We start from the raw sequence: 60,948 nt of genomic DNA on the forward strand, positions 1-60,948 counted from the left end.
GTATTTCTCTTGTCTTTGTCTGTTGTTAATCAGTCCCTGTTTGTTGTTTGACACTTTCGGCTCCAACAGTGTCTCTTTAGTAGGAAGAAGGGTCCGGGTCCTCCTGCTGAGAAGTCTCTGTGCTGGACTGGTGGTGAGACCTTGGCTCGGTGTGTTGCAATGGTCCAGTAGGGCTAAGTATGGATCCTGTCCAGCAGCTGCAGCTTTCTGCATAAGACGTTTTGCTGTTTTGACAGCTAACTTAGCCTTTCCATTGCTTTGTGGGTACCCGGGTGACGATGTTCTGTGCACAAATTCCCACTTTTGGCTGAATATTTTGAAGTCGTGTGATGAGTACTGCGGCCCGTTATCAGAGATGAGCACATCTGGAATCCCCTGACGAGCAAAGTGTGCTTTCAGTTTGTGTATCACTGTGGTACTTTTGGTGTCCGGCAAATAATCAACCTCCCAGAAATTTTAATAATAGTTCACAGTTACTAGGTAGTCTTTATTGTGCCAAGAAAACAAATCAGTTCCTACCTTAGCCCAAGGTCTGTAGGCAATGTCATGGGGATGTAGTGTCTCTTTTTGTTGCTTGGGGTCAACTGACCTGCAGATGGCACATTTGGAGATGAACGTCTTTATTTGCTCATTCATCCCCTGCCAGTACACACACTCGCGTGCTCGTCTGAGGCAACCTTCCATTCCCAGATGTGTTGAGTGTATGCGGCTGGTCAGGTCAGCTCTTAGTGTGTCAGGAATAACTGCTCTTTCTCCCCTGAACACTATGCCATTCTGAAAGCTCAGCTCATCCTGAAAAGCAAAATAGTGTTGAATGTTTTGCTCAATGTCTTTCTTGTTCTGAGGCCATCCTGCAAGTATCAACTTAATCACCTCCTGCAACTTTGTGTCCTCCTTTGTTGCATCGCGAATGGCTGATAGTCTTTCTGCAGAGATAGGTAAGTAGTTAATCATGTTAACAGTCTCTAGATCTGCCTCTGTGTCTCCCTGACTGCTGTCAGGTAAATAAGCTCTGCTTAGTGTGTCAGCTAGTAGCATGTCTCGCCCAGGCACATAGATCACATTAATGTCGTATTTCTGCAGTCTGAGTAGCATTCTCTGCAACCTCTTTGGTGCACTAGTAGAGGTTTTCTTACAATATTCTCCAGTGGCTTATGGTCACTTTGAACAGTCACTTTTCTACCATAAGTATATTGATGGAACTTTTCCATTCCAAACACTATGGCCAAACATTCTTTTTCTATCTGCGCATAACCCCGTTCTGTGGGTGTCAGCGCTCTGCTCGCAAATGCCACAGGTTTACCTTTCTGTGTCAGGGCTGCTCCTAGCCCCGTCTCTGAGGCATCACATTGTAGGGTTAACTCCTCATTTTGGTCATAGTACTTGAGCAGTGGTGCGTTTGTTATTTTGTCTTTCAATCTTTTAAAAACTGTCTCGTGCACCTCAGTCCATTCCCACATGTTGTCCTTGTGTGTAAGTTGTCTCAAAACTTCACAGTCATCAGATAGATGATCACAAAACTTTGAAAGGTAGTTCAACATACCAACAAGTCTCTGTACCCCCTTAACATCAGTAGGCCTCGGCAACTCCCGCACCGCCCGCACTTTCTCCGGGTCAATGCGGAGGCCTTCAGCTGTCAGCAAGTGTCCAATGTAGGGTACAGACTCTCTCCTCAGTTTAAACTTGTCTGCATTGAGTTTAATGTCTCTTTGTCTGCACCTCATTAGAAAACATCTCAAGTTTTGCTCATGATCCTTGTCTGCTTCCTCTTGTGTGTCACCCTCCCCCGTGATCAGTATATCATCCGCAATGATATACAAACCCGGTAAGCCCTCTAGTGCTTGCATGAGTTTCCTTTGGAAGACCTCCGGAGCTGGGCGTATACCCATTGGCATCCTGAGCCAACGATACCGTCCGAATGGGGTTGCAAACGTGGTGAGGTAGCTGGACTCTTCGTCCAGCTTGACGTGCCAAAATCCATGCTTCACATCACAAACAGTGAATACCTTGGATTTTGAGAGTCCTGGCAGGACATCATCAATGGTCGGAAGAGGAAAATGGCTCCTTTTCAGTGCTCTATTCAGTGGTTTGGGGTCTATACAGATCCTTGGCTTTCCATTTGGTTTTGTCACTGACACCATACTGCTTATCCAGTCAGTGCTGCGCTCCACAGGTGCTATGATTTCTTGGCTTTCAAGATTCTTTAGTTCTTCTTTAAGTGGGGTCATCATTGCAACAGGCACTCTGCGTTTAGGCAGTTTTACTGGTGGTACACTTTTGTCTATTTCAATGTTGTACTCGCCTTCTAGGCAGCCAACGCCTGTGAAAACATCTCCGAACTCTGTCTTTATTATCTCCATATTTGTCAGCTGCACACTGTTGTCAGTCGTTTTGTCTGTACATTGTGTTTTCACTATACTGTCAATCGCCAGTATGTTCTCATACTGCACTTTGATCAACTTCATGGCTTCACTAGCCTTTCTTCCCAGTAGCGGGATCCTGTCCTCCTGGTCCACCACTTGAAAGTCTGTATAATTTATCATTTCTCGGATTTCGGAGTTTGACTTTACATTTTCCAAGTGGGCGTAATCTGCTTTTGTTGTACATGACAAGTACTTTCTCTGTGTGATCCAATTGTATACTTGGGTTCAACAGTTGCATTGGGATAACATTACAAGTAGCACCACAGTCTATCTGAAAGTTAACTAGCTTTTTGTCCAACAACATACCTGCAAAGAGATGTTGACTTTTGCTGTGTGCTTCTTTCACTTGATTTATTGTCTCTTGGTTTTCTCTGATGTCTGTTATTGTCATGATGTCCTCACACGATTCACTTGACTCTGAAATTGTGTGTACCGGTCTGCCTTTCTTGTTTTTCTCAAACTTGGACTTGCATTTTGCAGCAAAGTGGTTCTCTTTTCCACACTTCTTACACTTCTTTCCATAGGCTGGACATTTGTGTTTATTTTTCTCATGTGTGTTGCCACAAAAGTTACAGTTAATCTCCTCTTTTTTGTCTCTTCTTGGATACTTCTTCATTGCATGTATTTCTTCCACCGTTTTACCTTGTATGGTTTTGCTGTTCTCTTTTGACAGTTCAGTAGCTCTGCATATTTGCATGCACTTATCCAGCGTTAAGTTTTCTTCCCTTAACAGTCTTTCCCTCATCGCAGGGCTCTGTGTACCACACACAATGCGATCTCTTATTAGTGAGTCCTTAATGTCACCAAAATTGCACGTGCTGGCCAATACTCTCAAATCTGTGACATATCTGTCAATACTTTCGTCTTGTCCTTGGTCTCTAACAAAAAACTTATATCGCTCAACAGTCTCATTCAGTTGCGGATTGCAATGTTTATCAAACTGCGTCATCATTGTACTCACTGTCCTCCTTGCAGATGTATCACCGCTTGTCAGCGTTTCTAAAAGTTCCCTCCCTCTCTCTCCGAGGAGGTAATTAAACAACTTAACTTTAGTTGTCTCCTCTGCATCGGGCATAGTGAGGTCCGTATACAGCGTAAACTCCTCCTTCCAACTTTTCCAAGTTTTCGCTAAGTTGGCTGAATCCAAACAAAGTATTGGAGGCGGCTTGAGACCATCCATCGCGACGTCTGACGCTCTTTTCTGCTCCGGCTTCGGCTTCGTAAACACTGGGTAGTCCCTTGCTCGAGCTCGCGGGCTAGGCTAACTACAACAAGCTAGCGGCACTTTTCACTCTTCACGGCTCGGTACTAACTTCGGCTGAATTCACGACCGCTGCCACCATGTTTCATACTGTTCTGTTTTATCAAACTATACAGAATGGACGATTAAAGCAGTATCATTGCTTACTTTATTTATCACATGTGCATAACAGCATTACAAGTGTCATAGCCTAGCTCTCTGTCTGTACGTCACTCAAATCTGTCCCCTTGGGAACATGACAGGAAAACTAACAATCCACTTGTTACATTTGTCAGTTATTATTCTGGCCTGCTTATGTCTCTTGCTCACACATAACAGCTCTATATAATGATATTTGTGTTTTCAGCTGTTGTTGTTGGAGCTCCACAGACAATTACTGGATACAGAGGAGAGAGAGTTGAGATCAGATGCTCATATGAATCTGGATATGAATCATTTTCAAAGTATTTTTGTAAAGGGGAGTGTCCAGTCATTGGATATAGAAACATCATGGTTAAATCAGGATCTCCAGCTAAAGACGAGAGATTCTCTCTGACTGACGACACGACGGCCAGAGTTTTCACCGTCACCATCACTGATCTGAGAACAGAGGATGAAGGCCAATACTGGTGTGTTGTGAGCAGGACTTTTACTGATGTTTATTCAGAGATTGTGTTGCTGGTTAAAGAAGGTAAGTGATTGATTTGTTAATAGCAGAAATTAACTGCATGGAAACAAGCTGAGAGTGAGAGATCAAGTCATTAATCTTGTACAACCCCAGATCCAGAAAAGTTGGATAATTTTGTAAAATGCAATACAAATGAAGAATCTGTGATTTGTTAATTCTGATTCAACTTTATTTTACTGACAAAAGTACAAAGAAAAGATTTCCCATGTTTTGGTCACACTTTATATCAGGGTCAATTGTCACTATAACTATGACTTGGTAGTGCGTTAAAGTGACTTTACTGGATTTCTTTGGCACAACAAGAAACAGAGTGATTAAAACAGAGATTGAATGAAAGATTGTATGTATTTTAAATGAACTTCAGTGTCAGTGTTTTAAGTTGATCTTTCCTGTGACCCTTCAGATAAAAAGACCACTGAAGTTTCAACCATCAGCCCTTCTTCAGAAACACCGTCATCTTTCAGTACAACAGAACTGAGTCCACAATCAGGTCAGTTCCTCTGTCTGTTGCTCTTTATGACTCTTATTTCTGGAATATTGTGCTTCTAAATGTACTTGAAGTCATTTATATATATTAGATGATTCCTTTGAGATTAAATGTGTTAAAGTTGTTGAAGACTGAAGGTTCAGTCCTCAGATGTTTGTTCTCGGTTATTAAAATGTACAAATTGCACACTGACATCTGCACTCTCTCTCACACACACATACACACACACACATACACACACACACTGACATCTGGACTCTCACACACACACACACACACACACACACACACACACACTGACATCTGCACCAGAGCTGCCAAATCTCATGCATTCACTGTGAGACTCAAGTGACACTTTTGACACACTTTTTTTCCATTTTCTCACGCACAGTAAAGTCTCGAAGCAGAGAGGACACATCCAGCAGCGTCACAGATCATCAGATCTCCTCAACAGGTACTTCATCTCTTTCTTCTCAACATCTCTTCAGCCTTTAATATGCTTTATCTCTGGTTATCTCCTCACCGGACACAGGTACACATCTCTCCACATCTCACCGTCCGTCTCTCTTCCCATGGCAACAGGAGGTCAAAGGTCTGACAGACGGTTGTCATGGCAACATGACTTTCAATAAGCCTCATATACGTCTCCTTTCATGCATTAGTTATTCCATAAACCAATTTTTATTTAGATTTTCTGATATTCTGATTCTGATTGATATTCGCACTAGAGTTCGTTTTCCCCATTGGTGCGGTTCGTTTGGGCAGGTGTGAATGCGGCAATCGCACTCGGGGCACCAAAAGTGAAGAGGTGGTCTCGGTACGCTTTGAAACGAACTCTGGAGCGGTTCGTTTGTGGTGAGAACGTGATCCGACCTCGAACAGAACCAACTGCCAAAGAACTGCGCATTTTTGGACTAAGCCAGTTGCCGTAGTCGCTGTGCTGTGCATTATGGGATGAGGAGAAATGTTTGTTGACAGTTTGCAGCTCGCGGACAAACTTGGAGTTGTGAGGAGGTGCGGAGCCTGATAGAAATGATTAACATTATTTTCGAGCCGCATCCTCGCTTCATTCTCAAATATTATTGTTTGTCTAAAGTGATGTAGACAAACTATAGGATAAAATATGACCAAGGATACAATCAGCCCACGCAGTTGTCTCTCCATAGTAAACAGCGGCGTGTTGTCTGCCGGATTTTCCACCTCTTCGTTTACTTCCGGGAGAACTGTTGGAATTTTCCCGCAACATAATTCTGACCAATCAAAGTGCAGTTATGGAAATGCGTTCAAGACACATCTGGCCAACGAGTGATGTGGATGTTGTCACGTGACTGCATTTTGGTTCATTTCATCAACTCATAAACTGATTCGGACCAGAGCGATCAGTGTGGTGTGAAAAGGAACCAAAACGCCTGAAAAATGCTACAAAGACCAAATGAACCGAACTACAGATGTGAAAGCACCCTAAGATAACTTTAGGAATATAGAAATAAAACCCTCGGACACGGACGAGTTCTTCTTTAGCTTCTTTCTCTTTTATTAACTTTTCTCTTCACCCTTTCCTTTCGCTCTTCTCTCTATACCTTCGTCATAATAAAAGTCCTCACAACAACATCCACTTTAAAGGTCCCATATTGTCAAAACTGAAATTTCCTGGCTTTTTTCATGATAACAGAGGTCTAGAAGCTGTGTAATACCACATAAGTTTCACAACAGTCGATCCACAGACACATGCACACAGCCTGCATAAAGTAGCTGTGCCTTTTCACGAGCCGTTGTGACTTCTGTATAAATGTGACGTCAGATCTACTCAGTCACCGCCTTCAGTCTCACCCCGAACACTGCCCACCGTCACTGCACAGGCTTCCGGACAACATTAATACAAGAGACCAGTGGCTAATGTTTATTTATTAGGAAATACCACAGCAATGTTCGACATAAACCGTCTGTTCTGCTCATTTCACGAATGACTGCTTCATCAATCAGGCACAGTTAATGCCGGTTTCTCAAAGAAGATACTCATCAAAGATGATGCAGTCCTTACATTGTTCGGTCCGGCAGCCCGTAAATAAACGTCTAACACATTTTATGTTACATTATGGAGCCAGCATAACCTGATATAGTTTGTAAACGGATATGCAACACTAACATGTTGCTAAATTGATGCTGATGTTGTCTTGTACAGTTTCTATGGATGCCACAAGCTTTGATAGAATATCTGTTGGAAACAAGACAAAATACGTTGTGTGTTTTCCTAAGTTACAGACTCCGGCCCTGTTGAGTTAAAGACGGTGAGATTGAGTTCACTCAGTGTCTGTGTCTTTTGTTTTTGCTAGAAACTAATGTTTAGTGTACTTGCATGGGTAACGTTATTTCAGGCGCTGTAACTGTCACAGGTGAAGCTTTTATTAACACACTCCTGTATCTTCACATCATTCATCAGTTTGGAGAGTTAATCATGATGATCTTCCTCTTTCAGTTCATCATGTGATTGTGAGCACAGCGGCATCTGGAGGATTATTCATCATCATCATCATCATCATCATCGTCGTCATCATCATCGTCATATTATTAATATTATTTTTAATGTAAATACAAATCTATCAATAAGGAGTACATAAATATATATATATGTTGAACTAATTCATAAATATATTTGATTATTCAATGTATATGGAACATTTTAATTACTTGTTTGTGTTTTTGACAGTCAGAAGAAAAGAATAAACAGAAGATCTGCTATAAATGAGGTGAGATGATCAAAAATAAAAATGTATATTTTTGTATATTTAGAGATGGTTTTTATGGCTGGTCCAACTTGTGATCAAGTCAGTTTACATCATATGTTGTGAAATTATCAGACTGCTCAAACATCTCATGACAAACTGACAAACTCTGATTGAGACATGAACTCACAATGTTTAAAATCTCTTCTTTTTTTTGTGCTGTAAATTCCTTCTCTCTGTTTCCCTGTAGAGCGATGATCCCAGTGCAGGCACATATGCAGCTCTTGAGCTCAAGACCAGATCATCTGACCTCTACGACACACTCACAGTAAGAGAAATATCAAAAACTACATGTGCAAGAGTTTGTGCATTCAAAAGCCAGATAATAATCAATGAGTCTTTCACACAGTCTGTCCATCCCAGACCTGCTGTTCACCAGTCCGGTTCTTCTGGATATGAGAATCTGTCTCTTCAGTAGCTCTTCAAGTCTTCTCAAGAAGAAACTCTCATCACTCTTACTCAATAGATACTAAACAGTCCTTACATTCATTCTTTTCAATCTATACTATATGAGCAATCTCACCAACAGTAATACAATTTTTTTAAATGTCGTGTCAATTGACCCAGAAAGGTGTACTTCCATGATAAACTCCCTAGACAAAGAAAAAAAATTACCAAGTAAACTTAAGAATTTTATGGATGATTTGATTGTAGAAAATCTGCAAAGGAAACAAGACAAAAATATAAAGAAGGAGGCCAAGAAGGAATGAAGACGGAGGAAGGGAAAATCCTCATAAGAAGAAAATCATCCCCAAAGAAAGAGAGATGAAGCAAATAATTAGGCAGCATTAGAGATGAAATAAAACAGTTAATTGGAGGAAAGCATCGTGAAGAAATTTGTTTCAAATATGAAATGGAGAAACGAACAGAGAGAGTTGATCTTCTTTTTACTGAAAAAAGAGAAACATCAACGCTGTCTGTTAGAGACGCAGCCCTGTCATTGTCTAAAGTGATGATACATACATTTGCTGTAAAGAAACGGAGCTTGAAACTGCAAACGTCCGTTATAGCTTTTAGTGCATATAGGTCAGAGTAAAGAGCGAAACAGCTCGCATCTACAAGAGACCAGAAAAAGAGGAGCTTGTACACACAGTTATAGGAACTCGGGGCAGCCTAAACTGGGGTGTGTTTCCTGAACAACGACATAACTCTCTGCTTAACTACCATAGTACGATGCATCGCTGAAGACATCAACTGGTCACGACTCTGTCCCGAAACCATATTGTTGCAAATTGGTCGTTCAACCGCAGCCAAAAAATATTTCAAAAAATATATTAAAGTGCAAGTCAGTGATTGTGGTAGTGTTTAGGCCAGCAGAGAAGGCCTTGCTGGCTCTGACGGCCCACCACTGTTGAAATCCTTGAAAGTTTGTGAATCTGAGAAAAAATAAGTCAAGGCCCTGGAAAGTTTTTGAAAATAAACACACAGATACAGGTCCTTGAAAGTGCTTGAATTTATTTTGTGCATATTATTCCCTCCGGTCCGCTAATGTGTTATTTCGCCAACACTTTGTGGCATATGCACAGTAGCTTGCTTGATTTACCTTAGTTACACGCATTTACGCGTTACGTTAAGTGTTTCCCGCGTGAGGTAGGCTACTTTGTGTTGTTCGTTGCCGTGACGTTCACCCGCGCACGAAACTACTACAATGGTACCTCAACGTTTCACAGACATTGCTAAAATAGGCTGAAACGTGATGCCTGGAAAATGCAAGTTTCAAGATATTTTACTCACCAAATGATGTTTTATAAACAAAGTTCGGGAGGAGCACGTTCAAATAATCAATCCAATCTACTCGTCATCAAACAATTATGTCTACCCTAATCAGCATGACAAGAAGTATATATATATCCACTCTGTCAACTCACCTAGTATTCCTTGACAGTTTTCCAGCATCCCTCCACCACCCCGACTCCTCACTCTTGGCTCAATCTTTACAGCCAGGAATACGGGGGGAGTACTCTGGGTTCGGGCCGAATACCGAGCCCGGAGCCCTCTCCTCGGACAGCACGCCAAATACGCATTTATTCTATCTGACTTATTTGTAAGTGTGAACTAGTGAAAGAAGATTACAAAGAATGACTCGCCGCAGGGTTGTCACCCGTCCCGTGAAATACAGAATCGTCCCGTAGGCCTATTTGAAGGAAAAGTTATGTGTGCCGTATCAAATCAATGCGGGACGCGATTTGTCCCGTATTTTACATAGACCCACACATTCATTTGTGGGTGATTGCTTGTTAGCGTCTTTGTTTCCATAGCGACGGAGTCTAGACAACATGCGCTGTAAACGGGCGTAATGGCCGTTTTTTTAAACCATGTCGAGCTCACGTCCTCTTCAGATCTGAAAATAGGCGTCAATGTCTGTCCAGTAACTAATGATGAATGTAAGGCGAACTGCACAGTTTCATTTGCTCACGCAGACTTCGGTGGACTTCTGTCTTAAAGCAAAATTTTTACCTTAAAATAAAGTTTCCAAAATCGTATCAGTGGTTCATCAAGTCGTAACAGGGTGAAAGGCACTTCTGCATTCAATGCATAATCAGCCAAAGTCTGCACATTTATGCGGGGGCCGCATTTTTTCAAATACGCCGCACTTTCGCCACATAAATTGCAGATTTCCGCGCGCAAAATATGCGGGGCTTGCATGATTTCATAATACCCGCATTTTAGTTGCAAAAAAGTCACATATATCTCAGCAGAAAGTTGAAAAATGTTGCGTTTACTTCACACGAGAGCAGCCATTTTCCCCTGTTGCCATGGGAACGTTATGAAGTGACGTAATTACGCGACGTGAACATCATCGAAAAGCTGCAAACCCCGCGATGAAGCCATGATGAAGCAAATCAGTCTCATCTGCCAACAAAAATAAGTGCAAAAGACCGTGCAAAGCAGTTTCCCGGTGTGTGACATGACGCTGCAGGAAGAGGGGATGGAGGATGAGGATGGCGAATGATTGGCCAGTGTTAGAGGCTACACAGTTATAGTTTTCATTTTCACAGTGGACTGTTGTAGTTTCATTCAGGAGTTGATGCAACTTTACAATTGTAAGATTGCACTTTATTGTTATCAGTGGGTTAAATCATACAAGTGTCAAAAACCTTACAGTTGTAAGTATATTAGTAGTATGTAAATGTACGTTACAGTAAGAGATTGCACTTATTTTAACAGAAGATGTCTGTTTTGTAAAGCTACCTCTGTAAAACAGGAAGCACACATTTTATTTTTTTATATTTTATTTATTCATTATTACAGAAGTTGTAGCATATTCCTTTTGTAAAGCTACAGAACTTGTTTGACTCATCAATGTTTTGTAAGTTTGAGTCATGTGTTTATTAAGGTCTGAAATAAAACAAGATGAGAACTTAAATATTCCAGCACTTTCTGTGATGTATATGCTTGCTTATCATAGGAAGGAATAAGAAATGACTCTTTACATTAAGGTAGTAGCCAAGTGAGAACAGGGTGTTGGGGAATCACTTTTTTTACTCTTTTTCATCAAACCGCAGTTTTTGCAAGTTTTGCAATCACAAAAAAACGCATTTTCCTGGAAGGACTGTACATCATACTTTAATGAAATCATGCATCATACTCTACCTTGTCTGTGGACATCATTCATTCCAAAGCCGCTGCTGGATGAACAGTGAGTGTGTGTGTGACAGTAGGCTGCGGTAGGCTAAATTATTTACCACAGCGGTAATGGACAATTCCACTTCCAACCTGTAGGGGGACCGAAGAGGAAAAGTTCCTTAGTGTTGCTTTAAAGCAGTGTACCAGAGCCCGTCTACGGAGAGCCTGCCCACTCCCTATTAAGCTCTATTGTACCGAATTTTGGTTGTAGTACCACCAGAGTTCCACTGGGGGCGATCGCCATGAGTGCAAAATGAATGGGAGTCAATGGGGCTAGACAGCTAAATTTGTCTCTTTCATCCGATTGCCGTTGAGAAATCTCAGATCTGATTGTAGATTTTGCAAGTTCAACATGGGTTTTAGGTCGAAACTTGAATGAACGAGTACTTATGTCCTTTTGATTTCTTACAGGTTGAGTTGTTGTTGCCCATAACATGCTAGCATTCTGCTAATGAATGCTGATTGGTCAGTAAAGGACTGATTACGACCAGAGATACCGCTTGATGGCATCGTGGCATCCGCAGCGGGACCAGAAACAAACAAAACAAAAACTCTTCTAGCGCGTGTGTTTACCTGTGTCAGCTGTGTTGTCGATGCCTCGAGTGAAAAGAAAGTGCAGAGCGCGAACGCACCAGAGTGAGTGAAGGATTGCCGTTAGGCAGTATCTCTGGTCGTACATGTGTATGACGTCATTGACACTTTAAAACACTTTTTAAAGCAAATAAGTGACTCAAAAAAATCTAACACCCAGCAATGTGTAATTTATTTGCATCTCCTTTCGAATACAACATTCAAATTACTAGACAAAAAATTATATCCTGAGAAAAGTGGATTTTTATTGGTATACTGCCATAGACCTCCATTCATTCTGCACTCGTCCTGTGAGCGCCCTCATATGGAATCAGAGAGGAACTGCAACCAGTTCAGAAGCCGGAAGTGTACTGAGAGTGAAACTTCTCGCCATATTAGACATTCTCTGAGTGTACCGTGACAGACAAATCCCTGCTTTTAAAGGTATAGGCCTATTGTTTTTTTTGTTTTGTTTTTAAATTTGGATAATCTCCATACATTGTCAGAGCTTGGTAGACAGATAACTTTTATATTTGTAGACGTTATTAGACAGATTAATTCATAGATTATAATTAATGTTATTTATTAATTTATCGTTTATAAATATTAATAACATGCATAATAAATGATGATCATATCTGTCATACACAATTTATGGCATTTTTTTTTAAAGTTTTAAAAAGTGCTAAATTATTATTTTTTTTTTAAATGGGTCAAATAATTACATAATAATGAAGTCATAATTTAAGTAGTAAATAAATTAAATATGGAAAAAATGATCCCATCCCTGCAGAATTGTCAAAAACATGATTACTGGTTCAGAATGACCGCTTAAGGCACACCAACATATACTGAAGAGTTAAAATAATAAAATAATCATAAAATAATCAAATGTAAAATAATAATATGTGTATTTTGCAAGTTCACACACTTGATCTCATGTTTTCTCGTGGTTTATTGTTCAGCTGTCAAGTTGTCATGTTGAAATAATCAGTTCCAAGACCTTGACACATTTTTATTTGATTATTCTTATTTTTAATAGGATGTACCGAATATTCTTCAGTTTTATGCAAAACATAAATATGACAAATATAATATCAGATCTCTGTCATGTGGCGAAAAATAAATGCAAAAAATATTTATTCATTAGATACTTTAATGGACACATTAAACCATGTTATTCTTGATTGTAAGTGAAGCATGTTTTATTTCATTATTATTATATTGTGTGTCTGTAGTTATTAATGTGAATATCGTTTCCTTGTTGGATGTTCAGTTCAAGGTTTGCCTGTTTTCATCGGTTCACTCCTGCTGGCTGATGTTGTAACTGCACCATTCAAAAGTAGATGAATATCCGTATAAATCACTGCAAGCAACATATAAATGGCACAGATTAGTTTGGTGCGATTGAGATGCTTAAGAAAAGCTTCATCATTATAATATTAGGAGGCCTTTAGCTTCAGTTAAACATGTGATGTCTTCGGCTCACACTCGCCAAACAGGAAGTGAAACTACAGCCACAGGAAGAGCTTTGAGGCTTCAGCTAAACACACTACGTTTCCCACAATGCAACTCTTCTCCCAGAGCTCATATGATGGAGAGAGAGATTTTAATGTTCAAGAAATATTCTGTATTATTTATAGTTTCTGTAAACAACAGAGTTTCTCCATGCTGTCGATTACCACAGAAAATACCCCTAACACACATTTCTTCTTCATCTCATGTCTTTCTCATTCAGAGTTTGGCAAGGATTGTTTCCTTAAAATGTTTGACATTTTTTCCTATGAGTGGATGATGCTTAACATGTAATTAACATGTCTTGAAAATATATTAAAACATTCAGAAGTAGAAAAAGGACAACAGAAAACACTAAACATGTTAAAGACAGACAGAAACAGGTTGTGGTTGATGAATTCACAGTTCATTTCCTGGTCAAAACTGAGAGGCGTTTTCACACCTAACGCCACATTAAAAAAACACAGTCAGTGAACAGTATGAGTTTGACTCTCAACACGTGAAGGAAATGTTAATATTAGTTGCTGACGCACATTGTTCTCTCAGTACGGAAGAGAACGACAGTAACGTTTGTCACACAGAATTTGGTCTTTTATTTAAGCGAAACGCTTGTCAAATTTCATCATGTTGGACGTCCTGCTGCTCTTTTCCAGCATCTGTACAGGTGAGTTTGAGACTCTCAGCTCTTTTACACAGAGTTTGACATCTTCTCTTGTTTTTCCTCTGTTATCACATGATCATCAGACTCATATGGATGATATTTGTCAGTTATTATTCTGGCCTGCTTATGTCTCTTGCTCACACATAACAGCTCTATATAATGATATTTGTGTTTTCAGCTGTTGTTGTTGGAGCTCCACAGACAATTACTGGATACAGAGGAGAGAGAGTTGAGATCAGATGCTCATATAAATCTGGATATGAATCAAAATCAAAGTATTTTTGTAAAGGGGAGTGTTTATTGTTAAATAAAAACATCATGGTTGAATCAGGATCTCCAGCTAAAGACGAGAGATTCTCTCTGACTGACGACACGACGGCCAGAGTTTTCACCGTCACCATCACTGATCTGAGAACAGAGGATGAAGGCCAATACTGGTGTGGTGAGGAGGGGAGGGTTTATGATGACTATTCAGAGATTTTTTTGCTGGTTAAAGAAGGTAAGTGATTCATTTGTTAATAGCAGAAATGAACTGCATGGAAACAAGCTGAGAGTGAGAGATCAAGTCATTAATCTTGTACAACCCCAGATCCAGAAAAGTTGGATAATTTTGTAAAATGCAATACAAATGAAGAATCTGTGATTTGTTAATTCTGTTTCAACTTTATTTTGCCAAAAGTACAAAGAAAAGATTTCCCATGTTTTGGTCACACTTTATATTAGGGTCCAATTGTCACTATAACTATGACTTGGTAGTGCGTTAAAGTGACTTTACTGGATTTCTTTGGCACAACAAGAAACAGAGTGATTAAAACAGAGATTGAATGAAAGATTGTATGTATTTTAAATGAACTTCAGTGTCAGTGTTTTAAGTTGATCTTTCCTGTGACCCTTCAGATAAAAAGACCACTGAAGTTTCAACCATCAGCCCTTCTTCAGAAACACCGTCATCTTTCAGTACAACAGAACTGAGTCCACAATCAGGTCAGTTCCTCCGTCTGTCGCTCTTTATGACTCTTATTTCTTGAATATTGTGCTTCTAAATGTACTTGAAGTCATTTATATATATTAGATGGTTCCTTTGAGATTAAATGTGTTAAAGTTGTTGAAGACTGAAGGTTCAGTCCTCAGATGTTTGCTCCCGGTTATTAAAAAAGCACAAATTTCTTTGGATAAGAGTGTCTTTATAATGAACATTAACATATTTTCAATTGAAAGTAATCAGTGTAAATCAATAAACGATTGTTCATATTCACATGATGTGAATGGTTTGTGTGTGAATGTAGAGCTTTAGAGTTTATATGTGTTCATGTTCTCACTGCATGATTCACAGTCACTGGTGTTTCTCTCTGTCAGCGACTCATCAAACAGAAACTGAAACAACAAGAACAACAACAGGAAATACTACAGTTCAACTCTATCAGACAAACACTAGTAAGCGTTTTAACTAGTAAAAGTGTGTTTTCCTAAGTTACAGACTCCGGCCCTGTTGAGTTAAAGACGGTGAGATTGAGTTCACTCAGTCTCTGTGTCTTTTGTTTTTGCTAGAAACTAACGTTTAGTGTACTTGCATGGGTAACGTTATTTCAGACGCTGTAACTGTCACAGGTGAAGCTTTTATTAACACACTCCTGTATCTTCACATCATTCATCAGTTATGAGTTAATCATGATGATCTTCCTCTTTCAGTTCAACATGTGATTGTGATCACAGCGGCATCTGGAGGATTATTCTTCATCATCATCATAATATTATCATTTATTATGTAAATAAAAATCTATCAATAATTAGTACATAAATATATATTTTGAACTAATTCATAAATATATTTGATTATTCATTGTATATTAATTTTAATTAATTGTGTTTTTGACAGTCAGAAGAAAAGAAAAAACAGAAGATATGCTATAAATGAGGTGAGATGATCAACAATATATATTTTTGTATATTTAGAGATGTTGTTTATGGCTGGTCCAACTTGTGATCAAGTCAGTTTACATCATATGTTGTGAAATTATCAGACTGCTCAAACATCTCATGACAAACTGACAAACTCTGATTGAGACATGAACTCACAATGTTTAAAATCTCTTCTTCTTTTTTGTGCTGTAAATTCCTTCTCTCTGTTTCCCTGTAGAGCGATGATCCCAGTGCAGGCACATATGCAGCTCTTGAGCTCAAGTCCAGATCACCTGACCTCTACGACACACTCACAGTAAGAGAAATATCAAAAACTACATGTGCAAAAGCATTTGTGCATTAAAAAGTCAGATAATAATCAATGAGTCTTTCACACAGTCTGTCCATCCCAGACCTGCTGTTCACCAGTCCGGCTCTTCTGGATATGAGAATCTGTCTCTTCAGTAGCTCTTCAAGTCTTCTCAAGAAGAAACTCTCATCACTCTTACTCAATAGATACTAAACAGTCCTTACATTCATTCTTTTCATAATATTTTATATGAGCAATCTCACCAACAGTAATCACATTTTTTTAATTGTCGTGTCACTTGACCCAGAAAGGTGTACTTACATGATAAACTCCCTAGACAAAGAAAAAAATGTACCAAGTAAACTTGAATTGTTTTATGGATGATTTTATTGTAGAAAATCTGCAAAGGAAACAAGACAAAAAAAGTAAATAATTTGGCTTGATTTCAGATTTGGTTGCAAAGTGAGTAAACATAATAAGTAACATGCCAAATTGGCTCGTGATTTGACAGCGTTACCCGCCACAGTTGATTTTTACCCACATTTAGCGGGTGTTAATTTCAAACCCTGTATACATGAGATAAACAAAGGATCTTAACAAGATAATTAACGACACGCAGCTGAACCAAATGAACTAATGAAGAAGGTGACCATGGAAACAAAGGAGTGGCGGTACACTGCACAAATGCACACAGCAAGTCCAAACACAAACTGACATGTAACAATAATATAATATTATATATATACATTAATAATTAAGAACCAAGAGAAATCATCTTCATCCTTCTCATAATTTTCATTTTTCTGAACATGAGTCATAATTGAGCTTGTTTTGTCTCCATAAAGAGTACAGAAAAGATCAGATTCATTAATGACTTGATTATTTGGTATTTTGTGTTTTTATTGTAATTATCATTAATGTGGCAATTTTACATTTGATTATGTTATGTTTACAGCTGATGTACTCAAATATGGATCATAGAAATATAATAAATGCATTAATTTCTAAAGCTGAATATGTTTAATGAGATTCTTTCATTCTGCAGTTTAATAGACTAATTAAACCATGTTACTCTGGGTTCAAGTGGGGCATATACTGTATATTGTTTCATTATTACTATTTTGTATGTCTGTAGTTATTGATGTGTAGTTAGTTTCATCTGTTCGCTCCTGCTGGCTGATGTTGTAACTACAATAATCTGCTGCCAAAAATAATCTTTCTCCATTCATGACCATCAAAAGTAGCTGCATATTCTGATAAAACATTGCAATATAAATGGCACATCTTTTTTTTTGAGGCTCCTAAAAGCAACTGCTATTGAGATTATGTTGCACACATGCATGTTTTAGTTGTATTGTACAAGCTTTCCATAACAATAAAAAAGTTAAAATTTGAATGACAATATCTTAGCGACTACAATAATAGACCATGTAGTAATTTGCACATTTACTGTAAAATAAAACAAAGATAAAAGTAAATCATGAGAGCATTTCATTTTGAATAAAAAAGCAACTGATTCAGTTTAAGTTTTATTCCCACACAAGGAAAAGCCATATCTGACATAATTAGCAAAAACACTTTTATTTAAACACACACATTAACCACACTTTACACAGGGTCTTAAGATCCCAGACAAATTAAAGTTTGGTCTGCTCACGCAATCCCAGTGATACCAACTGACACCAACTGCAACTGACACATTCAGTATAAAAAAAAAATAATAACACACAACAAACCTGCATTATTAAAATTTTGAATCGAATGTCATGTTCAAAAAAAGAAATCAATGAGATCAGCGGGACTTTTGCCTTCAAAATCAGTCATGGCATACATTACAGTCAGTCAGTTCTGTTTTCACCCGGACAGATCGAATAGTGTGCCGTGACTCTGCGTTAAGCTGGATAAGGCTGAATAAGGGATGTTTTTCCAGTAGGTTTGAACTGGCTGGGGGTCGAGGAGAGAAAGAAACATTAATTTGTGGGTTGTAAAACTATTATATCTATTCTATCTAACTATCTACAGGAATATATTTTAGTTTATGGAGTTCGCTACAGATGCGGTTAGCTAGCTCTGACTACCAGTGATAGTACGAACTCTTACCATCCAATCAGAAGACGTGAAAATGCAGTCAAATCGAAATCTGATTGGCTGATTAAATCTGACTGATTATCTGATTGGTTAAAGCAACAGTTGCATTGACATTTATTTAAAGTCCCAGTAAAGTCAAAATGAAGTATGTGTTCTGAGTTTGTCACACCACAGAAAAATGTGTTATTAGCCACCCAGCCAAATTTGAATGATAAAAAAAAGTCACCAAGTAAATAAAACAAGCGATCAAAATCTTGAAAAAATTAGCAGTGGTCTCTGCTCCCAAACGCTGGGGGCGTGTCCGCTGAAACCACGCCCACTCGCGGGAAAGTTGACTCGCGGGCACGCACTGCCGATGATGGCACCAGTTGTCGGTGCGACAGGAGGATGAAGGCCTAGGCGGGAGATAGTCGGTTCGGCTCCACTCACCAGTAACAGCGGAGTGAATCCCAGTTGTCTCCGACGAAAGTTTATAAAACTATCCTGTTCTACTCTGTTCATGATCACTCCTCAAGCCGAGATCTTAAGCCACTCCTCTTTGGACCGAGATATTCCGCGGGCCAAAAAACCCTGGCCGTTGAGGATCGATTTTAAAACTGTGTGAGACCACAGACATAAAGGCTGTTTCAGCTGATTTCAGCATTATAATCCTCTGAACACACACACTAGAAGATTCGTCCGGGCCGCGAGACACACACCTGTCGATCGTAACATGTTCACAGTGATACGAGATCTCACAGAGACTCGCAAGATCAAACGTTATACAAATAAACTCATCTTTTTCCCCTTTCACAGACACTGTGATCAAACTATTTCCAACACGTCTGAGGAGCGAGCACTGATCCGAAGGAAATGCAATGAGGCGAACTCAAAGACCAATCACTCCAGTTCACTTGAAGGATGAAGATGGTTTGAGTTGTAACAGTACCGTAACTGTTTGCAGCTATTAATGACTGCACTTTATTGACTGTAGTTAGGTTTATTTATATTTATGTTAATGTATTATTTTTTACAGTTTACATATGCTGCTGTACTGATGTACACTGGGTGTAGTACATTAAAGTTTACTAGCTTTCAAAGTGTGTGTGTGTTTTATACAAATATTTTTTAATGTGTTTTATTGAATGATCATTTTTCCACTGTATTTGTAATACATTAAAATATATTATTTTCATAATTTTAGCATAAATGAGGCAGAAAATGCTACTGATAACACAGTAATAGTGTACTTGACAACTTTTAAAATACACCATTAACATATTTAATTATGTTTTCTTAAAGGTACTGTTAACATAGTAAAAAAAATATATTTGAAATAAATGTACAATATAAAACATATGTGAGCAATACATAAATATAATTTGTATATAATATATATTCTTATATTTTAAATAATTTATAAGTGTATTTAAAAATGCATTAAAGATGGGTTCAATTGTACTAAAAGGGTTAACAAAATAATTTTTTTTAAAAGCTGAAATAGTATATTAAAAATACACTTTAGTTCATCTTCAGTGTGTCTCAAAATAGCACAGTTGAGTACACTAAGATGATCTTAAGTTTATCTTAAGAAGTACTAAAGATACGCTTTTAGTATATTAAGTACAAAATAAGTGCGCGAAAATAGAGCACTTTAAGTACATTATGGAAGTACATTAAGGAAGTGTACTAAGTGCACTTAAATAAAATGTATTTCAGTGAACTTTTTTTTCACCTGGGGAAGCTCGCTCTCATTGGCTAACGCGGGTTTAATGTCAGAGGCGGACCAATCAGGAGTCTGAAATATCAAACATGTTTCATATTTACGGTTTGGGATCATGCGAGCTCTGATGCGATCAGGAGAAGTGAAATAATCATAATGACATCACACAATTCGATCGCTTAGGGTTTAAACTGTTCAAGTGTGTGTCCAGCCTGAGGTTTAGGCTTAATGAACTCATCTGTGTTTATGAAGGAGTGCTGGAGTCTCATATGACGTTATAGTTTATGAAACACAGCTGTAAAATACAGTTGTTTCTGTGTCTCTGTCCTCTGGATTACAGAAGCGTCCAGTGTCTTTGATCTATAATCACAGGAACGAGAGTTATTAAGTTAATAGAGAAAATAACTCAATCAAAGATGATCTCTAGTGTTTACACATGAATATAATCATTCACACACAAGCTGACAGAGATTCAGTGTCTGAATATCATAAACACACAGTCCTGTTTCAGTATCATTACAGCGTTGAGCAAGAAATTAAATCTGATTGTGTTTCAATGGATCTGCGAACACAATTACTGTAAACACCCTTGAGTTCAATACATAACCATAATCATCAGTTTCTGCTGACTCACCTGTTCATAAATCACTGGATTAAACACAACAATGGTGGACGGCAGCAGACCTGAGCAATAGATCCACATTAGTCTTTCTTAGATACTCACTTCTTCAGTTATATTAAAGTTCATAATTATAAGATCCTTTAATTCAGTTCTCATGCATTTCATCACAAACCCAACCAAGTATTTGTTGTGAAATATTACCTTTAGTCTTTTTCTTCCTCACAGCCACTATAATCAGTGGAACTGCTATCATGAGTAAAACTAAAGCCTCCGCAGAGACGATAATCACAAATGAACCTGAAAAACACAAGAGAGAAACAGCCAGAAGAATCAGTGACTAAATGTGTGACTAAATCAAAGACTAATGCATGAAATGAGACGTATATGAGGCTTATTGAAAGTCATGTTGCCATGACAACCGTCTGTCAGACCTTTGACCTCCTGTTGCGATGGGAAGAGAGACGGACGGTGAGATGTGGAGAGATGTGTACCTGTGTCCAGTGAGGAGATAACCAGAGATAAAGCATATTAAAGGCTGAAGAGATGTTGAGAAGAAAGAGATGAAGTACCTGTTGAGGAGATCTGATGATCTGTGACGCTGCTGGATGTGTCCTCTCTGCTTCGAGATTTATCTGTGCGTGAGAAAATGGATGTGTGAGAGTGTAGATGTCAGTGTGTGTGTGTGTGTGTGTGTGTGTGTGTGTGTGTGTGTGTGCGTGTGTGTGCGTGCGTGTGTGTGAGAATGTAGATGTCAATATAAATATATGATGTGTGGCGTGAGAAAGTGTAAATTGTGTGAGTCTCACTGTGAATGCGTGAGAGTTAGCAGCTCTGGCGCAGATGTCAGTGTGTGTGTGTGTGTGTGTTTGAGTCCAGATGTCAGTGTGTGTGTGTGTGTGTTTGAGTCCAGATGTTATTGTGTGTGTGTGTGTGTGTGTGTGTGTGTGTGTGTGTGTGTGTGCGCGTGCGTGTGTGTGTGTGTGTGAGAGAGAGAGAGAGAGAGAGAGAGAGAGAGAGAGTGCCGATGTCAGTGTGTGTGTGTGTTTGAGTCCAGATGTCAGTGTGTGTGCATGTGTGTGAGAGAGAGTGCAGATGTGTGTGTGTGTGTGTGTGTGTGTGTGTGTGTGTGTGTGTACCTGTGTTGGTGTGTTCAGTGCTGCTATACGGACTAATGCTGGATGTTGAGATCTGGACACGTGTCTCTGGAGATGAGAAATGAAGAAGAGCCGTCACACCATAATAAATATATTCATAAAACAATAAACATGAGTGAAGCAGATTGGTGTTAAAGCTGCAGTCCGTAACTTTTTTTGTGTTCAAAATGTACTAAATTTATAGACACAAACAGAGAGAAGGAGCTCCGGCTCAATGTTCTTCAGACGCAGCAGTTTATTAACCTCTAGAGCGCCTAAAGTTACGGACTGCAGATTTAAGTGTTGAATATCAGGCACCTCTGATCACATTTAGCTGGATGTCTGTGTAGAGGATCCATCCAGCTCTACATCCGTACGGTCCAGCATCTTCCATCTTCAGGTTACTGATGGTCACTGTAAATGATCTGGTCTGAGGATTATCCTTCAGTGAGAATCTGCCCTTGATCACTGAGGACTCTCCTCCATCAGACTCTAGTATAAGGACAGCGTCTGCGTAAACTCCTCTGTAGAAGTATTTGTAAGAGTTTTCATATCCTTCTGGATAAGGGCACGTAATGATCACTCGTCGTCCCTCTGTTCCTCTCACTGTAATGTCCACAGACAGTGAACTGCTCACTGCACACACACACACACACACACACACACACACTGCTTTACTCATGTACACTGATAACATACACCATAATGTTAGATAATAAACACTTTTAGAGATCTTCAGCTCTTACCCGTCAGCAGAAACACACAAACTATCAGTGGAAACTTCATTTCTTCATCAGTTCAGTTCAGAAAATCAGTCTGAAACTCTCAGTAGTTCCTCACACGACTCTCTGAAACTCCAACAGCAATAATACTGCTCTCATCTATATGTGGAGAGTAAAATAATATGTTTGTTGCTCATCTCACATGATGAGAAACTGTGATCTCTGTGTTTTAATGTGCCGTTAGGTGTGAAAACGCCTCTCAGTTTTGACCAGGAAATGAACTGTGAATTCATCAACCACAACCTGTTTCTGTCTGTCTTTAACATGTTTAGTGTTTTCTGTTGCCCTTTTTCTACTTCTGAATGTTTTAATATATTTTCAAAACATGTTAATTACATGTTAAGCATCATCCACTCATAGGAAAAAATGTCAAACATTTGAAGGAAACAATCCTTGCCAAACTCTGAATGAAAAAGACATGAGATGAAGAAGAAATGTGTGTTAGGGGTATTTTCTGTGGTAATCGACAGCATGGAGAAACACTGTTGTTTACAGAAACTATAAATAATACAGAATATTTCTTGAACATTAAAATCACTCTCTCCATCATATGAGCTCTGGGAGAAGAGTTGCATTGTGGGAAACGTAGTGTGTTTAGCTGAAGCCTCAAAGCTCTTCCTGTGTCTGTAGTTTCACTTCCTGTTTGGCGAGTGTGAGCCGAAGACATCACATGTTTAACTGAAGCTAAAGGCCTCCTAATATTATAATGATGAAGCTTTTCTTAAAGGGATACTTCACCTCTGGAAAGATGAATGTGTATTTAAAATGGGTCATTTATGTAGAAGAAATGTGAAATTATTTTTGAATTTGGAGCTTTCTAGACTGAGAAAAGCCAGAAAATGTATTTTTGGCTCATGTGGATGAAAGACAACAACTCCCAGAATGCACTTGCTTTGCTGCCCTTGGAGGCCATTCATCATGTTTATGGTGGCGAGCAGGACGAGACTGAGGGCTGAGACTGAACGGCGCGAGGCCGGTGGTGTGATTACTGATGAGCGACTCGTATGTGAGACGCACCGGTCTCGTATCTCTCACGGAGGAGCGGGAATTTTCTTAGCAATGTTAAAACGCACATCAACCGATCACTTGTTTAGCGTTCATGTAAACACTACATTCAGATTCACCAATCGGAATGAATTCAGTTTGATTGAAACAAAAGGTGCTGTAAAGCAGAAGCCGAATCCTGGACATTTTGGACGGTCTCGACGACCGGACATGTCCGGGAAAAAGAGGATAGTGTAGTGTTTACATGAACGCTAAACAAGTGATATACAAATATATATTAAAAAATAGAAGTAGAAAAAGAGCAAAAGAGCAACAGAAAACACTCAAACATGTTAAAGACAGACAGAAACAGGATGTGGTTGATGATTTCACAGTTCATTTCCTGGTCAAAACTGAGAGGCGTTTTCACACCTAACGCCACATGGAAACACGGACACACAGTTTCTCATCACGTGAGACGAGAAAGAAGCGTATTATTTTACTCTCCACATATAGATGAGAGCAGTATTATTGCTGTGTGAGTTTCAGAGAGTCGTGTGAGGAACTACTGAGAGTTTCAGACTGATTTTCTGAACTGAACTGATGAAGAAATGAAGTTTCCACTGATAGTTTGTGTGTTTCTGCTGACGGGTAAGAGCTGAAGATCTCTACTAAAAGTGTTTATTATCTAACATTATGGTGTATGTTATCAGTGTACATGATTAAAGCAGTGTGTGTGTGTGTGTGTGTGTGTGTGTGTGTGTGTGTGTGTGTGCAGTGAGCAGTTCACTGTCTGTGGGCATTACAGTGAGAGGAACAGAGGGACGACGAGTGATCATTACGTGCCCTTATCCAGAAGGATATGAAAACTCTTACAAATACTTCTACAGAGGAGTTTACGCAGACGCTGTCCGTATACTAGAGTCTGATGGAGGAGAGTCCTCAGTGATCAAGGGCAGATTCTCACTGAAGGATAATCGTCAGACCAGATCATTTACAGTGACCATCAGTAACCTGAAGATGGAAGATGCTGGACCGTACGGATGTAGAGCTGGATGGATCCTCTACACAGACATCCAGCTAAATGTGATCAGAGGTGCCTGATATTCAACACTTGAATCTGCTGTCCGTAACTTTAGGCGCTCTAGAGGTTAATATAATAATAAATATATAAATAATAAACTGCTGCGTCTGAAGAACATTGAGCCGGAGCTCCTTCTCTCTGTTTGTGTCTATAAATTTAGTAAATTTTGAACACAAAAAAAGTTACGGACTGCAGCTTTAACACCAATCTGCTTCATCACTCATGTTTATTGTTTTATGAATATATTTATTATGGTGTGACGGCTCTTCTTCATTTCTCAGCTCCAGAGACACGTGTCCAGATCTCAACATCCAGCATTAGTCCGTATAGCAGCACTGAACACACCAGCACAGGTACACACACACACACACACACACACACACACACACACACACACACACACACACACACACACACACACTGGCATCTGCACTCACTCACACACACACTGACATCTGCACTCACACACACACACACACACACACACACACACACACACACACACACACACACACACACACTCTGACATCTGCACTCACACACACACACAGACACACACACACACTCTGACATCTGCACTCACACACACACACACTGACATCTCATGCACAACAACTCTCATGCATTCACCGTGAGACTCACACAATTGACACTTTCACACGCTCTCACGCCATCATATTTATATTGACATCTACACTCTCACACACACACACACACACACACACACACACACACACACACACTGACATCTACACTCTCACACACACACACACACACACACACACACACACACACACACACACACACTGACATATACATTCTCACACACACGCACATACACACACACACACACACACACACTGACATCTACACTCTCACACATCCTTTTTCTCACGCACAGTAAAGTCTCGAAGCAGAGAGGACACATCCAGCAGCGTCACAGATCATCAGATCTCCTCAACAGGTACTTCATCTCTTTCTTCTCAACATCTCTTCAGCCTTTAATATGCTTTATCTCTGGTTATTTCTTCACCGGTACACTTTATCACTTTCTTTGTTCTGCAGTTTCTGAGTAAAATCATCTCATAATGACAGTAATAACACGAGTCCAGCTTTACGAGGGTTTGACAGAGACTTTTATCCAAAGTGACTCTGTATCAGTTCAGATAATAAAGTGTGTAATGATGACTTGATAGGACTGTACTGTAGCTGGTTGGGGATAAGTGACCACTGTGGTGCATCGATAAGAATGCAATTGGATGCTTTGAATCTTTTCAATGGGTTTATTAATAGTCAGCAGAGGATTATCTGTCTCCATACAATATGTGTGTGTGGTTCTATAATAAACAATAAAAGAAAAGAAAATATCAGCATACAATTAAACAACAGTGCTGACATGATTCAATTAGTAAAGCTAATGAATTGTAATTATTATACCTTTCCCTTTAAGTAGCTTTAGCTGCTTATAATATCAAATAACCAAAATAAAAATACCAGGTAACACACATTATCTTCTAATTGAATTAAAGAACAGCCTTCATACTGCTAGTTCTCAATACTATCAACCCAAAAACATAGTTCCCTACTACTCAATCATAATTACGCTCAAATAATAACTATACCGTGTCAAGTGAGCACACACATAAGCACAATATTAATATAAAACTAATAATACTAGGCATTAGCAAGATGCTAGCGAACTTTATGCTAACATACTACATAATATCTCAGTTTAACAACCTAAGGCACCGAAAATACACATACGTAAACATTTACACCAGGTTACTCACATGTCTCTGAACGCACACATGCACAGGTAGCGACACGGACGACAACTATTCACCTCAGAAATATCTACGATGCGTTTCCCGGCCAATCTAACGTCTAACTCAAAACGAAACTAAAACTGTCGGCGCGAAAACGGTGTTCTCTCTGTGACCCCGAAACAAAGTCGCTGATTGGCTGATCTCCGTTACAGCAAGTCCTTCTTCACAGCCGCCCCCAAATTTGCACAGTCAAATTTGCTTTCCCATAGAAGGACTGGTGGTCTCAGGTGCTGTCTCAGGTATAGCAGGAAGTGAAACAAGACGGGCAACTGGCCGGGTATAGTTCCTGTCATTCACCTGAATCTCCGCTGTCCTTATCCTCCCATCTGCACCTGGGATAACCTTTGTGATGCGACCAATAGGCCAGAGCGCCCTCGGGAGCTGCGGATCAATGATCATGGCAACAGTACCAGGTTGTAATGGGGCCACTTCTTTCTGCCACTTGGTGCGCGTCTGCAGGGCCGGCAGATAGTGCCTGATAAATGTCCTCCAAAATTGGTCGGCAAGGACCTGCGTATGCCTCCAACGGCGGCGGCTCAACAGCTCGGACTCTGGATACAACACCTGGGGCAGCGATGGGTCGGGCCGCCCCATCACGAGCAGATTGGGGGTTACTGGGTCAGGGTCCGCGACGTCACTGGATACATACCCCAAGGGCTTAGAGTTTAGGATGCCCTCGATCTCGATCAGAACCGTGCGCAGGACTTCTTCTGTCACAGTCTGCATCTGGATTGTAGCATACAGGGCAGCTTTGATGGATTTAATTTCCCTCTCCCATGCCCCACCAAAGTGAGGCGCACTTGGAGGGTTAAATCTAAACTGGATCTGATGTTTAGCCAGTTCTGCCTGTAAAGTGGGGTGCAGTGCCTTGAAAGACTCGTGGATTTCCCTCTCACCTCCTCTGAAATTTGTGCCCTGATCCGACAGAAGCTCCGCTGGTTTTCCCCTGCGTGAGATAAATCTGCGGAGGGCCATCAGGAAGGAATCCTGGTCGAGATGAGTCAGGACGTCTATGTGGACAGCTCGGGTAGTAAGGCACTTAAATAGTATACCCCAACGCTTCTCATTACGCCGTCCGATTTTGACCATGAAGGGGCCGAAACAATCCGTTCCTGTAGAAAAAAAAGGAGGCTTCATCAACCGCAGGCGGGCGAGAGGTAAGTCTGCCATTTGTGGCACTGCAGGCTTCGCTCTCCATCTCCGACAATCAGGGCATGAGTACTGGTGCCGCTTCACAGCTTCTCTTCCACGAAGGATCCAGTATCGTCGGCGAAGTTCTGCGAATAGTCGCTCTGAGCCTGGATGATGGTCTCGGTCAGCATCTTGAATGATGAGTTTAGTCACCTGGTGAGCTGGGTCCAGAACTATGGGATGAATGGCTTCTGTGTCCAGCAAATCACTGCGACGCAATCTGCCTCCAACCCTAATCAGCTTCAGTTGGTCATCGAATTCAGGAGCTAATGTAATCAAACGGCTGGTGGAAGGGACAGGTTTCCTTTCTGAAAGGTGTTGATAGTCCTCCTCGAAGCAGTCTACCTGAACTCGTCTCAGTAGGTCTATCTCAACATCTCTATAGTCTTGTGCAGATGGCGTTGACTGACTACCTGCCGCCCCATGGCGGGACCTCACCACTGCCTCTATCATGTCTCTGAAGCCATTGAATTGGCTGGCATCAAGTAAGGGCGAAAGAGGAACGGTAATGATGGAGCCGCAAAATGTGGCCTTGCAAAGCTCTGTGGCATCCAACTGCTCAGCCTGCGGCTTAGTAGGCCATTGCTGAGGTGACAGGCGCAAAAAGGCTGGGCCATGGTTCCACCGGCTCTCCCCTGCCAGCTCCCTTAGGGTCTTCCCGCGCGTAATGTCATCTGCGGGATTATTCGCAGAATCCACGTACCTCCATACTTGGGCCTCAGTCAGCTCCTGGATCTCAGCGACTCTGGTGCCCACAAACACCTTAAACCTGCAAGAGTCTGACTGAAGCCACGTGAGAACGGTGGTGGAGTCTGTCCAGAGCACCACTTCATGAAGTACCAGGGTAAGTTCACGCTGCAACAGCACTGCTAACTGAGCTCCAGTCACCGCTGCACATAGCTCTAATCGCGGTATCGACTGCTGGCGCTTGGGGGCCACTCTCGACCGTGCAGTCAGAAAAGCCACCTCCACCTCACCACCTGAACCTTCCGTACGAAGGTACGCAACTGAACCGTAAGCTTTTTCAGATGCGTCACAGAATATATGGAGGCTTCTGACAGAACTGGGGTGATCCAGAGGGGAACTTGAATAGCACCGTGGCAAGACAATCTCTGGAAGGTGTTGCAGCTCATTCTCCCAAGTTAGCCAGGCATTGAGGGCGTCATCTGGCAGCGACGGGTCATCCCACTCTCTCTCTTTGTTCCATAGGTGCTGCACAATGATTTTGGCCCGCGTGGCGAAGGGAACGAGAAAGCCTAGCGGATCATAAAGCCGTGCCAGTGTACTATAGATGTTCCTCATAGTCGGTGTGGGATGGTCAGTGATGTTGCACTTGTAGGCCAGAGTGTCCGAGGCGCAAAGCCATCGGAGTCCAAGTGCAAGCTCCTGTGGATCCTCCATTGACTCTGTGAGCCATAACTCGCTGCTCTGAGATCTTGCCCCTTTAGGAAGGTGACTGATAACTTCGGGGACATTACTAGCCCACTGACGCAGCTCAAACCCCCCTGAGGCCAACAACATCTTCAATTTATCAACCAGCTGTCTTGCTGCTGTAGAGGAGGAGAGGCTCTGTAAGTGATTATCCACATAAAAGTAACGCTCGATGGCCACCCGGACATCCTCCTCTAGCTGGCTGTGGTCTGTCACATGCTTTTGCAGTGCAAACGTTGCACAGCAGGGGCTACATGTTGTTCCGAAGGGGAGGACCTGCCACTCATAGACGCCGGGTGGCGCGTCTTTGTTCATGTCCCTCCACACAAAACGAAGCAGAGATCTGTCTTCTGGCAGCAACCTGATCTGATGGAACATGCCTTTTATGTCGCTGCTTACAGCAACAGAATGCTCCCTGAATCTCAGCAGGACACCTATCAGGCTGGAGGTCAATGTGGGGCCTGGTAGTAGAAGCTCATTTAGGTTGTAGCCCTTGTATACGAAGGAGCAGTTGAATACGAGTCTGTTTTTTCCATTATGACTCACCATGTGGTGAGGTATAAACCAAGACTCTCTCGACGTATCCAGCTCTTCCTCTGCTACCTTTTTCACGTACCCCGCCTGTTCCAATTTCAGGATCTCTGCTGCATAGGCTGATGCTCGTGTTGGGTCTTTCATCAGACGTTTCTCAGTGCTCCGCAGACTCGCCATTACAGCATCTTTGGGGGCGTGGAGACGCGGCATGTTATTAACACGAAGCAAGGGGGTGGCGTAGCGATGGACTCTGTCAACTTCCACCCTCACTGTTCTGGTTTCCAGCATGCGAACTGCCTCTTGATCTTGCTTTGAGCGAATCACTACCTTCTCACTCCTGTAAGGCAATACGTCCATTTTCCATAGCTTCTCCACGTGATAAAGGAGCTCTGCAGAGGGTGACTGTGTGGATATATGCAGACACTGCTGTGGCTGAAGATGCTGTCGGATGATTTTGGTTGGGCCCTGAATAGTCCAGCCCAACTTGGTCTTTACAGCAGCTGGTCCTCCAGGCGGACCCATACGAACCGGCTCTACTGGGGTGATCAGGTGCGTATAGTCTGACCCAATGAGGACCATGGGGTGAACGCATTCCAGTGTTTGCAAGGGAAGTCCTCTCAGGTGCTTATATTTGCGCTGGAGTGTCTTCACCGGTTGTGAATGCTCTGCCAGCCCCAGCTGATCGGCAGTAAAGGCTCTCCGGATCCTGTAAGTCTTTTGGGGGTGCCTGGCAGGAGAAATGGAGAAGGAGACAGACATTCCATGCAAAACTCTAAGATCCTGGCGCACAGTCCTCAAAGCAAGGTTCTCTGGCTCCCCTTTAAGTTTGAGCTCCTTAGCGGCAGCTGGAAGTAGCATCGTCCGCTCTGACCCATCATCCAGTATCGCGTAGGTCTCCATGGCCTGCTCTCCATTATGTAGCACAACCTTTGTCACCTTCAGGAGCACCTGACTGCTGCCGGACGGCCTATCCAGATAGAGAACTTCATTGGCAGTACTCACTAAGCATGATGTGTTCTCTGTGGCTGGTGTCACTACGGCTGGTCTAATGTTAAGGTCGTGGAGAGCTTCCAGATGTCTGCCATCACAAGTCTTGCACCTGGCCTTTAGTTTGCACTGTGCGGCCTGGTGACAACGACCACAACGCCAGCACCGCCTGTTTTTCTTAACCCAATCTCTCCGCTGCTCAGTTGTTAACTGGCTGAATTTAGTGCACTGGTTCAGGTAATGCAGGGCGTTGGTACAGTATGGGCAGGGTAAGGCAACTTTGCCTTGTGGATTAGCACTGGTAGATGAGACTACTGGGACAGTCGGGCAACTTGAAGATTGTTCAGCTCCATGGAGGACTGTGGTTAACCTGCCAAACTTTGAGTCCTTCCGTCTATCCCTCTTACCATCTGGGTTCTCTCTAGGTCGAGACTCATATCCATACTCCTGAATCTGCAGCTCAAACTCCAGCCAGCGGGCGAAGTCTAACAGCGTAGGGACACGGATGCTGAGGGGATGTAAGTATCTCATAAACCCAGACCGCAGGTCTTGTGGAAGCTTGGACATAAGCCTAGTGACATGAGACCCACACTGAAGCTCAATATGACCTTTCTCTCCAAGCTGGTCGAGCATGCCAACTAAGGCTCTCACTCTAAGAGCAAATCCTTTAAAGGCAGTGATGTCCTGGCTACGAATGTTAGGCGCCTCCATCAGGTCTGCAATGCGCCTTAATGCTAGCTGGTGAGGTTGCCCATAATGCTCTGTTAAGGAGACCATAGTGTCGGTGTAGGGTTGTGTAGAGTTGGTGTATGAATCTGCGATGAGGAGCGCTTCTTCAAATTTGAGATGATCAACTAAAATCTGATATTTAAACCTCTCCGTAGCATCGTGGGGGAGGAGATTTTCCAGGGAGGTCTTTAGCCTAGCAAACTCACGTGGGTCCCCTCTACTAAAATCTGGGATGGTGGGTTGAGGACCCCGATATATGTACTCTGTAGCTCGGCGGGAGTGAAAGTCCTCGTGTCTCTGTTCATCAGCTGCGCCTGGCTCAGAAGGAATTAAGTGGGGTGATATACGTGAATGGACTTGCGGATCCGTTGGCTGGTGTGGCCTCCCCATCCGACCAGATGCTACCCGATTGTCGTTACCAAATGCCGGCATTCCAGGAAGCTGCTCTTGAGTGATCCCCATCTTCTTAAGGCATGTCATCAGCTCTGCCACTAACTCTGTGGGCAGTGTGGTAGTGGATAGCTGTGGCTTCTCCTCATCATCTGCCACTGGAGGGGGGGGGGAGGGGCCAGTCTTCATCATCGACTTCTACCTCACTGAGTACCTGCACAGGTGCTAATGTGTTATGGACTGTAGCCTGTGGTGTGGGCCTTGGTGGGCTAATGGCCGCGGCGAGCACTCCCGACTGAGCATGCAGGCTGTACTCCGCGGGGGAGAGGACAGTGTGGTGTGATGGATCTGGGCCTCTGCTTGAACTAAGCTGTGTTTGCATCTCCATTACGATAAGTTGAAGCCTCCGGTTATCCTCCCTAATCTTTTCCAACTCATCTAATATTTCAGGTGAAGCCCCTGGGTTTACTCTGTGAGACAGTGGGTCTGGGGTGCTCTGATAATGGGGTCCCGAGAACACTGACTCTCTGGGATACTTAGGGCGAGCACCAGTCTGGTTCCACTGATCATAGAGCTGGGAGGTGTGCGTTAACAGCTGATCGATCCTGTCACCACCGTAGTAGGGCTCCTGCATCTGATGCTGGGGCTGTGGGGAGAGTACTGCAGCCTGGGGGGGTCTCTCCACAATAGGCAGGGAGACTTCATAGTCAGCAAACCAGGTTGGCGGACGTATCTGACGTCTCGGGCGGGTATCAGGAAGTGGCGTTGCCTCCTCTCTCGCATATGGGAACATCCTTACGCACAGCGGTCACACACAATCTCCGGCTCGAAGGACCAATTTGTAATGATGACTTGATAGGACTGTACTGTAGCTGGTTGGGGATAAGTGACCACTGTGGTGCATCGATAAGAATGCAATTGGATGCTTTGAATCTCTTCAATGGGTTTATTAATAGTCAGCAGAGGATTATCTGTCTCCATACAATATGTGTGTGTGGTTCTATAATAAACAATAAAAGAAAAGAAAATATCAGCATACAATTAAACAACAGTGCTGACATGATTCAATTAGTAAAGCTAATGAATTGTAATTATTATACCTTTCCCTTTAAGTAGCTTTAGCTGCTTATAATATCAAATAACCAAAATAAAAATACCAGGTAACACACATTATCTTCTAATTGAATTAAAGAACAGCCTTCATACTGCTAGTTCTCAATACTATCAACCCAAAAACATAGTTCCCTACTACTCAATCATAATTACGCTCAAATAATAACTATACCGTGTCAAGTGAGCACACACATAAGCACAATATTAATATAAAACTAATAATACTAGGCATTAGCAAGATGCTAGCGAACTTTATGCTAACATACTACATAATATCTCAGTTTAACAACCTAAGGCACCGAAAATACACATACGTAAACATTTACACCAGGTTACTCACATGTCTCTGAACGCACACATGCACAGGTAGCGACACGGACGACAACTATTCACCTCAGAAATATCTACGATGCGTTTCCTGGCCAATCTAACGTCTAACTCAAAACGAAACTAAAACTGTCTGCGCGAAAACGGTGTTCTCTCTGTGACCCCGAAACAAAGTCGCTGATTGGCTGATCTCCGTTACAGCAAGTCCTTCTTCACAAAGTGTCTTCTAAAATGTTAGACGAGCTTTCTTCCAACTTACCTTCTCCATCACGACGTGTGTTCGCGCGGTGTTGTTGGTTACCTAGTAACGAACGTACGGTGGCCGAGAATGTTCCATCAACTTCCGTGTGTTCTGCGTGAGACTTGAGAACCCTGCTTTTCAGAGCTTAACTTCCATCAAAACATTAATAGTTAGTCTGATTATAGTGAACACAGAGATATCAAAGCTTCTAAACACAATTTTAATGCTGCATTCAAGATCATTCATGTCTTACACAAACTTGCATCAACTTGGAAACTTGAAAGCTTCAACGTCTGTGAAAAATAAACCAAAATTGCATCACACTGAACATTTAGAGGTTGTGATGTTCCTCAACACTCGAATCAAATGTACAACAACTGAATGTTTGACGCATCATTTGACAGTCAGTGTTTTCATGGTTCTGCAGTTTCTGAGTAAAATCATCTCATAATGACAGTAATAACACGAGTCCAGATTTACGAGGGTTTGACAGAGACTTTTATCCAAAGTGACTCTGTATCAGTTCAGATAATAAAGTGTCTTCTAAATGAACATTTATATAATGTGATTATCAGTATTCAGTGATATGAACAGAAAACACAACATTTGTTCATATGCAGCAATAGCAAACAGTGTTAAGTGTGTTTGTCTATTATTATTATTATGTGTTATTATATCACTGCATGAGCGGCACATTCACAGTCACTGGTGTTTCTCTCTGTCAGCGACTCATCAAACAGAAACTGAAACAACAAGAACAACAACAGGAAATACTACAGTTCAACTCTATCAGACAAACACTAGTAAGCACACAAACTACACTACCCATAATGCAACTCTCTGATTACATGATCACTCTTTGAAAGGAAATTGCTTTGAACATTTGTGGAGACATATTGGTTTACTTTGACATCAGCCGTAAAGAGAAGTGTTTTCTTCTGAAGAGTCGAGGTTTACCATTGCAGTTTCACTTTAGTTACACAATATAACACCTGTATATTTACAATATTACAATATTCCTAATGGTACAATAATCAAAGGAATTTATATTAGTTATTAGAATGTTATTGTTGATTTTCCAGTATAATCAGAATCAGTTTGTGTTTCATCATGTAAATATCATGTGTTTCGCGTTGCCTTCAGATCTGGCTTCTGTTGCTGGCGGTCTGGGTTCAGTTCTGCTGGTTCTGACTCTGTGTTCTGGAACCTTCATCATCCTGAAGAAGAGGAAGAGGAAATCTGGGACAGGTAACAGTTTGTTTGTGATTATAAAGTCCTGTTTTTAGTGTTTGAATTGATTTGTCTTTTTTCTCTATTCATGTTCTATTCAGCTTTATTTCAGCAAAACATGCAGCACAATACAGAGGTGAGTGTTCAAATCTTTACCTGTAGAAGATCAGACATGTTAAATGATTGTTTATTGATCAACAGAGTGTTTAATCTATGCAAACTAGTAAATTATTGATGTATGTGTTGTTTTTCAGACTGACCGCATGTATGAAGAGATTCCAAACAGTGATGTCGCCACGGTAACATCTTCATCCAATCAGACGCCTGCATCTTCAACCAATCAGACGCCTGCATCACACCTCAACAACTGCATAGATGTCTGTCCTGTTTACGCCACAGTAACCAATCGCCATCCTGATTCAAACCCCAGTCACACCCACTCGACCAATCAGGTGACAGATACAGCCGGTGATTGTTATGCCAATATAAAGTCTCCTGAAGCAACACAGGACAGCGGGACAGAACTGATCTACATAACAGTAACACATCCACAAAACATCTCAACAAACGAAGGTCCGATATATTCAGTGATCAACCGTAAATGAAAAAGACTGTCCACAGACATTGTGTCACAAATCAAGCCTCTGTGGTTCCTCGTACTCGCCTCCAGAGGGCTCCCTCTCCCGAATATTGACATTATCCATTTAAACTCCATTCCCCATGACCCGTGCCTGGTACTGGTTATCTGCACACCTGCCGCTCATCATTCAGACTATTTATTCAGTCTCTCTCCACTCCATCACTGCAAAGTCTTGTTCTGCCCTGGCTGACGTTTCTGAGCGTTTTCCCTGTTTCCATTGTTTCCTGGTTATTGACCCTGGACTGGTTTCACCGGATCGACCCTTTGCTTATTGCCTTTGTGACTCTGCTTTGTTTGCCTGGAGACTCGCTACTCTGTTCGCTGCCCTGAAACTCTGCCTGCCTTTGCATTATTAATAACAGTAACATACTGTAAAGATTACATTGAAGAACTGTACATTCACAGCTGCTCTTGTTTTGCTGCTTTTACAGGTGTGCTGTATAATTGTAGTTTATGATTTACAGTACTCTTGTACATTTACAGGCTTTACAACCAAAATTGCCAGTAAGTTGCTGTAAATTTTACAGCAATTTTTTACCGTGTACGTTTGTGTTCAGCCTTGGATATCTCTTTTGCTGGTGTTTGATCCCTGCCTGTTTGTTCTACGTTTACTGCTGATAATATATATATTTTTTACTGTTATCAGTTTATAAAGTGTATATACTAACCAGAAATGTTACTAACAACTTTAAAAAAAAAAGTAAATAAAATTCAATATTCTTTGGTACACCTCATCTACAGTTCAATAAAGTTATTAAAAATGTGAAATACAGCAGCAACCAGCGATTATGAGGCAATTCACACAAGAGGCAACATTAAGAAAGCAGAGAATCAGAGCAATGATGAAGTTTAAGTGCAAAAGGCAGTAGCTTTGACAAGATATTGTATAAAACACTACACAGCTCTTTATATCTTCTCAGGCTCCTTCAGGACATGATCACACAAACCAAGTTTCGTAATAATATCCTATTGAGTTCATAAAATACATCATATTACTACAAAATAGTAAATGGCCAACATGGGAAAGTTGGGTGTCGTTCAGCTTGATATTAAACTATTGAAGGTCAAAATATTTATAGGCTAAAATATCAATTGTCCATTATCCGCCAACACTAGGTGGCGCTGTGCTGAAACTCCTCACGTTCCCTCAGGGTAAGATGGCTGTAGAGGTGCAGGTTTGACATCAGTTTGGAGGACAAATCTTGGAAGCGAGTTGCATTTTAGCACTTCTGGTTTCATCGTCCCGAAGTCAATGGGGTTTTGAAATGGGTTTTGGTGAAATGGCTGAAATAAGGTCTGTGGTGAACACAAGCTCAAGACACGCTTTATTCTACCACATAAAATACATCAGTATTTCCCCACTCGTGATTTATTGAAGCTGTTACTTGTCTTGAAAAAGGCGGTTGCTAACAAGTGTGTAAATGTGACGACAGAGTCAGTCGAGGAGATTAAACGTCATCAGCCGAACATGTAAACTCAGTCGCTTTTACAGCATCGATAAGCTTATAATTGAGATTTTATAAACTATTCTAACTCAAACCTTCAGGGAAAATGTTTCTAGATAAAAACTGAAAGAGTTTTCAGAAGTTTAGTGATGGTGACGTTGAAGTCATGTGACCGTGATGTAGTTCGTCTATAGTCTACCTTCAGCTTTTCACTTCTGGCGACTGCATTTAGGCTTCAATATTCATAAAAGTTGTGTTCATCTGAAACATGTGTGTATCATGAACTTTTGCTGATCACAGAGCTTGTTTTTTGTGATAATCCAGAAGCCTATGGGAAAATCCTATTGTGTTTTTGTGGAGGGAATCAGTGTGATGTGAACTGCCGGCTGGACTACAAGTGTAAGACTCTTCTTTCTTATGACGATGAACACAGGAAGAGAACTGATACTGGAGAAGTTGTACTGTTACTAAAATACTTCAGGATAATCATGTGTTTAAAACAATGATATTTATATAGTGTATTTTACATGAATAAACAATATTACCACCATATTTTATTTTGATCTCATCATTTATATTTAATATACCCTAGAAGAGTTGTTCACTGGAACGCTGTGTGAAACACTCATATTTTACACAATGTGTAAATGTCACAGATCCTCATTCCCTCTTATAATGAAGTGGATCATCTCTTCCTCACAGAGTAAAACACTGCTTATATATTTAATATAGTTTGGTGAATCATCACTGATGTCCTGTAGAGCTGATGTGGTTAGAGAGACAGAAGGGGAAGGAAATATATATTTCAGTTGCTGACACACATTGTTCACTCAGTACGGAAGAGAACGACAGTAACGTTTGTCACACAGAATTTGGTCTTTTATTTAAGCGAAACGCTTGTCAAATTTCATCATGTTGGACGTCCTGCTGCTCTTTTCCAGCATCTGTACAGGTGAGTTTGAGACTCTCAGCTCTTTTACACAGAGTTTGACATCTTCTCTTGTTTTTCCTCTGTTATCACATGATCATCAGACTCATATGGATGATATTTGTCAGTTATTATTCTGGCCTGCTTATGTCTCTTGCTCACACATAACAGCTCTATATAATGATATTTGTGTTTTCAGCTGTTGTTGTTGGAGCTTCACAGACAATTACTGGATACAGAGGAGAGAGAGTTGAGATCAGATGCTCATATGAATCTGGATATGAATCAAATTCAAAGTATTTTTGTAAAGGGGAGTGTTCAGTCATTGGATTTAAAAACATCATGGTTAAATCAGGATCTCCAGATAAAGACGAGAGATTCTCTCTGACTGACGACACGACGGCCAGAGTTTTCACCGTCACCATCACTGATCTGAGAACAGAGGATGAAGGCCAATACTGGTGTGTTGTGAGCAGGACTGTGCCTTTGAGTGATGTCTTTTCAAAGATTGTGTTGCTGGTTAAAGAAGGTAAGTGATTCATTTGTTAATAGCAGAAATGAACTGCATGGAGACAAGCTGAGAGTGAGAGATCAAGTCATTAATCTTGTACAACCCCAGATCCAGAAAAGTTGGATAATTTTATAAAATGCAATACAAATGAAGAATCTGTGATTTGTTAATTCTGTTTCAACTTTATTTTACTGACAAAAGTACAAAGAAAAGATTTCCCATGTTTTGGTCACACTTTATATCAGGGTCCAATTGTCACTATAACTATGACTTGGTAGTGCGTTAAAGTGACTTTACTGGATTTCTATGGCACAACAAGAAACAGAGTGATTAAAACAGAGATTGAATGAAAGATTGTATGTATTTTAAATGAACTTCAGTGTCAGTGTTTTAAGTTGATCTTTCCTGTGACCCTTCAGATAAAAAGACCACTGAAGTTTCAACCATCAGCCCTTCTTCAGAAACACCGTCATCTTTCAGTACAACAGAACTGAGTCCACAATCAGGTCAGTTCCTCTGTCTGACGCTCTTTATGACTCTTATTTCTGGAATATTGTGCTTCTAAATGTACTTGAAGTCATTTATATATATTAGATGATTCCTTTGAGATTAAATGTGTTAAAGTTGTTGAAGACTGAAGGTTCAGTCCTCAGATGTTTGCTCACGGTTATTAAAAAAGCACAAATTGCTTTGGATAAGAGTGTCTTTAGAATGAACATTAACATATTTTCAGTTGAAAGTAATCAGTGTAAATCAATAAATGTTTGTTCATATTCACATGATGTGAATGGTTTGTGTGTGAATGTAGAGCTTTAGAGTTTATATGTGTTCATGTTCTCACTGCATGATTCACAGTCACTGGTGTTTCTCTCTGTCAGCGACTCATCAAATAGAAACTGAAACAACAAGAACAACAACAGGAAATACTACAGTTCAACTCTATCAGACAAACACTAGTAAGCGTTTTAACTAGTAAAAGTGTGTTTTCCTAAGTTACAGACTCCGGCCCTGTTGAGCTAAAGACGGTGAGATTGAGTTCACTCAGTGTCTGTGTCTTTTGTTTTTGCTAGAAACGAACGTTTAGTGTACTTGCATGGGTAACGTTATTTCAGACGCTGTAACTGTCACATGTGAAGCTTTTATTAACACACTCCTGTATCTTCACATCATTCATCAGTTTGGAGAGTTAATCATGATGATCTTCCTCTTTCAGTTCAACATGTGATTGTGATCACAGCGGCATCTGGAGGATTATTCATCATCATCATCATATTGTTCATATTATTTTTAATGTAAATAAAAATTTATCAATAAGGAGTACATAAATATATATATTGAACTAATTCATAAATATATTTGATTATTCATTGTATATTAATTTAAATTAATTGTGTTTTTGACAGTCGGAAGAAAAGAATAAACAGAAGAACTGCTATAAATGAGGTGAGATGATCAACAATAAAAATGGCTTTTTTGTATATTTAGAGATGTTGTTTATGGCTTGTCCAACTTGTGATCAAGTCAGTTTACATCATATGTTGTGAAATTATCAGACTGCTCAAACATCTCGTAACAAACTGACAAACTCTGATTGAGACATGAACTCACAATGTTTAAAATCTCTTCTTTTTTTTTGTGCCGTGAATTCCTTCTCTCTGTTTCCCTGTAGAGCAATGATCCCAGTGCAAACACATATGCAGCTCTTGAGCTCAAGTCCAGATCATCTGACCTCTACAACACACTCACAGTAAGAGAAATGTTGAAAACTACATGTGCAAAACAGTTTGTTCATTCAAAAGACAGAGATAATAAAGATAATAAGATAATAATCAATGAGTCTTTCACACAGTCTGTCCATCCCAGACCTGCTGTTCACCAGTCCGGCTCTTCTGGATATGAGAATCTGACTCTTCAGTAGCTCTTCAAGTCTTATCCAGAAGAAACTCTCATCACTCTTACTCAATAGATACTAAACAGTCCTTACATTCATTCTTTTCATTCTATATTATATGAGCAATCTCACCAACAGAAAGGTGTATTTCCATGATAAACTCCCTAGACAAAGAAAAAAATGTACCAAGTCAACTTGAATTTTTTTATGGATGATTTGATTGTAGAAAATCTGCAAAGGAAACAAGCTAAATAATTTGGCTTGATTTCAGATTTGGTTGCAAAGTGAGTAAAGATAATAAGTAACATGCCAAATTGGCTCGTGATTTGACAGCTTTACCCGCCACAGTTGATTTTTACCCACATTTGGGGGGTGTTAATTTCAAACCCTGTATACATGAGATAAACAAATGACCTTAACATGATAATTAACGACACACAGCTGAACCAAATGAACTAATGAAGACGGTGACCATGGAAACAAAGGAGTGGCGGTACACTGCACAAATGCAGACAAAGTCCAAACACAAACTGACATGTAACAATAATATAATATAATATAATATAATATAATATAATATAATATAATATAATATAATATAATATAATATAATATAATATAATATAATAATATATACATTAATAATTAAGAACCAAGAGAAATCATCTTCATCCTTCTCATAATTGAGCTTGTTTTGTCTCCTCTACTCACCATAAAGAGTACAGAAAAGATCAGATTCATTAATGACTTGATTATTTGCTCTTTTGTGTTTTTATTGTAATTATCATTAATGTGGCAATTTTACATTTGATTATGTTATGTTTACAGCTGATGTACTCAAATATGGATCATAGAAATATAATAAATGCATTAATTTCTAAAGCTGAATATGTTTAATGAGATTATTTCATTCTGCAGTTTAATAGACTAATTAAACCATGTTACTCTGGATTTCAAGTGGGGCATATACTGTATATTGTTTCATTATTACTGTTTTGTATGTCTGTAGTTATTGATGTGTAGTTAGTTAGATTCATCTGTTCGCTCCTGCTGGCTGATGTTGTAACTACAATAATCTGCTGCCAAAAATAATCTTTCTCCATTCATGACCATCAAAAGTAGCTGCATATTCTGATAAAACATTGCAAACAATATAAATGGCACATATTTTTTTGAGGCTCCTAAAAGCAACTGCTATTGAGATTATGTTGCATACATGCATGTTTTAGTTCTATTGTACAAGCTTTCCATAACAATAAAAAAAGTTACAATTTTAATGACATTTACTTAGCGACTACAATAATAGACCATGTAGTAATTTGCATATTTACTGTAAAATAAAACAAACATAAAAGTAAATCATGAGAGCATTTCATTTTGAATAAAAAAGCAACTGATTCAGTTTAAGTTTTATTCAGACACAAGGAAAAGCCATATCTGACATAATTAGCAAAAACACTTTTATTTAAACACACACATTAACCACACTTTACACAGGGTCTTAAGATCCCAGACAAATGAAAGTTTGTCTGCTCACGCAATCCCAGTGATACCAACTGACACATTCAATCTAAAAAAATAATAATAGTAATAATATATCAAAATCAGTCATGGCATACATTACAGTCAGTCAGTTCTGTTTTCACCCGGACAGATTTTCACCCGGTTTCTGTTTTCACCCGGATTTTAGTTTATGCAGTTCGCTACAGATGCGGTTAGCTAGCTCTGACTACCAGTGATAGTACGAACTCTTACCATCCAATCAAAAGACTTGAAAATGCCGAAATTATTGTACGCCTGCTAGATGGCCCTGATGCAGTCAAATTGAAATCTAATTTGCTGATTAATGACTGATTATCTGATTGGTTAAAGCAACAGTTTCATTGACATTTATTTAAAGGGTTAGTTCACCCAAAAATGAAAATTCTGTCAGTAATTACTCACCCTCATGTTGTTCCAACCGCGTAAGACCTTCGTTCATCTTCGGAACACAAATTAAGATATTTTTGATGAAATCTGAGCCATGTCTCACTCCTCCATAGGCTTCTATGTGACCGAAACTTGCTGGCCCAGAAAAGTTATTAAAGAGATCGATAATATAGTCCAAGTGACTCCAGTGGCTCAATCTTAAGTATATCAAGCGACGAGAATTCTTTTTGTGCGCAAAAACAAACAAAAATAACGACTTTATTCCACTTTTCATTTCCTTCTCTCTGGGCCTCGTAGTGTTTTTGCGCTGCGCGTCTGTGTTGCACTTCATCACGCATCACACACATGACCGGCGTCGGCCAATAGTGAGCCCACGTGGTGACGTGTAACACAGACGCGCTGCGCAAAAACACTACGCGAACCAACTAGAGGCCCAGAGAGAAGGAAATGAAAAGTGGAATAAAGTCGTTATTTTTGTTTGTTTTTGCGCACAAAAAGTATTCTCGTCGCTTGATATACTTAAGATTGAGCCACTGGAGTCACTTGGACTATATTAACGATCTCTTTAATAACTTTTCTGGGCCAGCAAGTTTCGGTCACATAGAAGCCTGTGGAGGAGTGAAACATGGCTCAGATTTCATCAAAAATATCTTAATTTGTGTTCCGAAGATGAACGAAGGTCTTACGCGGTTGGAACAACATGAGGGTGAGTAATTACTGACAGAATTTTAATTTTTGGGTGAACTAACTGTAGTAGAATTAATTAGATAAGATTAATTGTTACTAACCATGAAAATCTGAACTTAGATTTTCATCTTATGATAAGCTTTTTATTACACTTCCCATTTCTATGTCTGATGGTGACTAACTTTCCATTCCAGATCTAACAATAAAACAGGATAACTTTTACTTCCTGTTAATTAGGATGTAGCCACCAGACGAACTTTCGATATGATCTAACCTTCTAACAAACTTTTGACTCAATGTAACCTGGGTCGAATGGAACTTTTAGAAAGGACTCAATGTTCTGTTTATTTTGACTGTATTGTGAAATGATTGACTGAAATATTAACCCCTTACAATGTTTTTGATATTTTGCTGATGTAGCTAACAAAGGGTAATGACAAGGGGGGGCTTGCTTTAAACAATTCAACCAATCATATTGATAGCACATGACATGTTAGTCATGATGATTCTATTTTGATATGTCTGGCTTTACCCTATAAAGCCTATTGTATTTTTATGTTGGGCCGAGAATCTCTGAGTATTGCTCGAGAAATCTCCCGGCCGTTTTGAATAAACCATCTGAGGGGCATTTACTGAAGTCTGTCTCATTTGTTTTTATGCTGCGCAGCAAAGAAGTTAGGTTAGTGAACTCAGCTAGATGTCGATTGAAGACGCAAGAGCTAGAGTATAAAGGGTATTAAGTGTCGATTGTAGACGCTCTGTGTCGATGAGTAGACGCAACAGTTTTATTTATTAAGTGTCGATTAGTAGACGCTCTGTGTCGATTAGTAGACGCAACAGTTTTATTTTAGGTAGTCAGATTTAAGAATTTTCCATCACAGTTGGCGAGCTGCCAGGAGCTCGAGATCGTCCCTCCGTTGATCAGGGCCTTCCGGACGACGGACAACAAGATATAAGTTCTGATAAAAAGAGGAACTTATATTTCTTTTTTAATTCTGCCAAACTTGCAAGCAGATCCTACATCGACGGAGGGACCATCTCAGATGGGCAGAGAAAAAGAACTTAGGAAGGTAGGACAGACTTCAGTCTTTTTTCCCTTTTGATGAGTGAAATTAAAATGTTCTGTTCTATGTGAAAATATAAAATAAGGAATATTAGGAAACGTATCTCTAGTTGTTTTTCTGTTTTGATGATTGAAATTGAAATTTTCCACATCTGAAAAATCTATGAGAAGGATGTTAGAAGTGTGAAATTTTAATAAGAAATTGTTCAGAAAAAAAAAAAAAAAAAAAGGGGGAGAGGAAATAATACTGGCTGCACCCAGATTTAAACGGTGTATCCCATTATCCTATGGAGAAGACGAAAGTCAATTAAATTCACCACAACGATATAATTTTTATTTAACAAGATATACGTATGTACGGCGACGTATAGGATTGAGATTAAGTGGCCAGATAGAACAAATATTTGAAGAAGATTCTGCAGTGTTAGCTGTCGGGTCCACCAGAGCGTGGTATCAAGCACACCCAGAACCAGAGTTACAAATAGGGCAAACATCCCTATATTTAATTACCAAGCCCAATTTAAGACCTTATATAGATAGGGCCACAGGAGAATTAGGATTAATTCCTATTGCTACCATTCCAAGATTTCCACAAATTTGGGCTTGGAGATATACATCTGATATATACCCTGTAAATTAAATTTATAAGATTGTTTCCTTTTGTTTCTGCAATTGAAGTATTGCGTTTTTGTTTGAATTATTTTTGCCAATTTTTCTGCAATTGAAGAACTTGCTTTTTCTTTGTTTAAACATATTGGTTTTTATTTGAATTATTTTTGCCTATTGCGTTTTTATTTGAATTATTTTTGCCAATCTTTCTGCAATTGAAGAACTTGCTTTTTCTTTGTTTACATATTGGTTTTTATTTTGAATTATTTTTGCCAATCTTTCTGCAATTGAAGTATATTGGTTTTTGTTTGAATTATTTTTGCCAATCTTTCTGCAATTGAAGTATTGCGTTTTAATTTGAATTATTTTTGCCAATCTTTCTGCAATTGAAGAACTTGCTTTTTCTTTGTTTACATATTGGTTTTTAATTTGAATTATTTTTGCCAATCTTTCTGCAATTGAAGAACTTGCTTTTTCTTTGTTTACATATTGGTTTTTATTTTGAATTATTTTTGCCAATCTTTCTGCAATTGAAGAACTTGCTTTTTCTTTGTTTACATATTGGTTTTGATTTGAATTGTTTTTGCCAATCTTGCGGCACTAGAAACTGCACTAGAACTATTTTTGCTAGAAAATGGGGAACTGTTGTGATAAAGAAGGAACTGAAAAAACAGACATTCAGGGTCCATTAAGAGAGTTGATCAAAAAGTGGAATTTGAGAGAGGAGCAAATTGTTCAAATCAAATTGTGGTCAAAATTCACAAAGAGACAATTTGCTGATTGTGGGACTTTGAGTGTGTCAATTTTAGGAGAGACACGACGTCTCCTTGAAAATTTGCCCCCAAAGAAACGAAAGAGGATTGACTGGACACTCTTCCGAAGATGGGAACGGGAGGCCGAGACACGATATGAGAGTCAAAAAGAAGGTGAGAAAGCTGCAGATTCTCTGATTGCTTTGCAGACAAAAAAGAGGAAGCAGGAATTGGATGATATTCGGCCGCCGCCCATCCCAAAACCCCCTCCGTACAGCACAGATACTGAACAAAGGGAAGTTCGCCACGCGTTTGGAGATGGAGGCTCTGCAGACCTGCTCCAAGAAAAAGAGGAAGTGGAAACGGAGGACCAGAGTTCGGATGAGGACGAGGGTGAAACAGGGGGCATTTACAAAGAGGTGAGACAATTGTTAGATGAATCCATGACACCAGAACTAAAAGCACCACTCAAACGAGTGTTTAAAAGTGTCAAAAGGAAAGCAGCTAAAAAACCACCTCTCCCACACCCAATGAAAACTCGGGCAATCTCTGTGACTGGGGAAAAACCAAAATAAATTTGTAGTATGCCTATGCTTCAGTTTCCAGGTGCAGACGGGCCTGTGTGGCTAGAACGGCCTTGGGATCTGGAGGAACTACGAAATGTGACGGCTGCCCTTCCAAATCCAGAAAAGGGGGTAGATCGTTTTATAGTCGCAGTAACAAATGTGGATGTGACTTATAAACCCACAGGTCGTGACTGGGCTGCTATTTTTAGTGGAAAAATAGGGCTAAAGTGGGCAGAGATCCGAGGGATTGCTCCAGCAGCTGTGTTCAACCCCGCCCTGCAGCGCCTGGATGAAGGAGGAACTGAAACTCAAGAATGGAGGGCTCAGTGGACAGCAATGATTGAAAGGCTGAGACTGGCTTTCCCCATGAAACCTGACTGGGCGGCCATCACGAACACAAAACAAGTGAAAGGTGAGACTGTCACTGCCTATCTTGCACGACTAAAGACTGTTGTTGATGAATGTGCAGGTCTTCCAGAAGGAACTGACAACACTGGGGTTCTGAAACACCATTTCGTGAACGGCCTACTTCCGAACGTTCAAGGGGCTGTGCGGCTGACCTGTATTGCATGGGAAGCGCAAAATCTGGAAGTGGTGATGCAACACGCGAAGCATGCTGAACAGAATGATGAAAAGAAGAACACAGACAACGAAAATAAGTTGCAGACTGCCCAGTATATGTTTTATCAATCCCAACCAAATAACCAAATGTCAAGAAACAGAAATCAACCGCAAAGAAATGGAAGGTGGAATCAAGGGCAAGAAAAACTGAATGGCATGATGGGAGATAGGTGCAAAAACTGCGAACAGAGAGGACACTGGGCTAAAGATTGTCCAAACAACTTTCAACAACAACAACAACAACAACAACAACAACGTAATCAGCAGCTGGCTCTCTGCTATTATCCTCAACAGCAGCAACAACAGAGCTATCCGCAGAGAAAGCAGAACTACAGAGAACAGAGTACTTCCTCATTCCACCCGCCCCCACCGACACCGTATCGGACTGCATAGGATGAGGAGAGAGACACTAAAACAGCCACCCAACTAATACAACTGACTCAAGACTCGAAATCGAACCCAATGATGACAATATCAATAAATGGACTTTCAGTTTCATTTCTATTAGATACCGGAGCGATTTTTTCGACTCTCACAATCAAGACCGCATCCAGGTTTGACAAATTGCCACTTTCTGACCAGACTCGCACAACGTATGGTATATCAGGTTTAGCACAAATTGATAAATTATCAATGCCATTAACAGTGATAGATGGAAATAAAACATGTACACACCCATTTTTGATTTCTGAAACATGCCCTTTAAATCTATTAGGTAGAGATTTAATGTTTAAATTAGGAATGACAATAGATGTTTCATTAGAAGGAATAATAGTGACACCGAAGAATGGAAATTTTGCTCAAATGTTACCAAATTGGTATTATAACTGGGCTATAAATCCTGTATTTGACCCATATTCAGAGTATGAGTTTTTACCAGCAGACCATGAAAAGCCATCTCATTTCCATTGTACCTCGTGGTTTGTGGGCCCCGAGACAAACAGTGAGTATGAGGAAAAATGGTTTACAGAGCAGCTGGGTGAGAAATTAACTCTTGAATATCTTCTAATGTCACAACATTTCTCTGCATTTACAGTAAAGCTAACAAACTCTCAATCTATTTTTTTTCAACAGTTAAAAGTTCAGCCTCATGTCTCAGTGGGAAAAAAAGGGGGAAGTTCTTGGGCGGAAGTAGGAGTATGGCTCACAGAGCAGGTGGAGTCAGGAGGTTGGACTTGGCATGATGAGGGGTATTATCAAAATGATGCAGGGGTAAGATCATTTCCAACAATGCAGGAAGTAACAGTTCACAGGTTGTGCAGTGAGGAGAGACAATATATTCCTGATAAGATTGATAACAATTTAGATTTATTATCAGGAATTCCAGAAACCCTTTGGGCTAAAGATAAATTTGATATTGGACGGATAAAGGATGCAATGCCTCTCGTTATCACACCAATGACTCAACATAGGCCATTTAGGGCTCAATATCCTCTCAGCAAAGAAGCTGTAGAAGGAATTTCAAAAGTTCATGCGGCGTTGGTGGAAAAAGGTGCTATTGTGCCTTGTCAATATTCACCCATAAATTCACCTTTACTTCCTGTTAGGAAGGCCTCGGGCGGATGGCGTTTTGCTCAGGATTTGCGGTTGGTGAATGCGGCTATTCGACCGCGGTCTCCAGTTGTTCCAAATCCATCGATAATTTTATCAGAAATACCAAACAATGCCACCCATTTTACCGTGATCGATTTGGCAAATGCATTCTTTTCAATTCCAGTACATCCAGATAGTCAATATTGGCTGGCGTTTACATTTAAAAAAAAACGCTGGACCTGGACGGTTATGCCACAGGGCTACTCAGAATCTCCGACTGTATTCACAGAAGAACTTTCTAGAAATTTGGAAAGTTTCGTCCCACCAAAGGGGAGTACATTAATTCAATACGTTGATGATTTATTAATCTGTTCTCCAGACAAAGCCTCCTGTGAATGTGATACACGTGCATTGTTGAATTTCTTGTCACAAAATGGACATAAAGTGTCTAAAAATAAGTTGCAGTTAGTAAAAGAGGAAGTGGGCCACCACTTAATGTGTAGTAATCTGGGCCACCTTATCTCAGCAAATGGCCGAGCTTTAGGCCTAGATCGAATTGAGGCGATCCGGAAAATTCCGAAACCAATTACAAAATCACAAATGATGTCATTCCTAGGGGTTACGGGATACTGTAGACCGTGGATTCAAAATTATGCTGAAATCTCAAATCCTCTCCTCGTGGCAGCTCATGAGGTTCAAAAAATGACTGATCTAGTTACCTGGACAGACGAACGTCAAAAAGCTTTTGAAAAACTAAAGTTATCACTTACCACCGCGCCTAGTCTAGGGTTGGCTGACTACGAAAAAGTGTTTGAATTATTCGTATCTGAGAAAAAGGGGTTCATGTCTGCCGTTTTGACGCAGCCTCACGGTGATCGACGACGTCCAATCGCGTACTATTCAAGACGATTAGACACTGTCGCACAGGGAATGCCACAGTGCTTACGGTCTGTAGCCTCTGCAGTCGAAGCAGTATTGGCATGTTCAGATTTGGTGGCTTTTCACCAACTAACAGTGCATGTTCCCCACGCAGTGCACGCTTTGTTAATGCAGTCAAGAACGGCTCATCTCAGTGCTGCTCGTTCGCTGCATTGGCAGAACGTCCTGCTTACAATGTCAAATGTAACATTAAAAAGGTGCACCATATTGAATCCGTCTACGTTATTACCAATTGAGACAGATGGGGAACCCCATGACTGTACTCAGGTAGTAGAGATAATGACAAGACCGCGGCTTGATTTATTAGACACACCATTATCAAATCCTGAATTAGTGTAATGGTCTTGTCTCCAGAGTGCATTTTCATCCTGGCCAGTAGGGGTCGCTCTTCTTGAGCTCTCCATATCATGCTCCCTCCAGAACTGTGGATGGCGCTTGACTATAATTGACACTAGACTCTCCACTCCTGAAGGAGGCGCCATTACCCCTAACCATGTATTAAATCCTTCTCATCAATCCTGATTTCCCACACCTGTGTTTGACCCTTTATAAGTCTGTTTGTTCCCTGTCATTGTGTTCAGTCTTGAGCCATTCATTCAGTGTATCCTGCTGCCTGTCCTCGAGTTAAGTGTATCTCTTGTTGTATATTTTGGACCCTCGTGACTGTTTTTGTTTTCTCTGTTTAATGGAAGCTCGGCTCTCCTAGTTTATTTGTATTTTGTATCTTTTGTTTCTCAAGTAAAGTTTACTTTTATTTTTGAAGACTCAAGTCTCCTGGCTCTTTTGATATTCTGCAATTGGGTTTGACTAATGGGGATTTAGCTCAGTGAGTAACCACTCACACTTAGAGCACCAGAGACCCCGGTTCTATCCCCACCAAGGGCAACTTCTTACAGCAAGACTGAACCATGGAAACAAGCCCAGCAGAAGAGTCTTCACCAACCACTAATGTTGAGCGCATCCTGACTGCGCTATTGAACTTATGCCAGGAACTTGCCCACCCCGTGGAAGACTCTACTCCCTGTCGGGCCCAGAGAGATTAGCTATGGACAAGTACCTTAAGGAAGCCCTGGATAGTGGGTTCATTCGTCCCTCCACATCACCGGCAGGAGCCGGTTTCTTCTTTGTTGAAAAGAAGGATGGTAGTCTCCGACCCTGTATCGATTATCGGGGCTTAAATAACATCACCATCAAGAATCGTTACCCCCTCCCACTTATGACCACGGCTTTTGAGATCCTGCAGGGGGCCACCATCTTTACCAAACTGGACCTTCGAAATGCATACCATCTGGTCAGGATCCGGGAGGGGGATGAATGGAAGACGGCGTTTAATACCCCAACAGGCCACTATGAATACCAGGTAATGCCATTCGGCCTAGTTAACGCTCCAGCTGTCTTCCAGGCTTTTATTAATGATGTGCTCCGAGAGATGCTTAATACTTTTGTGTTTGTTTATTTGGATGATATTCTGATATTCTCCCGCAACCTCGAAGATCATGTTCAACATGTCAGACAGGTCCTTGCCCAGCTGTTGAAGCACAAGCTCTTCGTTAAGCTGGAGAAGAGCGAGTTTCATGTCCCAGCTGTCTCATTCCTTGGCTTCTGTGTGTCAAATGGTAGCCTCCAGATGGATCCTGGCAAGGTCCGGGCAGTCTTGGACTGGCCCCAACCTACTTCAGTCAAACAGGTACAGCGCTTTCTGGGGTTCTCCAATTTCTATAGGAAGTTCATAAGAAATTTTAGTTCTGTTGCAGAGCCTCTCTCCTCACTTACAAAGAAGTCAAACAGGCCATTTATATGGACCAGTGGAGCTAACCATGCCTTCAACACACTGAAACAACGCTTCACATCTGCTCCCATCCTAATACTACCAGACCCTGAGTTGCCTTTTGTGCTGGAAGTGGATGCCTCAGATGTGGGGGTAGGAGCTGTTTTGTCACAGAAAAGTAAGAGCAATCACAAACTTCACCCCTGTGCCTTTTTCTCTCGCCGGCTTACTCCCCCTCAGAGAAATTATGACATTGGGAACCGAGAATTGCTGGCCGTTAAGATGGCGCTGGAGGAGTGGAGGCACTGGCTGGAGGGGGCCAAACATCCTTTCCTCATCTGGACGGACCATCGAAATCTCACCTACATCCGGGACGCTAAGAGGTTGAACTCACGACAGGCCCGTTGGGCCCTCTTTTTTAACCGATTCAATTTCATCCTCTCTTATCGCCCAGGTTCTAAAAATCTCAAGCCAGATGCACTATCGAGGCAGTTTGATCCACCTGAAAGGGAATCCTGTCCAGAAACCATCCTTCCTACATCCAGGGTGGTAGCCCCCATCCAGTGGGATATGGAGACAGCCGTCAAGAGAGCCCAACAGCAACAGCCTGATCCAGGTAATGGCCCAGCTGGGCGTCTCTTTGTCCCTAATCGTATGCGCTCTGAGGTCTTGCAGTGGGCACACGCTTCCCTCCCCTCTGGACACCCGGGAACCACTAGAACCTGCAAGCTGATCCAAAGGAAGTTCTGGTGGCCCAAGTTACAGAGAGATGTTTGGGCCTTTGTCTCTGCCTGCTCCGTGTGCGCACAGAACAAGGAGCCAAGGACCCGCCCTCAAGGCTTGCTGCACCCACTGCCTATCCCAAGACGACCCTGGTCTCACATCTCCCTGGATTTCGTCACAGGCTTGCCCCGTTCTCAGGGAAACACGGTAATTCTGGTGGTTGTGGACAGATTTTCTAAGACTTGTCACCTCTTACCCTTACCCAAGCTCCCCACAGCCAACCAGACTGCAGAAATAATGATGAAACACGTGTTCAGAATTCATGGCTTTCCCCAGGATATGGTTTCTGACCGGGGGCCACAGTTTACATCCCGGTTCTGGAAGGCGTTTGGTCAGCTCATCGGGTCCTCTATCAGCTTGTCCTCTGGATTCCACCCCCAGTCCAATGGCCAAACTGAGAGGGTAAATCAGGAGATTGAGAAGACTTTGAGGTGTCTGGTCGCTGATAACCAATCCACTTGGAGCTCTCGACTTATGTGGGCTGAGTTTGCTCATAATACCCTGTACCATTCCTCTTTAGGCATGTCCCCCTTTGAGTGTCTGAATGGTTTCCCTCCCCCTCTATTTCCTGGACAGGAGCCAGAGCTTGAGGTCCCAGCCGCCACACAGCTAGTGCGCCGGTGTCGACGTTCCTGGCAGAGGGCCCGTGCTGCTCTAGTTAAGGCAGCTCGACAACAACGGAGGCAGGCTAACAAACGCCGGAGGGCAGGACCCACGTTCCGCCCTGGACAAAGAGTGTGGCTCTCTACTCGAGATCTTCCCCTACGGGTGGAATCCCGTAAGCTGGCTCCACGATACATCGGCCCCTTTAAGATCCTCAGAAAGATTAACCCGGTTTCCTTTCGACTCATTCTGCCCAGGTCTATGAAGATTCACCCCACTTTCCATGTTTCTCGATTAAAACCAGTTGTTTGTTCCACTTTGTCTCCAGCCAGGAAGTCTGCCCCAGCTCCCCGCATGATTGGTGGACAGCCAGCTTACACGGTCCGCAGGCTGCTGAATTGCCGCCAGATACGCGGAAGGGTGCAATACTTGGTAGACTGGGAGGGCTATGGCCCGGAGGAGCGGACCTGGGTTCCAGCTCGGGATATCTTGGATCCAGCTCTCATCTCAGAGTTTCACCAAGCCCAAAGAGACCATCTAGGGAACGTCAGGAGCCGTTCTTAGGGGATGGGCTCCTGTAATGGTCTTGTCTCCAGAGTGCATTTTCATCCTGGCCAGTAGGGGTCGCTCTTCTTGAGCTCTCCATATCATGCTCCCTCCAGAACTGTGGATGGCGCTTGACTATAATTGACACTAGACTCTCCACTCCTGAAGGAGGCGCCATTACCCCTAACCATGTATTAAATCCTTCTCATCAATCCTGATTTCCCACACCTGTGTTTGACCCTTTATAAGTCTGTTTGTTCCCTGTCACTGTGTTCAGTCTTGAGCCATTCATTCAGTGTATCCTGCTGCCTGTCCTCGAGTTAAGTGTATCTCTTGTTGTATATTTTGGACCCTCGTGTCTGTTTTTGTTTTCTCTGTTTAATGGAAGCTCGGCTCTCCTAGTTTATTTGTATTTTGTATCTTTTGTTTCTCAAGTAAAGTTTACTTTTATTTTTGAAGACTCAAGTCTCCTGGCTCTTTTGATATTCTGCAATTGGGTTTAACTAATGGGGATTTAGCTCAGTGAGTAACCACTCACACTTAGAGCACCAGAGACCCCGGTTCTATCCCCACCAAGGGCAACTTCTTACAATTAGTTTATTATGTGGATGGATCATGTCTTCGAAATCCACATACGGGATTGCTTTCAAGTGCGTATGCCATTTGCACTAAAAATGAGATTGTTGAGACAGAATGTTTGCCACAGAATCATTCGGCTCAAGCAGCAGAACTTGCAGCACTCGCGCGTGCATGTGAATTGGCTAAGGGTCATTCAGTCACTATATATACCGACTCACGTTATGCATTCGGTGTATGTCATGACCATGGAGCAGTTTGGAAAAATCGAGGTTTCCTCACTGCTAATGGGAAACCGGTGGCACATTCAAAATTGATTGATAAATTGCTTGAGAATTTGTTAATGCCAAAAGAAATTGCTATTTGTAAATGTGCAGCACATATGAAAACCGGTGACGAAGTATCGAAAGGTAACAATTTTGCTGACTCAGTAGCAAGAAACACAGCATTAACAGGAAGTAGACTAACTGACTTTATAGGTTTTGCATCCCTCTCTACCGATGACACCCAGTTACCACCATCATTAAACGAAATTCAGAGATTGGGTACTAACTGGGAGTTAAAAAACTGGTCAAAGAAGGGTGTAAAAGATGACGAAGGTGTCTGGAAAGATGCCAAAACAAACAAACCATTCCTGCCTAAACAGCTGTATCCTAATTTTGCAAATTGGGCTCACGGGTTGGACCATGCTTCGAAAGGTTCTATGAATGATTTAATAAGTACATCCTGGATTGCTCCAGGTTTTACATCAGTGGCAGAAAGATTCTGCCAAAATTGCCACATTTGTAAAGCTAATAATGTGGGAAGACAGAGTAAAAAAGCTATTTACTCTGCCCACCCCACACCTAACCTTCCTTTTCAGCACCTGCAAATGGATTTCATTGAGCTGACACCATGCCAAGGATATAAATATTGTCTTGTGATTATTGATTTGGGTAACCCTTTATAATAACGTTCAGTTGTAAGTCATTAATAAGTGGTTAGTTAATGATGAACTAATCATTTACAAAACATTCATAAATGATTAGTAAGTGATATACTACCATTTTATGTATGTTTTGTAAATTTAGTTACAAGTCATTTACAAGTGATTAGTAAATGATTAAATAATCATTTATGAAACATGACTATGCGTTTCATAAATGTTTACTAAATGATGTTACATTTTTTTGTATGTTTTGCTCACATCAGGTGCACAGTGGTTTAAGACGTGTTATAGATGTGTAAACGCATGAATAAATCATTTACAACACTTTCTGCATCCCCTAATCTAAAGTGTAAACTATTCATCACTTGTAAATGTCTTTCACATCATTCGTAGATAACCACTTCAAGAATCAAAAAGGCATAAGATCAACGAATGTTATCTACGAATGTATATGTAACACATTTACAAGTGATGAATAGGTTACACTTTAGATTAGGGGATGCAGAAAGTGTTGTAAATGATTTATAACACTTTCTGCATCCCCTAATCTAAAGTGTAAACTATTCATCACTTGTAAATGTGTGACACTTACCTGTTATAAATTATCTATTCAAGGCATTTACAACACTTTCAGCACTCTCTAATTGCTATATACATAAAAAAAAAAACATTATTTATTAAACATTTATGAAACGCATATTCATGTTTTGTAAATGATTAATTCATAATTTACTAATCAATTGTAAATTACTTATAACTGAATCTACAAAACATACATACAATCATTAACATATCACTTATTAAACATTTATGAACGCATAGTCATGTTTCGTAAATAATTAGTTAATCATTTTCTAATCACTTGTAAATGACTTGTAACAGAATTTACAAAACATACATAAAATGTTAGTATATCACTTGCTAATCATTTATGAATGTTCTGTAAATGATTAACTCATCATTAACTAACCACTTATAGATGACTTACAACTGAACGTTATTATAAAGTGTTACCTTGATTTGTTTTCGAAGTGGGTTGAGTGTTTTCCATGCAGAAAAGCTAATGCTGCGGCTGTAGCAAAAGCTCTGATTAGAGAGGTGATTCCCAGATGGGGAATACCTGAAAAATTGTCTAGTGACAATGGAACTCATTTTGTAAATAAAGTAATAACTGAATTGGCAAGAGGACTTCAAATAAATTTGAGAAAACACTGCTCCTACAGGCCACAATCTGCCGGAGCAGTTGAGAGATCAAACCAGACAATTAAGAACAAATTGTGTAAAGTTATGGCTGAGACTGGAATGACGTGGGTTCAGGCCCTGCCCATTGTCTTGATGGCAATAAGAGCCCGAAAAGGGGCAAGAACAACCCTCAGCCCACATGAAATTCTTACAGGTCGTCCCATGCGAGTAGGAATCGAACCTCCTCCCCAGGAGGGTTTGGCGGGGGTAGACGAACAAATGAGAAAGTATATACTGTCACTAACCAGAACTATTAAAACCATTCATTCACAGGTTAAGGCTGCTTTGCCGGTTCCAGGAACAGAGCAGCAGCACTCTTACGAACCAGGACAGTGGGTCTGGATCAAGGATCACAGACGCAAGGCGTGGAACAACCCGAGGTGGCTGGGTCCATACGAGATCATTCTAACAACAAATACAGCAATCAAGGTTGCTGAACGTGACGCCTGGATTCACGTATCGCACTGCAAGCCCCACCAACCTACAGCAGCAAGCGGTAAGTAGAGGAAAACAAGCCGTGCTAGTAACGAGCTTCCTCTACCGACGTGGGACAGACCTTGCTACAGCTCGCAAAGAGTTATCAAGGTGAAGATGGAACGATTCAGACGTCTGTGGGGCCAACGCGACGAGCAGCGCACCTGGGAGCGAATGTGGTCTGACAGAGTGTTTAAATATGGTATATGTGTTACTGTACTCGTAGGTATGTTGCTTTTGATCATGTTACTGTTTCTGTTTGGATTCTTTCCAGTGAGTGAGAAGGGAAAAGAGAAAAGGGAAATGTTGCCTGTTCATCATGACTACTCATCTGACACCGGAAAAAATCACTATGGGTTAAATCTGTTCTGGAAGTATGCTAACTACACAGCTAAGAAACTTGCACCTAACAAAGATTGTTATGTCTGTGCTCATGCCTCCTTTTCTGCCGCATATCCGTATCCTCTGTTGCCAGAGCCAGTTGAGGGTCACAAATTGAAGTGCATTTTATCTTACATAGCCGGACCAGGGTCAGAATGTTCCTGAAAAATCTTCCTTAAGAAATTTCCACCTGAATGTGATAATGAAACTTTCCCGGCACCGATTCTCTCTCTCTCTGAAGAGGGGAAGAAAAAGGTCTGGCCTTTGCCAGAGCAGAAATTTAAAGAGTGTTACAGGTCGAAAAAGGGAAGTAAATTTATGGGGATACTTAAGGGATGTGAAACGATCCATAATGTTAGCTGTTATGATCCCACAGGTAAAAGTGATCACCTTGCAGGAGGGGCTTACTTCCTTCTTGACTATTACTGGTTGTGTGGTCATACTGCATATCCCAGTTTGCCTGCTTCATGGCAAGGTCTCTGTGCATTAGTTCAGCTCAGAGCAAGAATTAGAGTTGGCTATGTGGGGAAGCAGAAAAGAGGAAGAAGGGCCTTGGAGAGAAAAGGGGAAGATACTTGGTGGAGACATGACATTTCTGATATCCCTGAAGAAAGCCTTGTAATTGCCAGAACATCTCAGTTTTGGAAGGCTTTTCTTATCCATAATGCTGTAACTGACTCAATGAACTGGATTAATAGAATCCATTATGAATTATACCGATTTGCAAACGACACTCAATTGGCTTTGGAACTCTTGAAAAGTGAAGTGGGGGCTCTCAGACAAATGACTCTGGAAAACAGAATGGTATTGGATAGAATTCTTGCAGAGGAGGGGGGTGTCTGTGTGAAACTTGGAAAAGAATGTTGTACTTTCATCCCAGCTTATGACGAGGATGGTAGTTCCGTCTCAAAGGTACTGGACGATATGACAAAGGTGCGGAATGATTTGTGGCAGGATGAACAGACAAAGAACAAAGCAACAGGATGGGGTTTTGATTGGATTGCTAATGCCTTCCACAATGCTTTTGGTAATATCGTCGGACCCATACTTAAGCTCTTGTTACCAGCAATTGCTGCCTTGCTCATGGCAGTAATTATGATTGGATGTTTGATCAAATGTATCCGAGCTGGTCTGGAAAGGTTTATCAGAAGCATTGTCTGGGGAGGGATTGGAAGGAGAGATAATGTAGAGGTAGAGGAAGAAGAGGAAGACTCTCAATATGAGCGGTTGCACCCGGCCCACCGGGGCCCGTTGCCCCCTGTCGCCAGAGGACCGTTGCCCCCGGTCAACATGGTGCAGATGCGCTTAGCTGAGCGATCAGGTTTGGTGAGCACTTACCGAAATGTTTTTGTACCATATCAGCCAAATACGGTTGCTGCCAATCAGCCGATAAGGGAGTAACTAATGTGATGTTTAAGATTAAACAATTCGAATATTTGGTCGCGAAAGATTTACGACCAGAGTGAGGAATTGTAGTAGAATTAATTAGATAAGATTAATTATGTTACTAACCATGAAAATCTGAACTTAGATTTTCATCTTATGATAAGCTTTTTATTACACTTCCCATTTCTATGTCTGATGGTGACTAACTTTCCATTCCAGATCTAACAATAAAACAGGATAACTTTTACTTCCTGTTAATTAGGATGTAGCCACCAGACGAACTTTCGATATGATCTAACCTTCTAACAAACTTTTGACTCAATGTAACCTGGGTCGAATGGAACTTTTAGAAAGGACTCAATGTTCTGTTTATTTTGACTGTATTGTGAAATGATTGACTGAAATATTAACCCCTTACAATGTTTTTGATATTTTGCTGATGTAGCTAACAAAGGGTAATGACAAGGGGGGGCTTGCTTTAAACAATTCAACCAATCATATTGATAGCGCATGACATGTTAGTCATGATGATTCTATTTTGATATGTCTGGCTTTACCCTATAAAGCCTATTGTATTTTTATGTTGGGCCGAGAATCTCTGAGTATTGCTCGAGAAATCTCCCGGCCGTTTTGAATAAACCATCTGAGGGGCATTTACTGAAGTCTGTCTCATTTGTTTTTATGCTGCGCAGCAAAGAAGTTAGGTTAGTAGACTCAGCCAGATGTCGATTGAAGACGCAAGAGCTAGAGTATAAATGGTATTAAGTGTCGATTGTAGACGCTCTGTGTCGATGAGTAGACGCAACAGTTTTATTTATTAAGTGTCGATTAGTAGACGCTCTGTGTCGATTAGTAGACGCAACAGTTTTATTTTAGGTAGTCAGATTTAAGAATTTTCCATCACATAACCCTTTAAGCTACAGGCGCCCGCACTGTCGATTCTGAAGGCCTCAAGGCAGATTTCTTTGGCCATGGCAACACACGATGGCTGAAATATGATTGGATAAAAGCTCTAACATAAACATACACTACTGGAAGCAGCAACCAAGAGAAAAGCTATGAAATTAAGAGAATGGACTATTGGGAATAATTTAATATTTATTATTAAAGTGCAAGTCAGTGATTCTGGTAGTGTTTAGGCCAGCACAGAAGGCCTTGCTGGCTCTGACGGCCCACCACAAAAAAAAAAAGTCCTTTAAAAAAAAAAAGAAGAAATTGCTTGAATTTATTTTGTGCAAGAAGTTTTCTGGAAAAAGTTCCATATTATTCCCTCCGGTCCGCTAATGTGTTATTTCACCAACACTCTGTGGCCTATGCACACTAGCTTGCTTGATTTACCTTAGTTACGCGCATTTACGCGTTATGGGCCTTTCACACAGGACGCGGTATGCGCGGCGCTATGACGTAGGCGGAGTTTTAAAAACTTTTAGCGGGAGCTCTATTACGTCTGTTGTTCCTCCTTTCGGTCAGCAGCAAACAATGTATCTGTCCAGTTCTAAGAAGCGAGCGATAGACGATGTCCCTATACGACCTCAAACTTGTATCGTACAGCTCAGGAAATTCCGACACACACAGTACAGGCGTTCATCCATTTTGATTTCCGTTCTTGTTTGGATCCCCTGATTCTATTGGCCGCGCTGGTAATCGTCACAGAGCGCAGCGGCAAAAGTTGAACTATTTTGAACTTTGACCGCGGCGTGCGCGTGAGCACGCCAATGATGCGCACCGCTGCGCTTGCGCTTTGATCGACGCAGCAACAAAACGTCCTTGCGCGGCGCAAGCCATTGAGATGAATGGGTTTTATAGCGCAGCGCCCACATACCGCGTCCTGTGTGAAAGGCCCATTACGTTAAGTGTTTCCCGCGTGAGGTAGGCTACTTTGTGTTGTTCGTTGTCGTGACGTTCACCCGTGCACGAAACTACTACAATGGTACCTCAACGTTACACAGACATTGCAAAAATAGGCTGAAACGTGATGCCTGGAAAATGCAAGTTTCAAGATATTTTGCTCACCAAAGAAGATTACAAAGAATGACTCGCCGCAGGGTTGCCACCCGTCCCGTAAAATACAGAATCGTCCCGTAGGCCTATTTGAAGGAAAAATGATGCGTCCTGTATCAAATCAATGTGGGACGCGGTTTGTCCCAAATTTTACATAGACCCACACATTCATTTGCGGGTGATTGCATGTTAGCGTCTTTGTTTCCATAGTGACGGAGTCTAGACAACATGCGCTGTAAACGGGCGTAATGGGCATTTTTTTAAACCATGTCGAGCTCACGTCCTCTTCAGATCTGAAAATAGGCATCAATGTCTGTCCAGTAACTAATGATGAACGTAAGGCGAACTGCACAGTTTCATTTGCTCACGCAGACTTCGGTGGACTTCTGTCTTAAAGCAGAGTACCGTGACAGACAAATCCCTGATTTTAAAGGTATAGGCCTATTGTTTTTAAATTTGGATAATCTCTTAATATAATATTCCATACATTGTCAGAGCTTGGTAGACAGATAACTTTTATATTTGTAGATGTTATTAGACAGATTCATTCATAGATTATAATTAATGTTATTTATTAATTTAGCGTTCATAAATATTAATAATATGCATAATAAATGATGATCATATCTGTCACACACAATTTATGGCATTTAAAAAAAAAAAGTTTTAAAAAGTGCTATATTATTATTTTTTTAAATAAATAAAATTAAATTAAATTTATTCACTAAAATAAAATAATTTTTAGTAAAATAATGACATAATAATGTAGTCATAATTTAAGTAGTAAATGAATAAAAAATGGAAAAAATGATCCCATCCCTGCAGAATTGTCAAAAACATGATTACTGGTTCAGAATGACTGCTTAAGGCAAACCAACATATACTGAAGAGTTATAAAATAATCACATGTAAAATAATAATATGTGTTCTTTTGCAAGTTTCACATACTTGATCTCATGTTTTCTCATGGTTTATTGTTGAGCTGTCAAGTTGTCATGTTGAAATAATCAGTTCCAAGACCTTGACACATTTTTATTTTATTACATATTTTATTTGATTATTATAATAAATTTTTTTTAAAGGATGTATCGAATATTCTTTAGTTTTATGCAAAACATAAATATGACAAATAGAATATCAGATCTCTGTCATGTGGCGAAAAATAAATGCAAAAAAGATTTATTCATTAGAGACTTTAATGGACCAATTAAACCATGTTATTGGTTTAAATCGCAGCAGCTCGAGTTCTTACCAGAACCAGGAAGTATGACCATATTAGCCCTGTCAACACTGCATTGGCTTCCCTATTAAACATTGCATAATTGCTTACAAATTATGTTTGTAAGCTGATTACTTACAAAGCACTAAATGGTTTAGCTCCGCAGTACTTGAGCGAGCTCTTAACGCATTATAGTCCTTCACATCTATTGCAATCTCAAAAATTCCGGCCAGTTGATAATACCTAGAATATCAAAATCGACTGCTGGCGGTAGATCCTTCTCCTATTTAGCACCAAAACTTTGGAACAGTCTTCCTACCATTGTCCGGG

General features: G+C 40.7%; 3 protein-coding genes and 2 long non-coding RNA genes across 5 annotated transcripts; 4 read left to right on the forward strand and 1 right to left on the reverse strand.

Moving 5' to 3' along the window:
- The first annotated feature begins 16,129 nt into the window (after nucleotides 1-16,129).
- LOC311286803 lies at nucleotides 16,130-17,218 on the forward strand. The gene is made up of 2 exons (XR_014626649.1): nucleotides 16,130-16,209; nucleotides 16,293-17,218. It is a non-coding gene; the product is annotated as an uncharacterized lncRNA (long non-coding RNA).
- A 2,881-nt stretch (nucleotides 17,219-20,099) lies between these two features.
- Nucleotides 20,100-21,223, reverse strand: LOC311286808. Its single transcript, XR_014626653.1, has 5 exons — nucleotides 21,185-21,223; nucleotides 21,047-21,106; nucleotides 20,817-20,912; nucleotides 20,628-20,677; nucleotides 20,100-20,353 (listed from the first exon to the last, which is right to left on the reverse strand). It is a non-coding gene; the product is annotated as an uncharacterized lncRNA (long non-coding RNA).
- Nucleotides 21,224-24,015: 2,792 nt separating this feature from the next.
- On the forward strand, nucleotides 24,016-35,905 carry LOC311286526 (uncharacterized protein). The gene is made up of 8 exons (XM_084402735.1): nucleotides 24,016-24,165; nucleotides 24,293-24,610; nucleotides 24,880-24,951; nucleotides 25,500-25,562; nucleotides 34,093-34,170; nucleotides 34,511-34,615; nucleotides 34,699-34,733; nucleotides 34,852-35,905. The coding sequence occupies exons 1-8, from the start codon at nucleotides 24,126-24,128 to the stop codon at nucleotides 35,200-35,202; spliced, it is 1,062 nt and encodes a 353-aa protein (XP_084258861.1). The 5' UTR covers nucleotides 24,016-24,125; the 3' UTR covers nucleotides 35,203-35,905.
- A 1,920-nt stretch (nucleotides 35,906-37,825) lies between these two features.
- LOC311284215 (uncharacterized protein) lies at nucleotides 37,826-40,838 on the forward strand. The gene is made up of 7 exons (XM_084399135.1): nucleotides 37,826-38,139; nucleotides 38,541-38,627; nucleotides 39,000-39,077; nucleotides 39,335-39,413; nucleotides 39,525-39,564; nucleotides 39,791-39,868; nucleotides 39,971-40,838. Exons 1-7 carry the CDS (start codon nucleotides 37,953-37,955, stop codon nucleotides 40,037-40,039), a joined length of 618 nt encoding a protein of 205 aa, XP_084255261.1. The 5' UTR covers nucleotides 37,826-37,952; the 3' UTR covers nucleotides 40,040-40,838.
- A 2,867-nt stretch (nucleotides 40,839-43,705) lies between these two features.
- Nucleotides 43,706-58,060, forward strand: LOC311281468 (uncharacterized protein). The gene is made up of 2 exons (XM_084394431.1): nucleotides 43,706-47,451; nucleotides 55,431-58,060. The coding sequence occupies exon 1, from the start codon at nucleotides 45,637-45,639 to the stop codon at nucleotides 46,630-46,632; it is 996 nt and encodes a 331-aa protein (XP_084250557.1). The 5' UTR covers nucleotides 43,706-45,636; the 3' UTR covers nucleotides 46,633-47,451; nucleotides 55,431-58,060.
- The last annotated feature ends 2,888 nt before the right edge of the window (nucleotides 58,061-60,948 follow it).

The sequence above is a fragment of the Rutilus rutilus genome, assembly GCF_951802725.1.
Source record: "Rutilus rutilus genome assembly, chromosome: 2".
In the NCBI taxonomy this organism is placed as follows: Eukaryota; Metazoa; Chordata; class Actinopteri; order Cypriniformes; family Leuciscidae; genus Rutilus; species Rutilus rutilus.

What these genes read in the sequence shown, in the direction of transcription:
- LOC311286526 (XM_084402735.1), top strand. Translation starts at nt 24,126, where the DNA reads ATGAAGTTTCCACTGATAGTTTGTGTGTTTCTGCTGACGG. An exon ending in CACTGAACACACCAGCACAG is followed by an intron (nt 24,952 to 25,499) that starts GTACACACACAC and finishes TCTCACGCACAG; the next exon opens with TAAAGTCTCGAAGCAGAGAG. An exon ending in ACTCTATCAGACAAACACTA is followed by an intron (nt 34,171 to 34,510) that starts GTAAGCACACAA and finishes CGTTGCCTTCAG; the next exon opens with ATCTGGCTTCTGTTGCTGGC.
- LOC311284215 (XM_084399135.1), top strand. Translation starts at nt 37,953, where the DNA reads ATGGTTAAATCAGGATCTCCAGATAAAGACGAGAGATTCTCTCTGACT. An exon ending in ACTCTATCAGACAAACACTA is followed by an intron (nt 39,078 to 39,334) that starts GTAAGCGTTTTA and finishes TTCCTCTTTCAG; the next exon opens with TTCAACATGTGATTGTGATC. An exon ending in ACCTCTACAACACACTCACA is followed by an intron (nt 39,869 to 39,970) that starts GTAAGAGAAATG and finishes TCTTTCACACAG; the next exon opens with TCTGTCCATCCCAGACCTGC.
- LOC311281468 (XM_084394431.1), top strand. Translation starts at nt 45,637, where the DNA reads ATGCCTATGCTTCAGTTTCCAGGTGCAGACGGGCCTGTGTGGCTAGAA.